Raw genomic sequence first — 72,089 nt, 5'->3', positions numbered from 1 at the left:
TACCCCTGTTTCTACCTTTAGTCTTTCTTTTAGTTACTCGCGTGATTCTACTAACGGGACTTCGCTTTCCTAGGCGATCAGGTACAAGCAGACGTGATCGCCCCGGCGGCGATTAAGAAGAAATTGGCCCTTTCTTCCAAGAAGACCAAACCCTTCGCACAAAACCTCCTGACCAAACAACTTTAACCTATCACTGAGACGGCAGATGTAACTCCCTGTCCCTCGAAACGCGTCAAGAAATTGGCGAAGAAGGGAGCTTGGGAGATTTATGTTAACTCCAGCCATACCACCGAGACGACCATTCTGAGTGCCTCTCCTCCTGTTCCCATAGCTCAGGCTTTGGTAGCTAACCGGCCTTCTTCGGCCAACCCAGCAACCCATGCTCAACCAACACTTGAGGTTCCCGAGGTCGTGATTGAGCCGGTTGCTGTATCATCAATTATCTTGCCTGCAACTCCAGAGTCAACATGAGTTCCTGTTCTAGGGGAGACGACTCCTTCGATTGGGAAGGATCTCTCCAAGAACCCATGACATTCGGCAGTTATTGTAGAAGAGGTACGATTATGTCGTCAAATCCTTTCACTTATTAAGTAACCAATAATTATTAACACTTTTGTTTCAGGATGATGAGAATGATGAGACTTCGCTGGCGAGTCGATCTCGACCAACCCAAGCTCCTATCGTTGATCTTCCCCCTGTGGTTGAGGTAACTGATTGGGTTGATCCTCCAGTGGTCGATCCCGAAAAGAGGCCTCTTGTCGAGCCTGAAGCGACGTCAGAAACTCCAATTCACCCTCAGGACCAAGACCTCGGCATCCCTTCTCAAGAAGTGACTTCGACCTTCGTAAGTACCCCTACCACTTCTCTTTCCTTTCTTCCTTAGAACTCTAAACCAGGAAGATACTAAATGTCAGGTGCCTACCCATTCTTTTCATCGAAAATTCTACATGTCGAAAGGTGTTATCTATATTTCCTGGCCGCCTCAATGGCCATTGAATGTAGATCACCTCCATCGGCCACGTGAACTGAGAAGCAGTCTAAGACACTGGGCTCGGCCATTAAGTTCTTTAGGTTCGAGCAACGAACTCGAAGACATGGCCGAAGTCTCCTCTTGGCAGGTTAAAACAAAACCTTCTTGCTATATTCTTTTGTGATTTCCTTTTGCTTAAACTGATATTTGTGTGCAGCCTTCATGGGAAGTTGAGTTTAAAGCTTTCTTGTCAAGCACTTCTGGAGCAGTTGGCCCTTCGGCTACTAAGACTGAACCTGCTGATTCAGCTGTTTTGGTTCGGCTGCAAGGAGTTTTATCTCTCTCGGCGTCATAAGTCCTTGAGCGCAAAGGTCTTGATTTGTTGGGTGTATGCCTAAACACCTTGGAGCAGATGGTCAAATGAGCGCTGAAGCCATCGTTTAGGCATCGTCCGCCTTGGAGCGAGTTCGGGAATCCTTCAGCATTTTTGCAAATGCTCTTCGGGCTGACGAGGACTTGAAAGCTGCATTGGCCGTTCAAGACACTCTGCGTCCGAAGATCGACGCTTTAAAGGTGAAAAGGGAGGTCCTGGCTGATCTCGACCGTCAAGTGGCCGGCCTAGCAAAACGAAGGTCAACCATTGCTTCTGAGCTTGCAAGAGGCTTTGAGTCGGGCTGCAAATCTTGTTTAACCGACTATGCGGTGAACGCGAAGGGAGTCGAGCCGTTGAAACTGGACAAGAAAAATCGGCAAGCCAAGGTCATCATGGGCGAGATGCGGTGGTTGGAGCTGAAGGCCTTTCTTGGAACTCTTCCTCCTTCATCACCTTAGAATTATTTGACTGTAAACTGACTTATCATCGAAATGAAATGCGCTTTTATTTTTGCATCTCTCATGTGACATCATTGAAATGAAACTCGTTTTTATTCTTGCATTTCTAATGTGACTGGGTAGTACTTTTTTAAGAACTTTCCATTAATTGGCAACTTGTGAATAATACCAGTTTGATCTCTAAGATGGTACGCCCCCTTGCCGAGGATTTTATGGACGAGGAACGGTCCTTCCCAATTCGGCGACCATTTGCCAAATCTGGGGTCTTTAATTCCTACAGGTAGCACAGTTTGCCAAATTAACTCTCCCTCGCTGAATGTTTTTGTTTAACTCTTTGATTTTAAGCTCGTTCGACAATTTTCTTTTGTGCCACTAGAAGATTGTAAGCGTCTAGTCGATCTTCTTCCAAATCTTCTAACTTTTGTAACATGGCCTGGTTGTATTCGGCGTTGGACAGACTACTCTGCTCCATCACGCGTAAAGAATTTACACTTAGCTTGACCAGTAACATCGCATCATGTCCGTAGGTTAACGCATATGGGGTGGTCCTTGTTGCCGATCGGGGTAAAGTCCAGTATGCTCATAAGGCTTCATTCAATTTTAAATGCCTCATGCCAGGTCTTTCTTTTATCATTTTTTTGAGAATGCCGATCAAAACCTTATTACTTGCTTCGACTTTCAATTTTAAATGCCTCATGCCAGGTCTTTCTTTTATCATTTTTTCGAGAATGCCGATCAAAACCTTATTACTTGCTTCGGCTTGTCCATTCGCTTGTGGATAGTATGGTGTGGACTGCTTAAGCTGAATTTTTAAGCTCGCCGTATACTCTTTGAACCTTTCGGCTGTGAAGACTACGCCATTATCAGTTATGATCGTTTCTGGTACGCCGAACTTGGTCACAATATGTTCCTCCACAAAATCGCAAACCTTCTTGGAGGTTAATTCGGCGTATGATTTTGCTTCAACCCATTTGGTGAAATAATCAGTTGCCACGAGTATCTATGCATGTTTCGCTGCTCCAGAAGATGGCGTAATTTTGTCGATCACGTCCGTTGCCCATCCTTTGAACGGCCAAGGTTTGGTGATCGAATGAAGTAATTCGGCCGGGGCTCTTTGGATGGGTCCATGAATTTGACACTGGACGCATCCTCGTGCATACTCAATACAATCTTTCAATATGCTTGGCCAAAAGTAACCGTGCTGGTGAAGTAGCCAACGCATCTTGCGTCCTGATTGATGGGCTCCTCAAATTCTTTCGTGTACCTCTGTGATTGCTTGAGCAGCTTCTTGTGGGCCGAGGTATAACAGTAATAAACCACCCTCGCCTTTTCGATACAACTCGTTCTAGTATGAGACATAGTTTTGGCATGGACCCTTGTTTTTCGGTCGTGTTTGTCTCTGGATTATCAAGGTATTGCATAATTGGCCTTCTCCAGTCGTTTGGTAACGTCTTGACCAGGCAAACATTTACAGGATCCTGCCGTTCTAACAACGAAGGTAAGGACATTACTCATGTATGGATGACTTGGTCACGCTGAAGAACTTGTTGATTAACCAAAGCCGGATATGATTGCCGTAAAACGGGTATCATTGGTCGACACTTGCCCCCTAGGAGTTATGCTCTGGAGGCTATCTAAGTGAGTTCATCTACAACGATGTTTTAACCACGGGAAATATGATCGAATGTGATACCGTCGAATGACTCGGCTAAGTAACTGGCAACCATGTGATAGAGTGCCAGAGTGCAACTTATGCATCAAAAAGTTCCATTGAGTTAGTTAATCACAAGCTCTGAATCGTCAAAAACAAGGACACGAGTAGCGTGCAAATCATAAAGTACGCTAAGGTCGATAACAAGGGCATCGTACTCGGCCTGATTGTTCATACAATCGAAATCCAACTTAAGGGAAAATAACCAATAGTGTTGGTGTGGAGCCTGGATGACGATCCCCATGCCGGCCGATGTCGACGTGCTGAAACCATCGAAATACATCGTCAAATAATTGTCACGTGCTTCCACCATTCTGATGTCAACATCGTTGCCCCCGAACCTATATGAAGAAGGGTGGTGGGCTAAGAAATCAGCAAACGCTTGTCTTTTGATGGCTTTTTATGGGACATACTGCAAACTAAACTCCGATAGTGCCAGTGTCCATTTCCTGATTTGACCTTTGACTATTGGCCGAGTAAGCATATATCGAATGACATCTGTCTGGGCGATGACCTGAGCAACAGATGGGAGTATATAATGTCAGAGTTTTGATGCAGGGAAGAACAAAGCCAAGCAAAGTTTCTCGATGGGTGAATAACTGGTCTCTGGAGGATTGAGGTTTCGGCTGAGATAGAAAATAGCTTGTTCTCGCCCAGCATCAGTATCTTGCATGAGGAGGCAACCGATGGATTCTTCGACCGCTGAAATGTAAAGCTTAAGGGGTTTATCACGTCGAGGCGGTACAAAGACGGGTGGAGTTGCAAGAGCAACCTTGATTTGCATGAAAGCCGCTCGATGTTTTTCATGCCACTCAAACTTATCTGAGTCCTTAAGTTTCAAAAGTGTAGAGAATGCCATCATTTTGCCAGTGGAATTAGCTATGAAGTGGCAAAGAAAATTTATTTTCCCAAGCAAGGACTGGAGTTGTTTTTTAGTCGTCGGGGGTGGGACGTCAATGATTGCATGAGCTTTGTTTGCGTCTACCTCGATGCCACGATGGTGGACAAGAAAACCAAAGAAATTGTTGGCCGACACACCAAAGGCGCATTTGGCCGCGTTCATCTTAAGGTTATGTCGACGTATGCGAAGGAAAGCTTGCCGAAGATCATCAATATGCGTTCGGCGACTTTTCGATTTGACCACGACGTCATCAATATTCACTTCTATGGTCGTGCCGATTAGGTCGTGGAAAATGGTGTTCATCGCGCGTTGATACATGGCACCAGCGTTTTTGAGACCGAATAGCATGACTACCCACTCGTAGGTTCCAAGTGCCCCCAGGCATCAAAAAGCAGTTTTATGAACATCGGCCTCGGCCATAAATATATGGTTATAACCGGTATGTCCGTCCATGAATGACAGCATATCATGGGTAGCCACGGCGTCGATTAGCAAATTTGAAATTGGCATGGGATATGCATATTTGGGTGTTGCCAGATTCAAATTTCAAAAATCAATGCAAATGCGTAGGGCCCCATTTTTCTTTAACACCGGTACGATACTCGCCAACCATTCGACGTATCATGCAGTTCTTATAAACCCGGCATTTAATAGTCAAACAATTTCATCTTTTATGCCAAGCTGTACTTCGGTCGAGAATCGTCGAGGAGGTTGTCGAAAAGGCTTGCAACCAGGTTTGATACGTAATTTATGTTCAACAAGGGTCCAATCGAGACCCGGCATCTCATGATAACTCCAAACAAAACAATCTTTAAACTCGTGAAGCAATTGATGAAGTTCAACTTTCATGGCATGGGGTAATAATGCACTAATAAATAATGGTTGAGGATTGTCGGCCGTTCCAACATTTATTTCCTCTAGAGGATCTTTAACTTGGGGTTGGTTGTCGTCGAGCTTGGCCGGTGCGGCCTGAACTTTATCCAACGATAGTACCGGGCCGTTATCCTCTTTGGCCAAAAATTCGATTAAGTTGATGCCCGAATGCGGGTGCTTGGAAATATCATAATAATGGGCCAGCAGGCATTCCATCGTGGATGAAACTGCAGCTTGACGCCTCTCACTTTTGATGTCAATCATTAGTGGTGGGGAGTAAATTGGCCAAACTGAGTCTCGCCGAATCCTGGTGGACAGTCTCGGTGCCTACCTCGATGGCCTTCTGGACTGAGATCCAAGTCGGCCATCCATCTTCATTAAAACCCTGTAAGGTAATATAGCCAACGTGATCATCATAATAGCGGGCCTGAATCATGTTGGTTTCAAGCGGCTGAGTATCTGTCGGGTGGACCACAACTGATTTACCATCCCAAAAAATGAGAACTTGATATAAAGAAGAAGGAATGCAATTCGTTTGATGAATCCAATCCCTACCAAGCAGAGCATTATATTGGGTCTTGGAGTCAACGATAAAAAATGCGGTCATGTGATTGCGACCTGCAATGTTGACCTCTAGAGGGAGTATTCCATTGGTCTAAGACTTGTCACCGACAAAGCTACTCATGGTTATTCCTGAAGGGATGAGTTCATCGTTGGATCGTCGTAATGCTTTCATGACGGATACAAGCATGATATTGACCATTGCTCCGTAATCGATGAAAATCTTGGAGATTGGGTAACTTTCAATATGGGCCGTGACGTACAACGGTTTTAAATGCTGAAGATTAATCGAGGAAGAATGGGGAAACAAGATGTCTAAAGCTGTTTTAAATTTATCATCGCCGTTTGGTGACTCGTCTTCAGTCGTAGTGACGAAATCAACTTGTGTTGCTTCCTCGGTGACCACATCACCATCCAAGGAACTTGGTTGGTGTGTAGTCAGTTGAAATTTGGCCGATAGAACATGGACCATGCTGATTTCCATATTTTCAAGGACTGAAGGGCTCATTGGATCCTGGTCGTCATCTTCCTGGGTGGTGAGGATTATAGCATCGTGTGTTGGAGCATTTACGGCCAGATCGCTGTGCGTCTCAACATATTCGTGCGCTTGTGCCACGCAATCTGACTTTGTGTCCTTTTGACCGTCATTTTCGAGCTTGCAAGCATTTGGTTTCGGACTCTGCTCCTGCCGTATTTTGCGAGCTCGTTCCTCATAGGCGATCCGGGTATTCCTGGTGTCTAGGTAAGCGTCCAAACATGTCACCCGTTCTTTCTCATCGGTCGTTAAACCGAATGTGTTGAAGGTCTTTAAAAGAAAAGGGAACTTCGTCTGTGTCAATATCCGTGTATGGGTCGACCTCGAAGCCGAGTACCCTAGCCTCTTGAATATGCTGGAATCTGGCTTTTATTGTTGGATCAGTGGTTTTTTGGATGATCTGCCCAGCATCAGGGTAAGTTAATGCCAGGTCAAGAGCTTCTTGGCAGGCCTTGGGCAACCCATACAAGTTGTTGGCGGAATATTTCTTGTGAAATTCTTTCATATATTTTAATGATTCGCTGAGGAATAGAGGGTGCAGATTCCTCCGAACTCTGATTAGTGGGTCTTTCAAAGGTAACGAGGGAAGTTGGCTTTCGGTCTCTTTCTTAAATTGCTCGAAACGAGCTTTCATTTCCCCGGGCCAAAGAAGAAGTTTGATGCGCTTCTCGGCAACTTCAATGGTAGTTTCGAAGTCCCAATTGGTTTCCTTCTGCCTTTGTAATTCAACCATGATTGTTAGGGTTGGCCGATCATCTCCGTTTCCTGCCGTCTCTTTCGGCTGCCATTTAGTGGCCGAAACAGGCTGGGCCACTTGCCGTCGAGCCAAGCAATCTATACGCTGACGTCGACGTTTCTAAGATTTAGAGAGCGCGGTATACATGCCGGTGGGAGAATTATAGCTATACCAATGCTGGTCACGTGGTTTAAGTGGCCTGAAGGTTTTTTTATTTGCTGATAAGCTCGAACTACTGGAATTACGTGAATAATAATCCTCGTTGTAAAATGGTGCGTCGAAATCAAGACGTCGTCTGATCGATGTAGGATCGTCTGTCTGTTTCCTTAGGCCGAGCATATCGAATACTTTCTGGCGCTAGCCTTCACTAGGTTTCTTTGAAGGTTTCACCGTAATCGTCGATTGGTGTTGTGACGTCGGTATCTGCATCGGAGGCAGTTTCCTCTTGGGCTCGGTTAATACGACGCGTGCCTTACAATTGCTACACAGAACTATCGGACCACCATTTTCATCTTCGCTGAAGTTTGACATGGACTCGACTATGGCTGGTCCTAAGAGTTCGATGAGTGGCGCATTGGAAAATAGGTCGATCTTGAGTCGAGGTTGGGAACCTTTCTTTAGGATATGTGGTACAATTGGCCCGCCGTTTTCTTTGTCATTGTAACTTGACATGGGTTTAACTATGGCCGGCCCTAAGAGCTGGTAGGTGGCGCGTTGGAAAATAGGTCGATCTTGAGTTGAGGCTGGGAGCTTTGCTTTAGGATGTGTTGTACTGGGGCAAACTCGACCTTCTTTTTCCCTTTGCTTTTGGTTAAATGGGCGTCTACCATGCCAACGGTCGCCGAAGGGAATGGATCCGTGTCAGCCGTCATGCATTTTTCAAGAAACTTTAACTTGCCTTTATCAATCCAACTTTGGATATCATCACGAAATATGACACAATTGTTTGTGGCATGCTTGGTCGAGTTATGATATTTGCAATATGTCCTTCCTTTAAGTTCTTCGGCCTTAGGAATGTTATGCCCTGGCTGAAGTTTAATGATCTTCGCTGATAGACATTGATCAAAAATTGCTTCGGCCTTTGTGATATCAAAGGTATAAACTTTTGATGTCTTTGCTGTTTTTTCAGTGGCCGAGCGGATTTTGACCTCCTTGGAATTAATTTGAGTCAATGCCTTGCACACGTATGGTTTATCTATTACTATCTCGACCGCATCCACGCTAACGTACTGAGACTCCTCGCCTTCGGTCGATGCGTAATTGACCGTAGGGTTTTTGTAAATCGTCCCTCGAGATGGGGGTTTCGCCATCTTCTCTTCTCGGAGCAAATAGTCATATTGCTTGACATGTTGATTTCTTTTTGTATTCTACATCGAGTCCGTTCAAAGTAAGTCTAACGAACTCGACTTCAGGGAGAGGTACTCAGCACCAATTCTTGGCCGATTTAAATCTAGTAAGATAATCCATTGGTGACTCATCAGATGCTTGTAAGATAATCCATTGGTGACTCATCAGATGCTTGAGCCATCCTTGCCAACGAAGAAGCTGACATTTCCATCCCTGGCCGATAAAATTGTTCGTGAAATCTCTCGACCAATTCCTCCCAGCTTTGGATGGAATTAGGTGGAAGGTTGATATACCAGGCAAATGCTGAACCTATCAATGAAAAGTTGAACAACCGCAGCTTGTGAAAATCACTATTAACATCACCGCATTGCGCAGTGAAACGAGCCACATGTTTTAACGAGGATAAAGATGATTATCCAGCGAAAAGACTAAAATCTGGAATTTTGAAACCTTTAAGATATTCAAACCGTTCCACATAAGCTGGATATTGATAGATGAATATAGAGAACTTCGGCCTCTTTTTCATGGCCGAATCAATCATCCGCTGGACCTCGGTTATATCGACGGACGTTACTTCCACTCTCTGGTCGGGTCCATCTGTCCTGCTACTCGATCCTTTTTTTTTCTAAGTCAATTGGCTTGAGCCGAGTAGGGATTGGCTCGGCCTGTACTATTGGTAACAGATTATTCGTTGGTGGCAATTGCTGGGAAAAATTGAATGACCTGTCATCATAGACCTTGCTAACTAGTATTTCAAGCAATCTGTTTTGTACCTTATTGGTATTGCGTATCACGTCGTGCAGTTTATCGATTCCTTGACTAAACGTCTGTTCAATCGCCCTAGACTGTTCGTCAAGTCATCTTTGAAGAAATGATCTTGTTGGTGGACCAGAGCCTTCACCACCATCCTTATCACAGTTCTCCACTATCCCTTCATTGAGAATGCAGGTGTTTTTGTTAGGGATTTCTAGACTGCAAAGCTGATCGTCGAGACCAACTTCATTTTCTCGGCGAGTCGCGCTTGTGGACTCAGGTGTTATGGCACTAAGGGGATTCTGTGCATGTGATACACTTTGTCCTATGTTCTGAATTGGCAAATCGGTTGTTGATTTTCTCATTGCTATTTTCTTTTTAACCGATCGTGTTTCAATTGGCATGAACTTCGTAGTTTTAGCACTGGGTCCCACTGGGTGTGCCAAAGTGTTGACCCTAAAAACTACCAAGCCTACGTGGCACGCAGGCCCAGTAATCTATGAGCTAACTACGTCATTCGGTTAAATGTGGGGCGTGCCAACTTGTCGGTCGAGCTCGATCGAGGAGTAAAATATGTTGATGTTGCATTGTGTGCGCGGCTGACTTCTGCATCTTACGATTGCGACCGAGGAAGGAACACATATCGGCCTCCTGGGTTCTCGAACCTGAAGACAAGGCTACTATTTTTACGAAGTTCACAAATCGTCGTCGTCGGATTCGGTCACAGTGATGGTATTCGTCAAAGTAAACTCACGTCGAATCGACACCAAAGTGTAAGGGCACAAATACTCAAAACGAATATAAGTCTTAACAATAAACGTGATTCGACCGTTAGAATGCCGAATTCTAAATCCTACTTAAGAGTATCCAATCATAAAATAACTCGACGTACAATGTGTTGAGCCCAATAAACTGTAACACCTCACTTCGCCAAGAAGGTTAATGAGATGACCTCGACCAACAAAGATTCAGAAATCCGTCTTGACCAAGACTTGGATAGATAACCAGTCACCCTCGACGCAGTGCTATCTATGCCGACTGAAGATGCTGCGAGATTGGCTGGTTCTACGGTAACAGTGCTATCTATGCCAACTAAAGATATCACCGATTGCCTTCACAGTGCTGTTTATCCAAACTGAAGGTGTGTTGGCGAAAAGAGAAAAAGAAAAAGTCTCAAGGTTGTTGAGAGAATTTGCGCAGGGCAGTTGTGTGTTGAATTGAAGGGGGCTTGAATGATGTACAACCTCCTTTATTTATAGCGGCCAACCTATATTGAATCCTAATCCTTCTCGGATTAGAACTCTTTTATCTCAGCCAATCCTATTCCCAATAGGACTTTGAACGTAACTTGTTATCAAACTTTATTCAATCTCATTATCTTGATCTCGTCGTAACTCCTTTTCAAAACAGGATTCGTCTACATTCCAACTTCCCATATGGTATGGCCAAATTTAACCGTGCGGCTCATGGACTAAATATCAATAACACCTGTACACGACTTCTGGGCCGAGAACGAATCTAAACTCGGCCTATCTAATATTGGGCCGAAAAAGATCTAAGCTCGGCCTAAAACAATATTTTTGGGCCCAAACAACTTCTAGTTCAGCACTAGCAACTGAGAGCCTCCAGGCCACTCCCATGCAAGTTTTTCCGAATAGGCGTACATCGGCATTTGCCATTGACTTATCCCTCGAGACCTCACCATCAAGTATTCAAGGTATGGATGTATATTGAGCCCAAGCAAATCATCCTCGTATCATCATTTTCTCAACCCACTGCAAGATATTTTCATAGCTTTCGTTTTTTTTTTTGTGGTTTTTTTTTTTGGAAGGGGGGGTGCATCCTCCATCTCTTCAAAATTAACAAATTCCAACAGTTGGGTCAGAATCAAGATATAAAGATGGTGCGAAATGGAAGAAACTCGATGCAAAATTGGGAAATTGGGGTCTGCTCTTTGAATGCCTCAAAGAAATTTAGTTGAATTTATCTGTGAAATTGTTGTTTTTTATTCCTAATGTGCTATTGAAAGCTCTGGAGGCAGAGCACCCAATAATTGACTCCAATTTCCAGACGAACACAAAGTCATATTCTCTGCAAGTTTTTCTCTACCAGGTTAGCATCTATGCTTTACAATAATATACTAACTGTATATGTATGTATGTATGCATGTATAAATCTGAAAGTTTGTTTCTATCTTTCACTTCATCATATGCTTAAAGTTTTGAATTTCATGTTTTATTATTTGTACCACTTGGGTTCTTTGGTATCTGATTGGTTGCTTATGTCTGTGAACTTTTTGGGTTTATTGGGTTCTTGGTTCTTGGTTGTTTCTTTTGAGCAAAATTTGAAGTTTTGTTTCTCTTCTAGCAATTAATGATGCTTGGTTATTTGATATTTGTAGAGAAGTGGGCTTAATTTGAAAAGAGTTTTATAGAAAGGAGAACGCGGAGTGCCGGGTGGCTAGAAGAGGTGGAAGAGCTCATTCCTAAGCAACCTAACTGACCCCTTTTTGTTTAACTGGAAAATCACTATTATGGTATAAATAATAGTGCTAGGAGATTCTTTGAGATATTTGGTCATGGCCAAGAAGAACAAAAACCCGGGAAAGGGAGGGTACTATGGCAGTGTTTTTGGATTCCTTGAGAAATAATTCAGAAAGTGGTTTATATTTTTTTTATTAATATATTTTCTGTCGATTTTATCCGACAAGAATGCTTTTATTTATTCATTATCATGGTTCACCCCAATGTTTGGGCTACGTCCACACTGATATTGTATTTCTTTGAAAGGATTGTGAGGGAGAGAGAGAGCCTGTATGTGAGAGTGAGGCTCTGGGGATCTCAGGTCTAAGAATTGGCCTCCCTTAATGCGGAGAGTGAGGGGTCCTTTTATAGAATAAGGGCTCCTCACTTATTACATATTTGCCCCTTCATTTATTACATAATTACATTTGAGTCCCCTGAGTATTTATACGAGGTCTAAATACAGAGACCCTAAGTATGGTACAAACAGTAGTCCCCCAAGTCTTCAGTCAAGAGAGTCTTTTGGCTGGAGACTTGAAATTCAGTCCATGTGTAGGCCGAAGTAACTAGATGTCATTTTGAACTGATACCCGATATGAGGCGATGCTTAATGTGCAATGATGCTCAACTAGAAGTAGCATATGTTGCGAGGCTGCTTGGCTTGTGGCTTATGTTGCCTTGGTTGGCTCGGCTTGTGACGTATGTTGCCTTGGTTGGCTCGGCTTGTGGCGTTGAAGGTGAGGGAGTCCCTTTTATAGAATAATGGCTCGCTCCTCAATACATGAATGATGGGTTAGAGTTGATGCTCTTTAATGATGGTGAAGGAGTCCTTTTTATAAAATAAGGGCTCGCTCCTCAATACATAAGTGATAGGTTAGGAGTGATGCTTGTGGCGAGGCGGTTGTTCAGCAGGCGGTGATGCTCTCTAATGAAGGAGAGGGAGTCCCTTTTATAAAATAAGGGTTCGCTCCTCAATACATAAATAATGGGTGCTTTCTAATGAAAGTGAGGGAGTTCATTTTATAAAATAAGGGCTCGCTCCTCAATACATGAATAATGGGTTAAGCCCCCCGAGTATTTTTCATGAGGCCTAGTTGAGGCCCAATATATGGTACATAATGTAGTCTCCCAAGTCTTCGGTCAATAGAGTCTGTTGGCTGGAGACTTCAAATTGAATCCATGTATGGGCTGAAGTGGCGGTTGTTCGGAGGCGGTATTTGTATACCCTGCATTGAAGCATTGTAGGTGAAGTTTTGCAAGTGAAGCTTTTGAAGCTGGAGCTTTGTAAATGAAGCTTTCGAAGCTAGAGCTCTGTAAATGAAGCTTTCGAAACTAATTGACATGAGTGATGTTCATAAATGTTTTATGTTGATTGACATGAGTGATGCTCATGGATGTTGACATGAGTGATGCTCATGAATGTTGACATGAATGACGGTCATGAATGTTTATGTATGATTGACATGAGTGATGCTCATGAATGTTTATGTATGATTGACATGAGTGTTGCTCATGTATAATTTTGGAGTACTGGACGTACTTTTGATCACCTAGTTGGTGATAATAGCAGCAGGCTGCCGAATAATTTTGGAGTACTGGTGTACTTTTGATCACCTAGTTGGTGATAATAGCGGCAGGCTGCCGAATAATTTTTTGTAGTACTGGACGTACTTTTTGATCACTTGGTTGGTGATAATAGCAGCAGGTTGCCGAATAATTTTGGAGTACTGGGCATACTTTTGATCACCTGGTTGGTAATAATAGCGGTAGGCTGCTGAATAATTTTTTTGTAGTACTGGACGTACTTTTGATCACCTGGTTGGTGATAATAATGGCAGGGTGCCGAATAAACTTGAAGCTATAGGGCCTAGCTCTTTTGAGCATATTGGCCTTGGCCCTCCACATAACATTTCAGCCCATTATTTTGGGCTCACCGTTTCTTTATTATTATTATTATTATTACCCTCTGATGGGGTTTATACAGATGTCTCCGAAAGATAAGAAAAATAAATCATATGTTTTCAGCATGTTGATGGGTATCTTCTGGTCCAACAGAAAGTGGAGACGGGGAACCTTGGTGGGCATCTTCTTATCTTTAATCATGTTATCCTGTGGGATAGTGGAATAGTGGAGCATTTTCTTTTCAACTTTTTCTTTTCTGCTTTGCTTTTGTTTCCCACTCCATTTCTAGACATCCTTTTGCTTTTTTTCTTTTCTCTTTCCACTGCGCCTCTTTCTCTGTCTCTGTCTCTGCATGCCTGCTTTACAGCAAACACATCCATACCGTCCATACCGTCCATACTGCCCACCTTCAAATCATCAGCAATTCCATAAACGTTTATAAATCGATTATTGCATACAATTACTGTTAATGTTTTGAAGTAATTATTGTGAACTACGATTGGCTTGATCCCTATTTAGAGTACGTAGGTAGTTTAACGAGACGTTAGATTCATCCATACAATAAATGAGACTAAATAATTGAGATAATATCCTTGTTTGGGGAATTGAGCAATGTGAAGGAGATTGGTGGAAAATGTGAGATTAAACCTTATGTTTTAGTGGTTAAATGTTGATTATAAATCAATGTGTGAAGAATCATAACATTGAAGTGAAAAATAGTTAGTAATAATAGTTAATTAAGCTAGTATTTAGTTGGGCTTATTACCAATAATTATTTCTGAAGGTAATTAGTTCAGGAGTGGGGCAATACAGCTTATGCATTTTATGCCATTTGTATATATGTTATATGTTTGGAAATATCATGATATGGTCGAATTTCAGATTTACATCCTGGTATATTCACGTGTATGTTACTTGCACTTAATTAAGGGTGAACGCTTTGAAATGCAAAGGTGAATTCAAGACACCCCGGTAAGTTCAGGTGAGTTATGGTATTAGTTGAAATGATTGAGTTATGACATGACTACATTTATGTTTTAGGCAATTCCGATATTGTCGAACAGGTTGCATGTGAGTTGTATATGTCATATGAGATTGCTTTAGTTATATGAGATGTGTGATGAGATGTATTTAGAGCTTATAAACCTGCACCCCAGTGTTAGTGCTCCCTCCCGTGGCTAGGGTACAGTCCTTCACATGATGTTCACCTATCCCACCTTACGCTCACCTTGGATCCAAGGTAGGTGCACAATCCTGTCGTACAGATCACTATAGGTGGTTCCGACTCGTAGGTGACCCGCGATTATTCGCACAGTCTTCACGTGATCGTAGCACTTGAGCGTATTTATTTACACCCAGTCCTGTCGTACATACCACTTTAGGTAGTTCCGACTTGTGTGCAGGTATACTTATTGAGCTATGGATAGGTCGTACAGGTCACTAGCGGTGACTCCGACTTATGAGTTAGCATATATATATATATTTATGATGAGATATGTAATGAGATGCTAGCCTATATGTGATGAGATATGTAATGAGATGCTACCATATATGATGAGATATGTTATGAGCTAGCATATATGATGAGATGCTAGCATATATTTATGATGAGATAAGTGATGAGATGCTAGCATACATGTAATGAGATGCTAGCATATATGTGATGGGATATATGATGAGATGCTAGCATATATGATGAGATATGTTACGAGCTAGCATATATGATGAGATGCTAGCATATATTTATGATGAGATATGTGATGAGATGCTAGCATATATGTGATGAGATATGTAATGAGATGCTAGCATGTATGATGAGATATGTTACGAGCTAGCATATATGATGAGATGCTAGCATATATTTATGATGAGATATGTGATGAGATGCTAGCATATATGTGATGAGATGTGTAATGAGATGCTAGCATGTATGATGAGATATGTTACAAACTAGCATATCTAATGAGATGCTAGCATATATTTATGATGAGATGCTAGCATATATGTGATGATATATAATGAGATGCTAGCATATATATTTATGATGAGATATGTGATGAGATGCTAGCATATACAGGATGAGATATTGATTCAACTATACATGATAGGTGGATCCGGCTAACATGTCATTTCCTATTGGTTTATTTCACTTGGATTACTCATTCTTGTTAAGATTTTTGACGTAGCATAACCGTAAGACTATTATTTTGGTTATGGTTTTGATTTATATTCACGTTTGTTGTTTTCTGGGAAATTAAACAGGTATTACGGCGATGGGCTACTATCTTTGGTAGTTGGAATTGGTTTGAAGAGTTTTATTTCACTCACTCACATTTTCTGTTTTTGTATCCGTCCAGGTTCTAGCAGCAGAGTTCCATATTGACGAAGATTCGTGGCAGTTTTCAGCATAGATGTCTTTTATGATGGTATAATCATTATCTCACCTTACTGTACTATACCTATGCTCTGTATCGCTCGTGAAATGGGTTCAGATACTGCGCACTCATGTACTTAGGCACTTTTAGATTTTAATTTATTCACATTTTATATATTATCACACTTTATGGCTTCGTCACTTTCCAGGTGTCGGCCAGCACAGTTCGATTCGGAGTCCTAGCGGACATTCCGGGTCGGGGTGTGTCTGATATATACACATTTCTTGCCACGTCAAATAGTACACCATGTGGTTAAAAAAATATGACCTCCTAGCGTTTTTCGTAACTGATGTAGTAAAAATATATGATTACATTCATACGCAAGTATCCAAAACCACTCATTTAAAAACCCCACTAAAAACACCAATTGAAACATCATTTTTCTACAAATTAAAGAAAAAAAAGTAAATGTATTGTGACTCATGTCACATTTTTCCTTCCGATCCGTTCAACTTGTAAGATAGTGCAATGGTTAAATGCCATACAGATATGTCTGTCTCTTCTCTCAAATCTTTCACCGGTGTTAGGTGAGTCTGGTGGGCTTTCTCCTCCTTATAAAACCCCACTTTGCCGCTATTCTTGTCTTGCGCCTCTTCTTTCTTCCATTACAAACACACTTTGAACTTTCCACTTCGTTTTTTTTTTCTTTTCTTTTTCCTCTTCTTTGGCTCCCACCAAAAAAAAAAAAAAAAAGATCTATTTCGTATCTTGTCCGAAAACAAAGCTAATAACCAAGATGCCAGACGATAGCTCATCAGTTTCCGACCACGGCCAAACTATTTGTGTCACCGGAGCTGGAGGCTTCATTGCTTCATGGATGGTGAAGCTATTGCTAGAAAGAGGCTACACTGTTAAAGGAACCTTGAGAAACCCGGGTAAATAATTATGTACAAATCATTAACACCTTTTAAGCCTTTGTTTCTCTATCTGTTTCCCCAAATCGAATATTAAATGCTTACACTCCTTTGACAGATAGTCGGACGTGTTTTTTCGTTACGTTGTTTACTTGAATTATGTTCGCATGCATAATTCTTATTTCAAACCATTCAATAGATTTGAGACATGTTCATTCATCATTCATTGTTTCTTGTATTTAAATAGTTTTATTTTATGGTTTTTAATATGGGTTTTGGTTGTAGATGACCCCAAAAATGCTCATTTGAGGGAGCTTGAAGGAGCTACAGAGAGACTAAGTTTGTGCAAAGCTGATCTCCTTGATTATGAGAGCCTCAAAGAAGCCATTAACGGCTGTGATGGAGTTTTTCACACAGCATCACCTGTCACGGATGATCCAGTGAGTCTTCTTTTTCCCTTACTTTCTCTTTTGGTTTCTGTTTGGTTGCTGAGAAAACACTGGAAAATGTGCACGCTTTTTCTCTTTAATCTTTTACCATTTACCAACCCATCCCCCCCCCCCCCCCCCCCCCACAAAACCAAACCCATACGCTCCTAATCTTCCCTAACAGATCACTTTGTGGATCCTTCAAACATAAGTATTAAGTGCGGTTCTTTGTCAAGACTCAAACGGCACCTGTCGATAGTGATGTTGTGGTAAGAATTTTTGGACAAGAAGTAAAAATAAAACTTGAAACCCAATCAAACGAGAGACTATAGTTCGTACCATTATCATAGTGTCTTTTAAGTCAATAACACTATATTATGTTAAAGAGATTTACACGTAACATAATGTATTCTTGTTTCAAGAATGACTATGTATTGATTTAATTGTCATGCTTCACTATACAATTTGTTAACATAAAAAAATAAAAAATAAAAAAAATCTGTTAATCGTATTCACTATGAGTCTTGATAGGTAGATCTCTTAACAGATACTTCCGAATAATACAAATTTTATTGAAATATGCATGTATGTGTATATTTATCTTAAAACATTCTCCTGTACTAAGACTCAATTTTCTTTTCTTCTTTTTAAGAAAAAGAAAATATAAGTCACCCTTTGAAATATGGATATACTAATGACTAGAGTTAGTTTGAATATGCTTTTAAAATAACTGAAAACGCTTTTAGTAAAAATGTTTTCGAAACCAATCCTTAGTAAAAATGCAAGTAAATTTTGAAAAATTGAGCACTTAAAGTGCTTCCTGGAAGAAACACATAATTGGTATTTCTTTCAGAAAGCACTTAAAGTGCTTTTAGAACTAAAAAATATTTTCTCTAAAAGTGCTTTGAACCATTTTAGAAACACATCCAAACAAGAAAATAATAATAATTATGCAATCCAAAATATAGTAGTAATTAGTTTGACTGACCTAATATGTATATACAGGAACAAATGGTGGAGCCGGCGGTGAACGGAACCAAGAATGTGATTCAAGCAGCGGCGGAAGCCAAGGTGAAACGGGTGGTCTTCACATCGTCAATTGGTGCGGTGTACATGGACCCCACCAGGGGTCCTGAAGTGGTGGTCGACGAGTCTTGTTGGAGTGATCTTGAATTTTGCAAGAACACCAAGGTCAGCACAATCATAATTGTATATAATTTCTTTTCTCATTAACACAAAAATCACTTATTTATATTAATCATATTCATCAATAAAGTACTAATTATTTCTTTTATCCATAGTACATGCTCAATGGTAGGCAATGATATTTGATGTACTCAAACAAACATGAGTTGTTTGTTTTGTCCAGCAAATTATTGGACCACATATGAAACTAATGTTTTATTTAACAAACGATATTATCTATACTAAGGGGGTGGAGAATTGGCCTAAGACTCACAATAGGCTAGCAATAATGTAGTTCAAATTCATCTTTGACAATAATCGAACCTATGATCTCTTACTTACAAGTGAAGAATACTATTAAAACGTAGTATTAAGTGTCATATGAAACTAATTTTTTGATACAAGAGCTAAAGTTTAGCTAGGTTATATATATATATATATATATATATATATTTTTTTTTTTGCCCACTAGGTTATATTTTCTTGAGTAAGAGAATATTAGATAGAACACAGCAGAATATGTTATTTGTTGTTGCTTTTCAAATTACTTTTGTAAAATATATAAATAATTTCTAAAGGTCACCAAAAAATAAATGAAAATATACACATACATAGCGATCAAAAGTTGGAAAACAATCAACGAATAGTTAGAAATATTTTTGGTCAATTTGATGCATGAATATAGACTTGGTTGAACATGCAAAATGAACTAATCCTAAACCCATAACAGCCCAAAGTAACCTACTCTGTTGGCAAATATAAAACAGACAATTTGGAAAGAAAAATAAATAGAAAAACCCAACATAAAATATTACTTTGATAAATTAATAATGAATTAAAAATATTTATTAAATTGCAGAACTGGTACTGCTATGGGAAAGCAGTGGCAGAGCAGGCAGCATGGGAGGAGGCCAGAGAGAAAGGGGTGGACTTGGCGGTGGTGAACCCAGTGCTGGTGCTCGGACCACTTCTGCAACCAACTGTCAATGCCAGCATCATTCACATCCTCAAGTACCTGACTGGCTCGACCAAGACCTATGCCAATTCAGTTCAGGCCTATGTGCATGTTAGGGACGTCGCACTGGCTCACATTTTGGTCTATGAGACACCCTCTGCAGGAGGCAGATACCTTTGTGCTGAGAGTGTGCTCCACCGTGGCGACGTCGTGGAAATCCTGGCCAAATTCTTCCCGGAATACCCTATTCCCAACAAGTAAGTGCAACATCATTATCCTTAATTATCAATTTTTTTTACAAACCCTTTTACTACCAGTAATTTTTCTTGTTTTTATCATTGTTATTAATGTTATTATTAGGTTTGTTTTATTTATAACAATAAGATGTCTGCCTGGTTCTTGTGAAAATTAGATGTTAATTACAGTCCTTATTATGCATGCGTAAACGACTCTTAAGTCATTGATTTACTGTGGGACGGGTGGACGACAATGACTAGCAAACTAAGCACTTTTCTAATTAAGTTGATGGTGCTTCTTTATATACTCTATGATTTCGATTAACATTACGGATTGTTTATGGGCAGTAGCAAGGACATGATTCCTGTACTGACTAAGACCATGCAATTAACAGAAAAGAGAAATTGAACCTAACAGAACTACTTGTGAATTGTAGTGACGACGCCCATAAGCCATACCAGATCATAAATGTTCAGGCTTTACTTTCTTGAGTAATTTCTGAGCATGCTACAAATAGACATTCAACTTCACAATTTAGGGTTTTTATTTCCGCCAACACATAATGATATGAGTTTTACTTTACTTCTAATTATTTTTATTTTTATTTTTTTGCTGAGAAAATAAATTTAAAATCATAGGATTAGTTTATGATTTGATGCAAGACACATGGCCATCTTTGAAATTCGACGTTGAAGTTTCACTTGAACATATTATTATATAATAAAATTGAAAAAAAATATTCTTTTTAGGGTGTTATTACTGGCACACAAAATATCTCATTGTACTTCAAATTTTTATATTTAGATAGGAAAAAAATTACTCTTATAAGAGATGCATAATGAGATTTTAAAGTGCTAACAAAAATAATATTTTTTTTAAATATAGAATATTATTACATAATATTAGAAGACAAAAATTTTGGGAGCCCATTGAAATTTGAGATTGTGTGACTGTACTTTTTGCTTCCTCTCAACGCCCCTCTAATAAGACAAGTGTAAGCTTTTGATTGCCCGAGTCATGTGGTGTGGGGCGGTAGTAGGTATACCAACATCGACATGTCTACACAAAGGACTGGACAAATTGAAAAATTGAGCCCCCAAAAGTTGAAACTGTGATCGATAAAAATACTTGGAGCTAATGAGTCATTACCTACTACAAGACTCCACCTCACCCCGACATTATCTTTAGTTTTTGTTTTCTTTTGCAACATGTCACTCTCTTTACCTAACAATTATCCATTTTTTAGGTCAGGGAAAAGTTAGGGAGAATAAGTAGGTGGATTGTCTGTCCTTCCATTTCTATACTTTTTTTATTTCTTCCTGTTTTGTGTGGTTACGGTTAAGTCACGTTAATATTTAATATTCCTATTACTTTTTGTTTTATTATTTTTATAAAAAAAATCAATATAAAATGTTAACGTAGCTTAATTGTGACCACACAAACAGGAAGAGATGGGAAGAGTATGGAAATGGGAGAGCATACAATCCACCTCTGGAGAATAAATACGTAGACTTAATATTATAAACTAAATGATATAAAAATTAATGATTGGATTATTATTTGAATGTTAATTAATGTGATTATTTCTTAGTAGTGATACATCATTTAATTTGCAATTTAGTCTATAAATTTATTCTTCATAAATTACTCTTTAGGTGTGCATGCAACTTCATGGAATACGGAATCCTCTCTGGATCTCCTCACTGGGGATCCTGGGGATCATTTAATACCAATTGTTCATCAAAGATCATGCGGCCATAATTGAATGTTTTTTATATTTTCAAAAGTAAAGCAGTTTGCGTGAAAAATATAAAAAAAGAAAAAATTGTAACCGCACGATCTTTGATGAATGGTTGTTATTAATTGATCATTGGGATCCCCAGTGAGAGGATCTGGAAAGGATCTAATTCCATGGAAGACAACATTTAGTGCTCTCAATGATATTAGGAATATGGGTAGTGCATTTCACACATCATTTTTCACCTTTCAAACATTCTTGTTAAATTTTATCTATTATTTTTTTTCGATTTCTTCGATCCGATAGTTGAAAATTGAGAAGAGTGCATAAGAGGTAAAAATGAATATGTGGATACTACCACGCTAGAAATATAGATGCTAATATTCCAGCATTATTACTAGGTCCCAGTTGAGGAAATGAAGTGGGTAAACAAAAATTCAGGAAATAATACTTAGTCTTGAAGACTAATTAATCTATATTTCAACATTGTTACTCATTGGTTTCCTTCTTTTATATATTTTGTGGAGTATATGTCTAAAGCAGTGATTGTTGCCGTATTAAATTACTAGTTGATAGTCGCTCCCACCCGTGACATATATATTTGCATTTTTTGAGTTTATAACTTGGTCTTTTTTATTGTATGATTAAATTAATATGTCGCACATATACTTTGCAGGTGTAAAGATAATGGGAAACCCAGAGCAGAACCATACAAGTTCACAAACCAGAAGCTACGAGACTTAGGGTTGGAGTTCACGCCAGTCAAACAAGCCCTATATGAAACTGTCAAGAGCTTGCAGGAGAAGGGTCACCTTCCAGTCCATACAAAACAAGAACAAGATTCCATTAAAATTCAATCTTAACTTATACTTGTAGAATAAAAAATAAAAAAGAAGAATATATGAATATGTGCAGCCGTTAATCGTTTGTTTGTGTGAACACTTATCTTATTTTGGTGTCTGTATGAATGCTGCGATGGTATTGTAAAACCAATTTAATTATAGTACGTAGATGGTGGTACGGTTTTCAGGAAGGATGTTGTTTGCAGTCCCATTTCTCTGAAGACAAATGATATTTTTTTTTATGAAGACAATAAAACCTTAAGCAAACGAATCTTTATCTTTGGAAACGGTTAATTTTCTGACTTCCTTTCATAATTTCCCACTAATTATGGATTTGCATGGAGCTTAGCTTAACTGGATGACTCAATGGGGTGAAAAAAATAGAAGGGAAAGATAAATACAAGTAACGTAGTGACCAAGGAGCAATTGGTTGGTGAAGCACCTGTGAAGTTGGAAGTTTAAGCTTATATATGATGTAGATTGTAGAGTAGCTTATTGATAAACTTTCACAAATATTAAATTGTAAAGCTGACCCTTTCAAAGCAAACTCCACTATATGAGGACAAACCAAACCCACTATGTCATGCATGCCTATGCATATGTAAACTGGCTAGTTTTCATATCACCATGATATCATACAAATATTATATATAAAAATAATTTTATACTCTTTTTTAGTGATTTACACATTAATGTTGAATAATAATTTTTATTCCGTTGATTAGTATGTCTGGTGTGTGAATATCACTATCTAATATGTAGTATGTATATTTGACCGTGAATATTGGCGTGTATATTGGCCGTATATGAAGGGTTGAGAAGAATTCAAAATGTTGCTGCCGCTCAACAAACATCCCACCATTATAAAAATTAGCTATTTTCTTCGAAGTTTCAACCATGTAATATGTACTACTTACTCATGTTCAATTATAACCGCCACCAGCTGTATTTTATAAGCAATTTTCTCCTCTTCGTCTCCAGACTTTGGCTTCCTTTGTATTTTTCTCCTCTTTTCTGTAGTAAGCCGATAGATTGGTGGTATAATATATTGGAGAAAGGATCCGCCGTCAAAAAGGTTGAGCGGGTAAAAGTATAGAAGACCCATCAGTCATACATATATGAACCCAAGAAGTAGGCATTAGTGTGAAAAGACCCATTAGTCATACATATATGAACCCAAGATGTCAGCTTTAGTGTGAAAAAGACCCATTAGTCATACACATATAAACACAAGAAGGTTTAGCGTGAGAGAAAGACTTTCCTCTTCGAAATTTATTTATTTATTTTTTTGTTTTCTATAGAATCGATATTGTATTTCATTACTAAGAACAACTAAAGACAAGAGGTGCCAGATGGGTTCAAATTGTCTAGTGATCAATTTCTTGATCTGAAGTAGTTCGCACAAGATGCAAAGATTTTAAACCCCTAACGGCTACCACACAAATAGGACTTCTGTATAAAATTGTCACAAAGACGGTAGATATGACAGTTCTAACACCGGTTCCCTGACATAAAGCTACCATCAATGAAGCCACATAAATTGCATGAGTGCCATAATTAGTTCACAAGAGCATCACAAAATCTACTAATCTAACCCGCTCAAAGCGCTAAAAAACAAGTACTTAAAACTTAACTAAAGCTGATGACGTGTCCATACGGAAGATACAAGTACAATGCGGCAGAAGGCGTGGGCTGCAGGACCACATGTGTGTGTGGTTAGCAAGGACAACAGAGGTTGCAAATCCCATGACATGACAAAGCTACCGTGGACATCATCGTCCCCGCCACCAAGAGCCTAGAGTAACCTGCATAAAATCTTTAGCACCAAAAGCCACCAAGGATTTTTGCCGATTGGAAAAAGATAAGATTTGTGGACACCAAGGCCACATGGATAACAACACAGCAAATTGAAGCAGCAATCCTCATGTTGAAGAAACGATATGGGCCAGTATGCATCAAAATTCCAATGGCAATAGTAAAGGCCTCAACTTGGAGGCCATGTGTTACACCGTAATCAATCTGTAGCCAGCTTGCACCATAAACCCAAAACTAAGGGATCAAGTTAAAGCTTCCAAAGGGTATGCCTCAGCAAACCTAATCCAATCGATAAAAAGCCTCAATACCTTCAAATCTTCAAATCTTCAAATCCAACCACTTGCAAATCAAACCACACGCTGTGCGCTGTGAACATGACTAACATGCTCAATAATGTAGAAGAAACAAAATTAGGCTATTATTGATAGGAAGGATAAAAGCCTCACTCCATCTAACTAGAGAGAGGTGTTGAGACGCGAATAGAGGAAGAAGGAACAAGATAAGAGATATGGCAGGGGAGGGGGTGATCGGTGAAAAGGGGAAGATAGGAGAGAAAAATAGAGGTTTGAAGGGGAGAGAGACTAAAAGAAAAGAGGAAAAGGGTTGCCGTCAGCCCCAGGTTGAAGCAAGGGGTTGGCAGCTATGAAGCTGCATTGCGAGAAGAAAGAGGGGGAGAGGAAAACATGATCTAACAGAGGGAAGAAGAATTCTTCACTCATTTTTTAGTAGTCGATTTACAGAACTTCGTGCTTATGATTGAAACTGTTCATATATATGTTGGAAATGTGGCCTAAAACCAATAATATGATGATACTTTATGGACATTTCATATGTTAAACTAATCGAGTTTAATATAAAGGGCAAAGATTATTGTTTAAAGCCGTCTCATATAAATGTTATATGCTTAAACGATAAGTCCAAGGAATATGTAATTGGGAAAATGTGATCTAAAGAAGTTAGATTCATGAGACCATTCTCTTTCTTATACATATCCTAAAAGTTCCTGATCATAGGATTGCCAATTGGGCATTTACAGTCCGTTAAGATCAATACGTGCTATGTCTTCTCTTAGGGAGAGTGACTGGTCTCGAGTCATTGGTGTGATTGACACCAAGACAAGCATGTAGGTGCTCAATAGAGAATGAGTTCACTGAACGCGATCAATAAGGAGTTCTCATACTCATGTCACATGAGAACTCATGGTTGGGATAATGCAAAGTAGTCATTTGACTTGAGGCATCATAGTTGTCTTGTGGTTAAGTCCTTGATCTTTGACTATGTCAAAGTCACTCCGTCAAAGGGTGTCCATAGCATAGTTGGGGTTAAGCCACTTCCATTGAGGCTGTTGGAAATGTGCCCTAAAGCCAATCATATGATGATACTTTACGGACATTTCACATGTTAAACTAATCTAGTTTAATATAAAGGGCAAAGATTATTGTTTGAGCCGTCTCATATAAATGTTATATGCTTAAACGATAAAGTCCAAGGAATATGTGATTGGGAGAATGCGATCTAATGAAGTTAGATTCATGAGACCATTCTTTCGTAGACACATCCTAAATGTTCCTGATCATAGGATTGTCAATTGGGCATTGACAGTCCGTTAAGATCGGTACGTACTGTGTCTTCTCTCAGGGAGAGTGACTAGTCTCGAGTCATTGGTGTGTGTGACATCAAGACAAGTACGTAGGTGCTCAATAGAGAATGAGTTCACTGAACGCGATTAACGAAGAGTTCTCATATTCATGTCACATGAGAACTCATGGTTGGGATAATGCAAAGTAGTCCTTTGACCTGAGGCATCATAGTTGTCTTGTGGTTAAGTCCTTGATCTTTGATTATGTCAAACGTCATTCCATTGGAGTGTCCACGGCATCGTTGGGGTTAAGCCACTTAGCCATGGAGGCAAGTGAATGCGCAACAAGGGATCTCTAACCTTCAAACTGTTTGAGGCAGAATACTCTATGATATGATTTAGAATCTCTGGCCAGAGTATGAATGAGATTTAGAAAAGTCGTTCTAAATCACATTCAAGGAAATCATATAAGCACACGAATCACATTGGATAGTAGACATGAATAAATAAACTATCAAACCAAACAATGTGGTTAGGAGTATTAGATTAGAGAAAGACCGTATTGCATTTGTAATCCCAAACTGAATAGGTTTTCTCTACCTCTTCTGATTAGCTTGGGTAACCATGATATGCTGCAAGGTGTCACTCATGGTTTGTGGAAGCCCTAAACGTGTGTAATCACTAAAGGGAGAATTGAAAGTAAGTTTCAATTCACAATCGATGTAAAATGGTTTTAATCGCCCACTGCCTCGCTAAAAGGAACCTAATGGATCGCACACCGTGTAAGGAGGAGATTGAAGAAATAATGGAGATGAGTAAGAATGATTAAATGGTTTAATCATTTATTTATGGCAAGGATTAATTAATATGTTAATTAATCAAACGAATAAGTTCGTTAAAGCCCTCGGGATAGTTTTGGACCTTAAAGCCCAATGGGCTTCGAACGTCAAGCCCATTAACTTAAGTTGTATGACAACTTAATGAATAATGATTCACAAAGGCCCAATTAGTCCAAAATATCCTAATGGCCGGCCATATTGTTTAGGGTAGTGAACTTGGACTTATTTACAAGTTTGCCACTCAAATGAATAAAGGTATAAATATGACTTTATAGCCAAAATTCATTAAGGGTTTTCTTTTGGAGAAAATTGGTGAGAACTTGTCTCTCCATTTCTCTCTAAAGAGACCGGCCACCTTGGGGGGTGCATCTTGCAATCCCACTACTCCAAGGTCACTCATTTCTTCTCCAATCTCTCCTTGGTGAAGAGACTTAGAGGTTCTCAATTTTGGGAACTTGGAGAAACCTATTCATCCATCCAAATCCATAGATTTAAGATGCAAGGAATGAAGGCCCTCTCTTTGGGTGATTAGCCTTTGCTTATGCAAAGAGGAATCTACAAAGGTATAAATTTCAACTCACTTTGTTTTGAGTTGAGTTTTGGTTCACCAATCTACTAGGCTTTGAATTTCATGGGTAATGTTTTGTTTTTAAGTGCATGCAAGCATGATTCCGCCTTTAATTGTTAATTGCATGCTTATTGATGTTGCTTAAATGAACATGTTTTCACAAAATAATCCTTCAAATGGATCGCACACCGTGTAAGGAGGAGATTGAAGAAACAATGGAGATGAGTAAGAATGATTAAATGGTTTAATCATTTATTTATGGCAAAGATTAATTAATATGTTAATTAATCAAACGAATAAGTTCGTTAAAGCCCTCGGGATAGTTTTGGACCTTAAGGCCCAATGGGCTTCGAACGTCAAGCCCATTAACTTAAGTTGTATGACAACTTAATGAATAATGATTCACAAAGGCCCAATTAGTCCAAAATATCCTAATGGCCGGCCATATTGTTTAGGGTAGTGAACTTGGACTTATTTACAAGTTTGCCACTCAAATGAATAAAGGTATAAATATGACTTTATAGCCAAAATTCGTTAAGGGTTTGTTTTGGAGAAAATTGGAGAGAACATGTCTCTCCATTTCTCTCTAAAGAGGCCGGCCACCTTGTGGGGTGCATCTTGCAATCCCACTACTCCAAGGTCGCTCATTTCTTCTCCAATCTCTCCTTGGTGAAGAGACTTAGAGGTTCTCAATTTTGGGAACTTGGAGAAACCTATTCTTCCATCCAAATCCATAGATTTAAGATGCAAGGAATGAAGGCCCTCTCTTTGGGTGATTAGCCTTTGCTTATGCAAAGAGGAATCTACAAAGGTATATTTCTCAACTCACTTTGATTTGAGTTGAGTCTTGGTTCACCAATCTACTAGGCTTTGAATTTCATGGGTAATGTTTTGTTTTTGAGTGCATGCTAGCATGATTCCGCCTTTAATTGTTAATTGCATGCTTATTGATGTTGCTTATATGAACATGTTTTCACAAAATCATCCTTCAGAGGCAAGTGAATGTGCAACAAGGGATCTCTAACCTTTAAACTGTTTGAGAGAGAATACTCTATGATATGATTAAGAATCTCTGGCCAGAGTATGAATGAGATTTAGGAAGTCATTCTAAATCACATTCAAGGTAATCATATAAGTAAAAGAATTACATTTAATAGTAGATATGAATAAACTATCAAACCAAACAATGTGGTGAAAAGTATCGTATTAGAGAAAGACCAAATTGCATTGTAATCCCAAATTGAATAGGTTCTCCACCTCTTCTGATTAGCTTGGGTAGCTATGACATACTGCTAGGTGTCACTCATGGTTTGTGGAAGCCCTAAAGGTGTATAATCGTTAAAGGGAGAATTGAAAGTAAGTTTCATTTTACAATCGATTTGAAGAGTTCTAATTGCCCATTGCCTTACTAAAAGAAACCTAATGGATCGCACACCATGAAAGGTAATGTTTGAAGGATTTAACGAAGATGAGTAAGGATAATTAAATGGTTTAATTATTTATGGCTAGGATTAATTAGTATGTTAATTAATTAAAAGAATAAGTTCGTTATAGACCTCAGGTTAGTTTTGGGCCGCAAGGCCCAATAGGATTTGAATGTCAAGCCTATTAACATAAATTGTATGACAACTTATTGACTAAAGACCCAAAAGGGCCCAAACAACCCATAGCCTTAAGGAGGCCGGCCATATAGAGAAGGAAAGGGTTTGTGGTTCTTTTAGTCACTTAATTGAAGGGACTATATAAAGGACTTTATAACCATTTCATCATTAGGGTTTTCTAAGGGAAGTAAAGAGAACAACTCTCTCTCTTTTCTCTCTAGAACAACCGGCCACCATGGGAAAATTTACTAGCATCTAATTTTTCCATGGTCACTCATCTTTTTCCTCAACCATCCTTGGTGTCGAAACTTAGAGGTCTCCAACTTTGGTGACTTTTGGAGAACCCAATTCTTCCATCCATATCCTAGAAGACATGGAGCCAAGAAGCAAAGTTCCTCCATCCAAATCCATGGAGCCAAGGAGCAAGGTGACAAAGGAAGAAGGCCCCCATATGGTTGATTAACCTTTGCTAAGCAAAGAGGTGCTTCAAAGGTATAAAAGTTTCTCAACTCACTTTGTTTTTTAGTTGAGTCTTGGTTCACCAAAATTACTAGGCCTTGAATTTCATGGGTAAAGTTTTGTTTTTGAGTGCATATAAGCATGATTCCGCCTTTTAATTGTTAATTGCATGCATAGATATTTCTCAAATGAATTAGTTTTCACAAATATTTCCTTCAAGTGGTATCAGAATCTAGGTCTAGTAGTTGATGAATCCTTTTGGGTTTAGTATTTTCATAGCTTATGATTTGAATGTTGTAAATGTTACAAGCTTTATTCTTACTTCTTTGAATGTAAATTTTGTTAGAAAATTTTCCATCTCAAATGTTGTAGATGTAGTTCATATGAGCATGAATTTTGGATCTAAAATTTGGTTCCATGTTTATGGGGAAATTCGGCCAAATCCAAATGGTAGATTTTTGGGTTCATGTTTGTCTTGTTAAAAGTGTTTTAAAGTAACTTTTGGAACCCCTAAGTACCTTAGTATGGTAACATGTTATTTCCCTTAAGTTTGAGAGTTTTTGGGGTGTCTTTGGGTGAAAAATGTTGATGGGGCTCTTATGGGTTTTCATGGATGTTCTTCATTATTCTTGTTATGTTCATGGATGTTCTTACCATATACTCTTGTTTTAAAAAATATTTTACAAGCATAGTGGGAGTATCATATACTACTAAATCAATCACATGGACCAATAGTTGTAATAGGGCCAAATTGTTTTAGTAAGATTAAAATGCATGCTTATATGTGATGAGACCTAAAAACCCTCAACCAAACCTTTATTAAGTTGACAAGCATGAGAGTGTTTTGAACACTCTTTCGTGGCCTTCCACCGTGATAGGCTCCAAATGTTTATGACTCATACGCCGACTTCACCTTATCATGAGGGAGTACAAAGTATGTGCTTAAACTCAGGAGAAGTTTTATTTGCATACATGATGTTGTGAAGGTAGGCAACAAGAATGATCAACATCATATCATTGTGAGGTTGTTCTTGGACCCCTACCCGAACTTGCATGGTGGGAATGTGAAGGAAATTTTGTGAAAAACATGTTCATTTAAGCAACATCTATAACATGCAATTAACAATTAAAAGGCGGAATCATGCTTGTATACACTTAAAACAAAACATTAACCATGACATTCAAAGCCTAGTAGATTGGTGAACCAAGACTCAACTCAAATCAAAGTGAGTTGAGAAATTTATACCTTTGTAGATTCCTCTTTGCATAAGCAAAGGCTAATCACCCAAGGAGAGGGCCTTCATTCCTTGCTTCTTAGATCCATGGATTTGGATGGAAGAATATGTTTCTCCAAGTTCTCAAAATAGAGAACCTCTAAGTCTCCACACCAAGGTAAGATATGAAGAAGAGATGAGTGACCTTGGAGGAGAAAGATTACTAGCTAATCCCTCCAAGGGGGCCGGCCTCTTAGAGAGAAAAGAGAGAGATATGTTCTCTCCAATTCTCTAAAAGAAATCCTAAATGAATTTTGGCTATAAAGTGATATTTATACCTTTATTCATTGGAGTGGCAAACTTGTAATTAAAGCAAGTTCACTACCCTTCCTCTAAATGGCCGGCCTTAGGGTATTATTGGGCTATTTGGGCCTTTGTGAATCATTATTCATTAAGTTGTCATACAACTTAAGTCAACGGACTTGACGTTCAAAGCCCATTGGGCCTTAAGGTCCAATACTATCCCGAGGTCTTTAACGAACTTATTCGTTTGATTAATTAACATATTAATTAATCCTTGCCATAAATAATTAAACCATTTAATTATTCTTACTCATCTCCATTGTTTCTTCAATCTCTACCTTACACGGTGTACGATCCATTAGGTTCCTTTTAGCGAGGCAGTGGGCGATTAAAACTCTTTCAAATCGATTGTGAATTGAAACTTACTTTCAATTCTCCCTTTAGTGTTTATACACGTTTAGGGCTTCCACAAACCATGAGTGACACCTAGCAGCATATCATGGTTACCCAAGCTAATCAGAAGAGGTGGAGAACCTATTCAGTTTAGGATTACAATGCAATACGGTCTTTCTCTAATACAATACTCTTGACCACATTGTTTGGTTTGATAGTTTATTCATGTCAACTATCCAATGTGATTCATTTACTTATATGATTACTTTGAATGTGATTTGGAACGACTTCCTAAATCTCATTCATACTCTGGCCAGAGATTCTTAATCATATCATAAAGTATTCTCCCTCAAACGGTTTGAAGGTTAGAGATCCCTTGTTGCACATTCACTTGCCTCCATGGCTAAGTGGCTTAACCCCAACTATGCCGTGGACACCCGCGAATGGAGTGACTTTGACATAATCAAAGATCAAGGACCTAACCATAAGACAACTATGATGCCTCAGGTCAAAGGACTACTTTGCATTATCCTAACCATGAGTTTTCATGTGACATGAGTATGAGAACTCTTCGTTGATCGTGTTCAATGAACTCATTCCTTATTGAGCACCTACGTACTTGTCTTGGTGTCAGTCACACCAATGACTCGAGACCAGTCATTCTCACTAAGAGAAGACATAGCACATACTGATCTTAACGGACTGTCAATGCCCAGTCGGCAATCCTATGATCAGGAACGTTTAGGATATGTATACGAAAGAGAATGGTTTCATGAATCTAACTTCTTTAAATTACATTCTCCTAATTACATATTCCTTGGACTCATTGTTTAAGCATATAACATTTATATGAGACGGCTTAAAACAATAATCTATGCCCTTGATATTAAACTAGATTAGTTTAACATGTGAAATGTCCGTAAAGTATCATCATATGATTGGTTTTAGGGCACATTTCCAACAGAATGACTTAACTAAGTGCAATGGAGCCAACATCCTATCATTGTGAGGCATCATTCTCTAGAGGCCAAATAAGATGGGTTCTTACGTGAGATGTAAATGAGTAAGCGAACTCTCTCATTATTATTGATGCTAGCCAACATCATATCATTGTGAGGTGGGCTTGGTAATAGTGAGCCTCTCATCCCTACTAAGATTTTCCTCCAAAACTCTCGAATTCCAATAAGGGATATGGAATTTGCCAAAAATAGTGGGTGGTGCTATTTGATTTAAAGACCTTGATCAAATAGCTTAAAATCAATCAATGTATATTCGTTATGTATTTATTTACCGATATATTTGCAGATGCTATCCAAAACTTGACAAAGAAAAAGCCGAAGGCTTTAGTTTCCAGACTTGGTACCACAATCCCATAGATTGTCTTGAATGAATTGTATATGTACTTAATTAGTCTCATCCTCACAATTTTCCTATTGACAATGTATCATTGGAAGAACATGTTAGATAAGTCTATCATAAAGAGGACAACACTTTTAGTATCATAATTCTTGCATTACAAATCGTTGTATGAAGAAATAAGAGTTTCTTTGAACAACTCTTAGTTAACGCAAACACTAGTGCTTTGTTAAATGAACAAGGAACTTGAGAAGTAAACACAAGGGCATGGACACTTTATGTGCTATGATTCTTCACTTACAAATTGTTGTATGAAGAAATGAGAGTTTCCTTGAACAATTCTTGAAAGTTTGTAATCATGTTCAAAACATAATGGTTGATTGACAAAATAGTCCACCAAAATGGACTTATGATGATTTTTGAATCATTGAGTGTTGAAGTGTTAAATCACTTAAGGAGATGGAAACTAGGCAAGGACTTCACCTTTGTGTCCTTATCCAATTGGTTCACTAAGTTTATTGTAAACTATATTGTGAACAATAACCGCACGCTCTCCAAAGCGTTTGATGTGTATAACACAATTGAAATAAGTTTCAAGAGAAATAGTGGGAGTTTAAGGGACCATGACTATTGTAGTCAATGGAGAAGTCAAATGAAGAAGGCAAAATAACTCCAAGGGAACAAACTTTCTTTATGAAAGGATTGACTTTGGGACGGGTATTTGCAAGAAATGTCTTGCAAGTGTCAAGAACACACCTTTCGAAGGTGTTGTAAATTGTTCTTGAATAATTCAAAATAGTTGGTTCTTCTACTTGAATGCTTGATTCCGTATGAGTAACTATGTTTTACAATCGTTGTAAAAGTGTGGCTAATAACAAGTAGAAGATTAATAAGAGAAGAGAAAGTACTTCACATTTGGAACGTGAATAAAATATAGATCTATGTGAAAGCAGATGGTACTTACTTCCTCATATGAACTACCAATGAAATTGGACAAACAAAGATTGTCTTTACATTCCAATTTGAATAAGGAACTTAATTCCGTCACTATAAGTGATGGATGAATGTTTTGTTTGATGAAAAATTGTTCTTTATGAATGATTGGATTATTGTAATCTAATTGATTGTCTCTATAGTAGAGATGATGTGGTAGAGTTAACTGTTTAGAATATAACGATGCTTAAAACCCAAAAGGTTACAATGTAGTCACTAATCCCACTGAGTTGTGACACCTCTAAAACATAAATTACAAGTTGGTCATAGATGGATGCTTTGGATTGTTAGATCTGAATCCAATGCCTTCTTGTTAAAATTGTATAGAGGCAAAATGTTTGAATCTTTATTCTTTTGAAAAGAAGAAAGAATCACAAAGTTGTTGAGGTTAATTCACTTAGATGTTAGTGGCACTTATCCACAACATAATACTACTCATGTTGTATGACATTCACTGAAGATCACTCTTGGTTGGACTATCGTTTATTTTGAATAAACACAAGTCCGAATACTTTGCAAAAGGTTTCAAAGAATTCAAGAATGTAAGTTGATGAGTAAGATGTATAAAGTATTTACCTCCATAGATTTGATCCAAGGAAAAAATAACACTTTAGAAGAGTTTCCTTGAAAGATATCAAGGAAAGTAGCATCAAATACCTATATATAGGATATATACTTCTAAGACAATATGATTGTCAATTAGAAGATCTTCCAAAATTTTCATGACTCCATATGATGTAGTTAGAAAGAAAGACAATTCTTAATCGTGTTAAGATTTGGGGTTGTATGCTAATAAGCAATATTTGTTTGAGAACAATCTTGTGGGATATCCTTAAATTAACCTTTGGATATCACTTCTATAAACCAACTAACAAATGTTATTTGTTGGGTAGTTCATTTTAATCCTACAATAAGATTTGCCTAAGATAGAGCAAATGAACGAGAGATAGAACTCGAAGAATGGGTTTTTTTTTAGAGACAGATGATAATCAACAAATATAAACAACCTAGTTCCTACACCACTAGCTCCAAGGTAGTCAAGAAGGATCTATAAACCATCTCAGTTGAATGGTTTGAACTTTATGACTATGTCATAGAGTTACACCTCTTAATTCGAAAGAAATAAGAATGAAAATCCTTATGACTACATTGAGTGTATAGACGACATATACTCAAGGAAATGGTATAGTACCATTTGACCTGAAATAATGAAACCTTCATAGCTAATTGGTAGCTTAAGGTGACTACAATCAAGGAGATTGGTTGACTTGGAAGAAACCATCTTTGACATAGTCTTGGTTTCTATTAATTCGAAGATTGCTAACGACAACTAAATGGTAATTCAATGTTTGGACATGAAAGGGGTTTCCGAAACCGTTATCAAGATAGTCTTGATAATATATGTCTAAGACTAGGAATCACAAGACATGTAAGTTGTAGAGATCCATCCATCATGAATCTTAGCAAGCTAGTGGGAGCTATAAGCATCTTATGAGAAAAATGATTAAATCATTTGATTTCTCATAAAGATGTAAATCAATCTTTTGTTTACTAGGTTTACAAAAGATTAGTGGGAGTTGATCATGTTCCTAAATTTGAACATATATATATATATGATATATTAATTTTGGAAATGAAAGGCATTCTTCTTCGTTAAAGTTATGACTTTAAACATTCTATAGTAGAATGTATATGGGAAACATAGTCTATATACATGGGATGGAAATCTATAATGATAGATTTCAAGATATAATTAGATTATTTCAATCCCTATCGATAGACGATAGATGTAGGAAGTTTCTCGAATGATAAACTTCAACTGAAAGGACAATTCCAATCAGATTGAGAAATTGCTCTTCTAAAAAGGGATGTACCCTTTTGACTCCCAAAGCAGTATAATGCGTAAATAAAATCCTTTATGCATACACATAAACGTGATTTATGTATTTCATATTGTATGAAAAATGTTGACATGAGTTGTACCAAGATTGGTACAAGGAGATATCAATGCAAGCCCAGGATCAGAAACATGGCAACTGTCAATTATGTCCTTAAGTATTTAAGAAATACCAAAGGATAGATTCCTCAAGAATGAGGAAGAATCAGAGTAACGCAATGGAAGCGTAAATGCATTAGATTATAAATCTAATATAGTATCCATCATTGGATGTCTCTTCATTTGAATGAAGAGATAGTTAGATATCTAGTCTTGAGCAAGAGTGTGTGAAGCAATTTTTGTTGGGTTATTCTTGCACTGTTGAAGAGTTGGAGAAACGACACAATATGATTTTCCTTGGACACTAGTGTGCATCACCCACTGAAGCTTCCTATTTATCATCGTTGGTAAGTAAAGATAAGATATAATACTTGCATGCTGTCAAATGTGGCTTTATAGGTTATTGAAGCTTGCGACTTCATAGTTCTTGTAAATGTTGGAGTAGAGAATGCTTGAGGCTTTCAAAGAGTTTATAAATGAGTTTCTTTCAAACCATATCCATGGGAACCCAACTACTTTGTAGAAACTTCAATGTTTGACCTTTTAGTATAGTTGAAGAATATGTTAATAATGCTTCATATTGTATAGTACAAATTAAGCTACTAAAGAGGTAAAGCCTATGTGGTGCTTGAAGCCTTCTGAAAGCTATATAAATTGATTGACCTCTCAATAGTGACCTTGAGAACCCACAATGGGATTGTAGTGTTTGTGTTGTTGAAGAAAGAAATGTCTGAAGCAGATGTAAGAGGGCTGAAGAGCTTTGGCAAGCGATTGCTTCACATGTTGATGTAAATAGTCTTGTAAAAGTTCGGCCTTTGTATGCTATATGTTCAAGGTGACTAAAGCTTCAGACTTGTCAAAGAGACTTGTAGACAATATAAGGTCGAATCATTATTGTAGACATGTAAATTCCGTTGCATACAAATGATGCATTACAAAGCTCCACGTGGCATATGACTCATCAAAAATGGACAAATCATCAGAGACATGTGGCACAAATCAAGCAAAGGAAGTACTCCCAAAAGTCAGCAAAAGGGAGAAAATCCCTCTTAAAATCTGCAAAGGGTTCAAATTGCTCCCAAAACCAGAAAGAAAGCTAAAGCATCTTCGCAAAACAAGGAAGAATTGAAGATTGCTCACAAAATAGGTAACAAGCCCTATAATTCGGCCAAGGTAAGGAAAAGTTACTGAAATTAAGACACAAAACATGCCTAAATTCTCCCATGGACGAATCAAGACACAAATCAAAGCCAAATCCACCCAAAGGCATGGTTTTGGATGTCTATAAGTACAAGGTCCCAAGACAAGCATAAGGTCGACAATTTCGACATTCAAGGTTGACAATTTCTACAATAAGAGCAGCACATTCCTGTCTCCTTGCACGAGTACTTCCCAAAGAACTTCTTCTAACAATGCACTGTCGCTGCCTACCACATGGTTGAAATAGAGATAGAAGAGCCCTCGAAAGGCAAAGCTATCACCATCGAGGAAAAAATAACACCCATGCCCTAAGAAAGCATGCTGGCATACTTTAGCATCGAATAGGCACTACGATTGCCTAAGGAGATGTGAAAAGCAAGGACGAAGGTTTAAAGCTTCAGCCACATGAATATGCGACATACTATGCCACCCATAACACAATCAACTTCACTGACGAAGACTTGTTGATAGGATCAAAACCTCACAACCATCATCTTTTCATCTCTGGGTACGTAAGGGAGCACAAAGTCAACCACATGCTTGTGGATGGTGGATCAGCCATAAACATCATGCCAAAGAGAGCAATGATTACAATCAGCATTAAGGTGGATGAACTATCTTGAAGCTGCCTCTTAATCCAAGGTCTTAACCAAGGAGGACAAATAGTGATGGGCATGATCCGAGTGAAGATGACTATTAGTGAACTCAAATCAAGCACGTTATTCCATGTGATTGATGCAAAAACTTCCTACAACTTACTCTTATGAAGGCCTTGGTGTTGGAAATGTGCCCTAAAACCAATCATGTGATGATGCTTTACGGACATTTCACATGTTAAACTAATCTAGTTTAATATAAAGGGCAAAGATTATTGTTTGAGCCGTCTCATATAAATGTTATATGCTTAAACGATAAAGTCCAAGGAAAATGTGATTGGGAGAATGTAATCTAATGAAGTTAGATTCATGAGACCATTCTTTCGTAGACACATCCTAAATGTTCCTGATCATAGGATTGCCAATTGGGCATTGACAGTCCGTCAAGATCGGTACGTGCTATGTCTTCTCTCAGGGAGAGTGACTAGTCTCGAGTCATTGGTGTGTGTGACATCAAGACAAGTACATAGGTGCTCAGTAGAGAATGAGTTCACTGAACGCGATCAACGAAGAGTTCTCATACTCATGTCACATGAGAACTCATGGTTGGGATAATGCAAAGTAGTCCTTTGACCTGAGGCATCACAGTTGTCTTGTGGTTAAGTTCTTGATCTTTGATTATGTCAAAGTCACCCCATCGGGGTGTCCATGGCATCGTTGGGGTTAAGCCACTTAACCATGGAGGCAAGTGAATGCGCAACAAGGGATCTCTAACCTTCAAACTGTTTGAAGGAGAATACTCTATGATATGATTTAGAATCTCTGGCCAGAGTATGAATGAGATCTAGAAAAGTCGTTCTAAATCACATTCAAGGTAATCATATAAGCACACGAATCACATTGGATAGTAGACATGAATAAATAAACTATCAAACCAAACAATGTGGTCAAGAGTATTGTATTAGAGAAAGACCGTATTGCATTTGTAATCCCAAACTGAATAGGTTTTCTCTACCTCTTCTGATTAGCTTGGGTAACCATGATATGCTGCAAGGTGTCACTCATGGTTTGTGGAAGCCCTAAACGTGTGTAATCACTAAAGGGAGAATTGAAAGTAAGTTTCAATTCACAATCGATATAAAATGGTTTTAATCGCCCACTGCCTCGCTAAAAGGAACCTAATGGATCGCACACCGTGTAAGGTGGAGATTGAAGAAACAATGGTGATGAGTAAGAATGATTAAATGGTTTAATCATTTATTTATGGCAAGGATTAATTAATATGTTAATTAATCAAACGAATAAGTTCGTTAAAGACCTCGGGATAGTTTTGGACATTAAGGCCCAATGGGCTTCGAACGTCAAGCCCATTGACTTAAGTTGTATGACAACTTAATGAATAATGATTCACAAAGGCCTAATTAGCCCAAAAATACCCTAGGGCCGGCCATGATGCTAAGGGTAGTGAACTTGGACTTATTTACAAGTTTGCCACTCAAATGAATAAAGGTATAAATATGACTTTATAGCCTAAAATTCATTAAGGGTTTTTTTTGGAGAAAATTGGTGAGAACTTGTCTCTCCATTTCTCTCTAAAGAGGCCGGCCACCTTGGGGGGTGCATCTTGCAATCCCACTACTCCAAGGTCACTCATTTCTTCTCCAATCTCTCCTTGGTGAAGAGACTTAGAGGTTCTCAATTTTGGGAACTTGGAGAAACCTATTCTTCCATCCAAATCCATAGATTTTAGATGCAAGGAATGAAGGCCCTCTCTTTGGGTGATTAGCCTTTGCTTATGCAAAGAGGAATCTACAAAGGTATAAATTTGAACTCACTTTGTTTTGAGTTGATTCATGGTTCACCAATCTACTAGGCTTTGAATTTCATGGTTAATGTTTTGTTTTTAAGTGCATGCAAGCATGATTCCGCCTTTAATTGTTAATTGCATGCTTATAGATGTTGCTTAAATGAACATGTTTTCACAAAATAATTCCTTCAAGTGGTATCAGAGCCTAGGTCTAGTAGTTGGTGAATCCTTTTGGGTTTTGTGGTTCATAGTTTGCGATTTAAAAGTTGTAATTGTTACAAGCTTTATTCTTGTTTCTTTGAATGTAAATTTTGTTGGAAAATTTGCCATCTCAAATGTTGTAGATGTAGTTCTTATGAGCATGAATATTGGAGCTAAAATTTGGTGCCATGACTTTGGGAAAATTCGGCCAAATCCAAAGGGTGGATTTTTGGGTTCTTGTTTGACTTGTTAAAAGTGTTTTCAAGTGACTTTTGGAACCCCTATGTACCCTAGTTTGGTTAGATGTTATTTCCCTTAAGTTTAAATGGTTTTGGAATGTTTTTGGGTGGAAAAAGTTCATGGAAAATTTTTGGGTTTTTCATGAATGTTCTTCATTGTTCTTGACATTTTTGCCAAGAACAAAAAGGTTTGTGTTTTGATTCAAAGTTTTGATTTATTACATAAAGTTTATGTTTTATGTTTTTTCAAATGTTTAAATGTTTTAGATATTTGTTTAAATGGCAATAGAAATAATGGTGGGTGTGAAAGGATTAATTCTCTTTCACACAAACCACTTGTGCACTTGCATGCTTTATGTCAAAACTCACAAATCAACACACACATCACTCATATCCTCTTCCAAAACCGGCCACCCCCTAGTGGGGGTACTTTTGGGGCCTTTTATGCAAGTACATAAAGTTTTGATACTTTTGTGTATTTGCACTTTGGCCCAAAAGTTTACGTTTTTACGTTAAGGTCCAAAAACGCTAAAGGACAAATTGTTTTGATCCTTTAATGAAGTTTTTGCATTGATTAAATTTTGGGTTCTATTGTAATTACATGAAGTAGTGGACTTTTGTGTCTTTACAAAGTGACCCCAAAAGTTTTGCAATATAGCCCAAAAGTTGAGGTTAATTGCTTTATGACCCAAATAAGTTGTGGTTATTGCATGATGGCCCAAATTAGGTTGAGAACAAAATTGTTTTGTCTCTTTAAATGAGAATTGGATTTTCCTTTTGTTTAGCTCCATTTAAATCAATTTTATGGATACAAAAACCAAATGAAAATGTTGCATTCAATTTAATTAGTTAAAGTGTTAATTAATTAAAGGGTGATTATGAACCTAAGCCTACGATAATTGAGCTATGTGAAAGGCCGTTTCAAATTTGTTTGAACCATGGGAATGTGTAGATTAATTTTGGTTGTAATTTGATTTGATCAAATGTTGTAAAAGGGCTTAAGCTCTTCTTTACTTTAAAGTAATTTGTTTTATGCAAATGTTGTAATGAGCATAAGCTCACCTTTACTTTGAAGTACTTCTTTCTTGCTTTATTTGATATGCATGAAAATGAAGTAGTTGGGTCCAACACCCCTAAGACAACACGCCTTAATGTGATTAAATGCGTAACTAAAATCAATCACCATCCCTAGACCGAGATTCAACACAAGGCTCGTGTTGAATCTAAACAAAGGTTCATAGTCATCCTAAGGCCCTAAGGCAACTATATAGTCCATAAAATGAATGCAAAGTTTATGTTAGTAGTATCATATACTCTTGCTTTAAAAACCGTTTTATAAGCATAGTGGGAGTATTATATACAACTAAAACAATTATATGGACCAATAGTTGTAATAGGACCAAAGTTGTTTTAATAGAGATTAAAATATATGTTTATGTGATGAGACCTAAAACCCTCAACCAAACCATTATTAAGTTGATAAGCGTGAGAGTGCTTTGAACATTCTTTCGTAGGCCTTCCACCGTGGTGGCTCCAATCGTTTATGACTTGTACACCGGCTTCACCCTATCATGGGGGAGTACAAAGTGCATGCTTATACTCAGGAGGAATCCATAAACATATGATGAGGTTAGTTTAGGCAATGAGGATGGCCGACATCGTATCATCGTGAGGCTATTCTTGAACCTCTTCACGAACTAAGCATGGTGGGAATGACTTAATTAAGTGCAATGGAGCCAACATCATATCATTGTGAGGTGACATTTTCTAGAGGCCAAATAAGATGGGTACTTGCATTAGTTGCAAATGAGTAAGCGTACTCTCTCATTATTATTAATGCTAGCCAACATCATATCATTGTGAGGTGGGCTTGGTAATAGTGAGTCTCCCATAACCTACTAAGAGTTTCTTCCAAAACTCTCGAATTCCAATGAGGGATATGGAATTTGCCAAAAATAGTGGGTGGTGCTATTTGATTTAAAGACCCGAATCAAATGGCTTAAAATCAATCAATTTATATTCGTTATGTATTTGTTTACCAATATATTTGCAAACGCTATCCAAACACTTGACAAATAAAAGCCGAAAGCTTTAGTTTCCGGACTTGGTACCACAATCCCAAAGATTGTCTTAAATGGATTGTATATGTATCTAAGTAGTCTCATCCTCACAATCTTCCTAATGATAATGTATCATTGGAAGAACATGTTAGAAAAGTCTATAATGAAGAGGACAACACAAACAACCAATGCTTAATCCTTTGTTAAATGAACAAAGGAACTTACGAAGATTAGCATAAAGAAAAGGACACTTTTAGTGTTATTAGTTCTTCACTTATAAATCGTTGTATGAAGAAATAATGAGTTGTTTTGAACAACCCTTAGTCAATGCAAACACTTAGTGCTTGTTTCTTTGTTACATGAACAAAGAACTTGAGAAGAAAGCACAAAGGCATGGACACTTAATGTGCCATGATTCTTCACTTACAAATTGTTGTATGAAGAAATAAGAGTTGCCTTGTACAACTCTTGAAAGTTTGTAATTATGTTTAGAACATAATGATTGGTTGACAAAAATAGTCCATTAACATGGACTTATGATGATTTTGAATCATTGAGTGTTGAAGTGATAAACCACTTAACGAGACGGAAACTATGCAAGGACTTCACCTATGTGTCCCTATCGTAATGGTTCACTAAGTTTATTGTAAACTATGTGGTGAACAATAACCACATGCTCTCCAAAATGTTTGATGTGTATAACACAATTGAAATAAGTTTCAAGAGAGATAGTGGGAGTTTAGGGACCATGACTAATGTAGTCAAAGGTGAAAGTCAAATGAAGAAGATAAGATTTAACTCCAAGGGAACAAACTTTCTTTATGAAAGGATGGACATTGGAAAGGGTATTTGCAAGAAATGTCTTGTAAGTGTCAAGAACACACCTTTCGAAGGTGTTGTAAATTGTTCTTGAATAGTTCAAAACAGTTGGTTCTTCTACTTGAATGCTTGATTCCGTATTAGTAACTATGTTTTACAATCGTTGTAAAAGTGTGACTAATAAGAAGTAGAAGATTAATGAGAGAAGAGAAAGTACTTCACATTCGAAACGTGAATCAAATGTAGATCTCTGCGAAAGCAGATGGTACTTACTTCCTCATATGAACTACCAAAGAAATTGGAAAAACATAGATTGTCTTTATATTCCAAATTTTAAGGAACTAAATTCCGTCACTATGTGAAATGGATAAATGTTTTGTTTGACAAAACAATGTTCTTTATTAATCAATGATTGGATTATGGTAATCTAATTAATTATCTCTATAGTAGAGATAATATGGTAGTGTTAACTGTTTAGAATATAATGATGCTTAAAACCCAAAAGGTTGCAAGGTAGTGATTAATCCCAACTTAAGTTGTGATTCCTCTAAAAACATAAATTACGAGTTGGTAATAAATGGATGCTTTGGATTGTTAGATCCGGATCCAATACCTTCTTGTTAAAATTGTATAGAGGCGAAATGTTCGAATCTTTATTCTTTTGGAAAGAAGAAAGAATCACAAAGTTGTTGAGGTTAATTCACTTAGATGTTAGTGGCACTTGTCCACAAACATAATACTACTCATGTTGGATGACATTCACCGAAGATCACTCTCGGTTGGACTATAGTTTATTTTGAATAAACACAAGTCCGAATACTTTGCAAAAGGTTTCAAAGAATTCAAGAAATGTAAGTTGATGAGTAAGACATCTAAAGTATTTACCTCCTTAGATTTGATCCAAGGAAAGGTAACACTTTAGATGAGTTTCCTTGAAAGATATCAAGGAAAATAGCATCATAAGATAATGTATTTCTCCATTAGGAGAAGAACGAACTCGAATAAGATTTAGTTCGTTAGATGTTATCTATTACCCATATATAGGATATATACTTCTAAAAACAATATGATTGTCAATTAGAAGATCTTCCAAGATTTTCATGACTCCATAAGATGTAGTTGGAAAGAAAGACAAATCTTAAGCATGTTAAGATTTGGGGTTGTGAGCTTATAAGCAATATTTGTTTGATAATAATCTTGTGGGATATCCTTAAATTAACTTTTGGATATCGCTTCTATAAACCAACTAACAAATGTTGTTTTGTTAGGTAGTTCATTGTAATCCTACAATGTGATTTGCCTAAGAGCAAATGAACGAGGGATAGAACTCAAAGAATGGTTCTTTGAGAGACAAGAAAGTAATCAACAAATATAACAACCTAGTTCCTATACCTCAAGCTCCAAGGTAGTCGATAAGGATTTATAAACCGTCTCAGTTGAATGGTTTTTTTGAACTTTATGACTAAGTCATAGAGTTGCATCTCTTAATTCGAAAGAACTAAGAATGAAAATTCTTATGACTACAATGAGTGTATATATATGATATATACTCAAGGAAATGGTAAAGTACCATTTGACCCGAAATAATGAAACCTTCATAAGCTAATTGGTAGCTTAAGGTAACTACAATCAAAAGGATGGTTGACTTTGAAGAAACCATTTTTGACGTAGTCTTGGTTTCAATTAATTCGAAGATAGCTAGCTACAACTAAATGGTGATTCAATGTTTGGACATAATATGGGTTTTCGAAACCATTATTAAGATAGTCTTGATAATATATGTCTAAAAACTATGAATCACAAGACATGTAAGTTGTAGAGATCCATCCATCATGAATCTTAGCAAGCTAGTGGGAGCTATAAGCGTCTTATGAGAGAAGGGTCAAATCGTTTGATTTCTCATAAAGATGTAAATGAATCTTTTGTTTACTAGGTTTACAAAAGATTAGTGGGAGTTAATCATATTCCTAAATTTGTATATATATATAAATATATATATGATATATATGAATATATATATGATATATTAATTTTGGAAATGAAAAGAATACTTCTTCGTTAAAGTTATGACTTTAAACATTATATGAAGATAAAATGTATATGGGAGATATAGTCTATATACATGGGATGGAAATCTATAATGATATATTTCATGATATAATTGGATTATATCAATCCCTAATAATAGACAATGGATGCTAGGAAGTTTCTCATATGATGATAAACTTCAATTAGAAGGACAACTCTAGTGAGACTAAGAAGTTGCTCTTCTCAAAGAGAACGTACTCTTTGACTCCCAAAGAAATAATGCGTAAATAGAATCCTTTATCCATACGCACAAAGGTGATTTATGTATTTCATATTGTATGAAAAACATTGATATGAGTTGTACCTAGAACGGTACAAAACGATATCAGTGCAAGCCCAGGATCAGAACCATGGCAACTGTCAAGTGAGTCCTTAAGTATTTAAGAAATACTAAAGGATAGATTCCTCAAAGAATGAGGAAGAATTAGAGTAACGTAATGGAAGCGTAAATGTATTAGATTATAAATCTAATCCATCATTGGATGTTTCTTCATTATGAATGAAGAGATAAACAGATATCTCTTTATTATGACTAAAGAGATATTTGGATGGAAACATTAAAGTAAATGACTTTAGTGTGTTCCATTATGAATGCAAAATATATTGCCATATAGAAGTTTGCAACAATGTTGTTTGGATGGGAAAGTTCATTTATGAACTCTCTATTCGGTTCCAACCAGAAAGTGTATCTAGTGTACTGACACTATGACACTAATGGGGCGATAACTCAAGCCTGGGAATCAAGGTCTCATCAAGATCCGAACTCATATGAGAGACTGAACCACATGATTGAGAATCATGTATAATGGTGACGTCGTTATTCTCAAGGTTGCTTCTATGGATAACATATAGATATCCATTGTCTAGGCCTACTACTCAGCCATTTATGAAATGACTACAGAAGAGGTATCATCACTGATGACCAAGCTGATTGGCTCTAGTGCAAGTGGGAGATTGTTTGAAATGTGCCCTAAAACCAATCATGTGATGATGCTTTACGGACATTTCACATGTTAAACTAATCTAGTTTAATATAAAGGGCAAAGATTATTGTTTGAGCCGTCTCATATAAATGTTATATGCTTAAACGATAAAGTCCAAGGAATATGTGATTGGGAGAATGTAATCTAATGAAGTTAGATTCATGAGACCATTCTTTCGTAGACACATCCTAAATGTTCCTGATCATAGGATTGCCAATTGGGCATTGACAGTCCGTCAAGATCGGTACGTGCTATGTCTTCTCTCAGGGAGAGTGACTAGTCTCGAGTCATTGGTGTGTGTGACATCAAGACAAGTACGTAGGTGCTCAGTAGAGAATGAGTTCACTGAACGCGATCAACGAAGAGTTCTCATACTCATGTCACATGAGAACTCATGGTTGGGATAATGCAAAGTAGTCCTTTGACCTGAGGCATCACAGTTGTCTTGTGGTTAAGTCCTTGATCTTTGATTATGTCAAAGTCACCCCATCGGGGTGTCCATGGCATCGTTGGGGTTAAGCCACTTAACCATGGAGGCAAGTGAATGCGCAACAAGGGATCTCTAACCTTCAAACTGTTTGAAGGAGAATACTCTATGATATGATTTAGAATCTCTGGCCAGAGTATGAATGAGATTTAGAAAAGTCGTTCTAAATCACATTCAAGGTAATCATATAAGCACACGAATCACATTGGATAGTAGACATGAATAAATAAACTATCAAACCAAACAATGTGGTCAAGAGTATTGTATTAGAGAAAGACCGTATTGCATTTGTAATCCCAAACTGAATAGGTTTTCTCTACCTCTTCTGATTAGCTTGGGTAACCATGATATGCTGCAAGGTGTCACTCATAGTTTGTGGAAGCCCTAAACGTGTGTAATCACTAAAGGGAGAATTGAAAGTAAGTTTCAATTCACAATCGATATAAAATGGTTTTAATCGCCCACTGCCTCGCTAAAAGGAACCTATTGGATCGCACACCGTGTAAGGTGGAGATTGAAGAAACAATGGAGATGAGTAAGAATGATTAAATGGTTTAATCATTTATTTATGGCAAGGATTAATTAATATGTTAATTAATCAAACGAATAAGTTCGTTAAAGATCTCGGGATAGTTTTGGACATTAAGGCCCAATGGGCTTCGAAGGTCAAGCCCATTGACTTAAGTTGTATGACAACTTAATGAATAATGATTCACAAAGGCCTAATTAGCCCAAAAATACCCTAAGGCCGGCCATGATGCTAAGGGTAGTGAACTTGGACTTATTTACAAGTTTGCCACTCAAATGAATAAAGGTATAAATATGACTTTATAGCCTAAAATTCATTAAGGGTTTTTTTGGAGAAAATTGGTGAGAACTTGTCTCTCCATTTCTCTCTAAAGAGGCCGGCCACCTTGGGGGTGCATCTTGCAATCCCACTACTCCAAGGTCACTCATTTCTTCTCCAATCTCTCCTTGGTGAAGAGACTTAGAGGTTCTCAATTTTGGGAACTTGGAGAAATCTATTCTTCCATCCAAATCCATAGATTTTAGATGCAAGGAATGAAGGCCCTCTCTTTGGGTGATTAGCCTTTGCTTATGCAAAGAGGAATCTACAAAGGTATAAATTTGAACTCACTTTGTTTTGAGTTGATTCATGGTTCACCAATCTACTAGGCTTTGAATTTCATGGTTAATGTTTTGTTTTTAAGTGCATGCAAGCATGATTCCGCCTTTAATTGTTTTTGATGTTGCTTAAATGAACATGTTTTCACAAAATAATTCCTTCACTTGGATCCACGAGAATGGAGTAATGTCGTCCACCCTTCACCAATGCTTAAAATTCTACTGAGAAGGGTAAAGGTGATACAAGGTGACACCAAGCTATTCACCAAAGTCGAATCACACTTTGTGGACACCAAGTTCTGCATGGATGAAGACATGGTGCCCAAAGCTCTTCCAAAAGAGGTAAAATCCATAAGAAAAGCCACACCTAAAAAGAAAGAGTGGCAAGCCATGCCCAAAAAGCAAGAAGGGGAAGCAATGCCATTTTCAAGCAAAAACGATGATAAGCCGGCTAAACCTACAACAACCAAAGGGAGTAGGACTTCCTCAAAATTACCGAACACACCATCTTCCGATACATCCCAATCTCGAGAAGAAAGAATGGGAATCCTCGTTCAAAACTGGAACAAGCAAAGCCAACACACAACTGCACAAGGATGATGTAAAGCTGACCAAGACAAATGCAGTTTTACGTTTAACACAGCTAGGCAACGCTAAAGTTTCAAAACCACCGCAAGGTTTCGTAAAACCCCTGCCAAAGGGGGTTAAACCAAGCTCTCTACCAACCAAGAGGACCGAAGAAGGTTTCGACCCAAACGCTTACAAACTCATGTCAAAGACTGGGTATGATTTTGCTTCCCCTTCAAATCTTGGAAATAAGGTTTCAAACACCGTCAACAACAAAGAACGTGACCTCACTGAGACTCAAAAGAAGTTAAAGAGCATGGTTACGGAGTTGACAACAACAAAGTTGGACTTGGCTTCACACTAAATACGCCCGTGAAGATTTCAAGAAAAGTGAAAATGCTAGCGCTCAACACATCAGCGTGAGCATTGAACAAAGTCAAGAGGAGCCTAAACCCGCCCCTCGAACATCAGTCTTTGATAAGCTGAACCATTCGAAACCCATAATTTCGGCACTTGATCGCATTGGTGGTTAAGATCAAACCTCTGTCTTCAAAAGATTTAACACAAAACCACGCCAAAGCTCTATTTTTGAAAGGTTATCAAAACCCAAGAAGCAAAGAAACCAAGAAACCTTCTAGAAAGAGGAAGACGATGCCCAAGGAAGAAAAGCTTAACGGTCTAGCAGAAAAAAATAAAGTTCGAAGCTCGATTCCTTCAAGGATGAAGTGCCAAGCAACATTGGAAGTTGATACAAAAGGACAACTGAAGGTAAAGAAGCGCACCATCGTTTACACTGGCTAATCTTAACGCCAACAAGCCCAAGGGGACGGCACTGAAGAGGAGGTCCAAGACGTCTTCCATATCACGATCCAAGAAGACAAAGAAGATAAAATCCTCGAGGATGACATCATTGCTATGCCACCACAACTCAAGGATGGGGGCAAACCATGGTTGATGATCTCAAGGAGCTCAACTTAGGCACAAACGAGGAACCGAAGCCTATCTTCGTAAGTGCACAACTAAGTGTGGATGAGATCGAGGAGTACTACTAACTGCTGTTAAAGTACAAACACGTCTTTGCTTGGACTTACAAGGAAATGCCAGGCCTTGACCCTACCATTGCCATGCATCACCTTGCAGTCAATCCTAGAACGCGACCGATACAGCCAACTTAAATAAGCTATCGATTCTAGCTCATCCTACAAATTGAGGCTAAGACTGACAGGCTAATCAAAGTAGGCTTCATTTGAAAGGTGCAATGCCCAAAGTGGATCTCCAACATCAACATGGTCCTTAAGAAATCTGGACAAATGCGTGTTTGCGTAGACCTCCGAGACCTCAACGACGCTTGCCTGAATGATGACTTTCCCTTGCCAATCATTGAAATCAAGGTGGATGCAACCACTAGTCACAAGGCACTATGATTCATGGACGACTCTTCTGGGTATAATCCAATCCGCATGGCTCCCGAAGACGAAGAACTAACAACCTTCCGTACTCTAAAAGGTATCTACTGCTACAAGGTAATGCCATTTGGCTTGAAGAACGCTAAGGCTACATATCAACGTGTAATGTAGAAGATCTTCAACGACATGTTACACAAAAATGTAGAATGTTACGTACATAGCGTAGTTGTCAAGACCAAAAAAATATATGATCACTTAAAGGATTTACGAATGTTGTTCGATAAACTATAACACTACAACCTCAAGATGAACCCATTGAAATGAGCATTTGGCGTCACTTCTGGGAAGTTTGTCGGCTTCATTGTCAAGCACCGTGGCATTGAAGTGGACAAATTGAAGATCAAGGCCATTCAAAGTATGCCTGAGCCAAGGAATCTACACGAGTTGAAAAGTCTACAAGGATGGCTAGCCTTCATTAGGCACTCATCTCTAACCTTGTTAGGCGTTCTTAACCCTTTAGTCGACTCATGAAGAAGGACGGTCCATTCATATGGGATGACCCATGTCGCAATGCCTTTATAAGCATAAAAAGGTACATGGCAAGCCCACCTATCTCAGGAGTGCCCGTGCCTGGAAAGCCGTTCATCCGCACAAGAGGGTTCCATTGGAGCACTCTTGGCACGAGAAAATGAAAACTAAAAGGAAAGAGCACTTTACTACATAAGTAGAACTCTCACTGGTGCCGAGCTAAACTACTCACCAATCAAGAAGATGTGCATTGCCCTAGTCTTCGTCGTCTAAAAGCTAAGACACCACATCCATGCTTTCACCATCCACTTAGTTGCTAAAGCTGACCAGGTTAAGTACATTATGTCCAAGTCGGTTTTGATAGGGCGACTAGCCAAATGGGCGTTGCTTCTCAACCAACACGAGATCATCTATGTCTCAACTAAAGCCATCAAGGGACAAGCGCTAGCAAACTTCCTTGCTGATTATCCAATCCTAGCTGATTGGAAAATCTCAAACGACTTGCCAGATGAGGATGTGTTCTACATCGATATCTTCCCGACATGGACAATGTTCTTCGACGAATCTACATGGCAGACGGAGCGGGGGCAGGAGTAATGTTCATGTCGCCATAAAAACAAGTACTACCCTATTCTTTCTAACTAAGCGTGCTATGCTCCAACAACGTCGCTGAGTACCAAGCACTAATTATTGGACTCCAAATGATGATCGACATGGAAATCACAACGCTAGAAGTGTATGGCGACTCCATGCTCATAATCAATCAAGTCTTGACTAAATATGAAGTGAGGAAAGATAATCTTGTCTTATACTTTCAGCTAGCAACCCAACTGCTACAAAAGTTTAAAGTCGTGACACTAGAACATGTGCCAAGAAAAGAAAATCAAATTACGGATGCTCTTGCTAACCTAGCTTCAAGTATGACGCTAGAAGAAGACAAAGCTGTGGACATGCCAATCTGCCAAAGATGGGTGATCCCGCTCGTTACTAAAATGCTACTGGATGATACAAATGTCATCTCATTACTTCTAGTTGACACCAAATAATGGAGACAGCCATTGATCAACTTCTTAGAGCATGGAAAGCTTTTAGAAGATCCTAGACACCACTCTGAAATACGTCGACGAGCACCTCGCTTCCTTTACTACAAAGGAACACTCTACCAAGGTTTTTTTGAGCTACATTTCCATCTCAAAAGAATGGGTTATTACTAGCAAAGCATGGTGAAAGATTGCTTGAAGTACCCCAAAAGGTACAAAGTCTGCCAATTCCATGCCAACTTCATACATCAACCGCTTGAACCATTACACCCTACGGTTGCTTCATGTCCATTTGATGCATGAGGATTGAACATCGTAGGACCAATCACACTAAAGTCATCTACATGAGAAGCCTACATTTGAGCTGCAACATATTACTTTTCCAAGTGGGCTGAAGTAATACCTCTAAGGGAAGTCAAGAAGGAAACTGTTGTCTATTTCTTCAAAGAACATATCATCCATTGGTATGGTATGCCTTGCTACATCATCACCAACTACGGAAAACAGTTCTCCAACTGACTTATAGACGAGCTCTGCAAGAAATACAAGTTCAAACAGCACAAGTCTTCCATGTATTATGCTCCAACTAACGGTCTTGCGGAAGCATTCAATAAAACACTGTGTAACCTCTTCAAGAAGGTGATCGGCTGAATAAAGAGAGACTGGCATGAAAGAATAAGTGAAGAACTTTGGGCACATAGGATGAAACATATGACTCCTGCCCAAGCTATGCCTTATTCTCTTGTATATGGCGTGGAAGCTGTTCTACCACTCGACATTCAAATGGCCTCACTAAGGATTGCTATACAAGAAGGCTTAACTGAAAAGGAAAATGCAAAGCTACGACTTTAAGAGTTGGAAGCACTCGATGAAAGAAGGCTTGAAGCTCAACAACACTTAGAATACTACCAAGCACGGCTATCCAAGGCATTTAATAAGAAGGTTCGCCCAATATCTTTCCAAACTGGAGAGCTTGTCTTGGCATTACGAAGGCTTATCATCACAACTCACAAGACAAAAAGAAAGTTCACATCAAAATAGGATGGACCTTACGTAATACAAGAGGTTTACACCAAAAGTGCCTACTTAATCATGGTGGAAGACGGCTTAAAGATCGGTCCCATCAATGGCAGATTCTTGAAGCGTTACTTCCCTTAATCCAAACAAGTAATGCTCCTCACCCGCATGAGCCTAAACTGCACACAACACAAAGCTCCTCACCTACACATGCTTAAACTACACACGGCAACAATGCTCCTTGTTCACACGAGCTTAAAATGTGACATCCATTGCTTCTCGCCTATATGAGCCTAAGCTGCACATGGCACAAAGCTCCTTGCTTGCATGAGCCTAAATTGTACACGGCACAATGTGCCTTGTTCGTACGAGCTTGAAAGGTGACACTCAATGCTCCTCGCCTGTATGAGCCTAAACTGCACACGGTATAATGCTCCTTGTTCGTACGAGTTTAAAAGGAAACACTAAATGCTTCTCACCTGCATGAGCCTAAACTACACACGGCACATAGCTCATCGCCCGTATGGGCCTAAACTACATGGCATAATGCTCCGTGTTTGCATGAGATTAAAAGGCAACACTCATGCTCATTGTTCACATGAGCTTAAAAGACGACACCCAATGCACCTGACCTGCAAGAGCATAAAATGTGTATGGTAAAATCACCATTAAAACTGTCAAAACCATAAAAAATCCATCACTTCTTTGAACTATGTCATGACTTGATCCCACCACAATCGAACGTATGTCGGCAACTTAAAACTTCAAAACCTCAAGTACAGTCACATCACCAACAAAACACAAATGCTTTGAAGAATAAAGAGCAAATTCAAAATGTGAATACTTTATTTCTTTAAAGGAAGAATTCGGCTACAAAGCCTTATTACAAAGTAAGCAAAAACAAAGAAGACTTAAAGCACAAAAATGGAAGACATTACTTGAAAGCTATGTCCCTAAAACTACGGCGACAGCCTTCAAGCAATTCTTCCATAGTCTCCAAAGTCTCCACATTAGTGGGAGACAAGATGGGCACTTCCATGGCCACGCCTTTCTCTTGCTTTAGGCATAAAATCTTTTCTTGATGTTGGGAAAATGTAGCTTCCTGCTCTAAGAAAACACCATAAAGTCATGATGCTTCGATTTCCAACTGCTCTCGCTCTCATGCCAACACTTCTAGACGTGCCTGGACATAAGCTAAAAAAGTCTCTATGGCTTGATAACTTTCCGAAGCAGCTTGCTGAGAAGACCGAATTTGGGCAATTAATAAGTCTATTACCGTAAGTTACTAGGCTCTACCTCTAGATTCAACTTCTTCAATGAAATAGCATGCAAAGAAGAATACTTAGTTGAGACAGCCATAAGTTCGGTAATCTAATCAGTTAAGATGGCCATAAGTTCGGAAATCATGACTCTCAAGAACGAGGAATCAACATTAAGGTTGTCAATCGCAGAAACAAGCTTCAACAAGTCTTCCTTGAGCAACGCAAGGTCCTCCAATGGGCACTTTAAAATCCTCTTCTTAATATGGCTCTTGATATCCATGATGGTTCGAAGGTTGTTGCGATGGATGAGCTGCTTAGTGCCACTAAGGTTCAGCCCTCTAAGAAAGATCTCGGAGCTAGCTGGCAAAGGTGTTGGACACATAACTGGCTCCTGTATCCCTACACCTACACACGACAAACTTGGGCAACTTGGTGGATTTGGAACAAGCTTTGCACTAAGGGGATCCCCAATCTTATCGTCTGTAGGTAGATTGCCTCCAAATAACATCTTCGTAAAGGAATGAACGGCCGCATTCGCCAAATCAAAAGAACAAGAAGGCCTAACCTAAAGAAGATAAAGAAAGGTGTTAAAAACAAAAGCTAAACCAATGAAAGCAGAAGAAATCACAGGAAAGAAGAAAATACATACATCTTTCTCAAGTGACACACGACTATCAAACTGAGGAGACCTAAACACTTTCTTCTTCTTATGATGGACATTAACGTCACTGTCATCCAGAGCACCTTCATACGATCGCTTATTCAAAACTTGTGAACACTGTCGCAAAATAAGTTCATCTTCGTGCGAATCAACTTCGTCACCCGCCTCTTCAGAAGCATCCAAATGTTGAGAAGACAAGCACGGATGTTGAGAAGCTAAAAACATAGGTCTATATTGCAAAAGACCTACACTCGCATAATCAAAAGGTGATAGCTGCTTAGAAACCGTAGAACAACCCTTTCTCGGCATATCATTGCGTGAATGAGAATAATTGGTGACACTTGCCATCCTAAGTCTTCACGATGTACCTTTGACCACCAATCTACGTAGGCACGGGTCACTAGATTACTCTTGAACTCGTTCTTGGCCATCAGGGTGATATGAGCATTTGTACATGCGCGGGTGTAAGACTCTCAATGCATATACACGGCTTGCAAGGATTATGATTATGTGTTTTCCTTCATCTAGCCTGGCATATGTTGGATAAAACCAAACTGCCTGCTAAAACGATGAGGACTATACTGCTGAACAATACATCAGCCTCCTTGTTATAAAGAAACATACCCCAAGCGAAGACTTGTGAAATAAGACAAGCCAGAGAAACGAATGTGTAAATCATCTATGAGACCTCATCGCGCCAAGCTAACTTTCGCCAGATGGTCCATCCTCAAACCGTCATATCTTCTAAAAAATGCTCATGCTTGTAAATCATCAATGCTCTTCGCAGAAAGCATGCCAAAGTACTTTGTCATCAAAGGCCCCAGCTTGACTGAAGTTGTTGAAGAAGACCTCGACTTGTCTAAAGTTGACGAACAAAAATGTGTGCCAAAATACTCACCCAACCAATTGTACACATAGTGGTAGGGAAGCACGATCTTCGGTGCTCGTCGAGTTTGAAACAACACTAAAGCGATCATAAATAATGGCTAAAACCATAATAACAAGGCTGAAAGATTCACCTGCACCTATCTTGCTAGCCACTTTGAAGACTCTATGGTGGATAAAGTTGACATCATCTTTGGGGAAAACAAATTTACAAAGCCAACAGGCTAAGAAATCGGCTAGGTAAGATTGTTCCACATGCTCTGAAGCTACACCAAGATCCTCAAATGCTTTCAACTTAGCAGGGGTATAGTGCCTAGTTGAACCAATGGCACCTGATGGGTCTGAGTTTCCATTTGGCTTAGTGGTCTTGTTACGGCCACTTTTCTTAAAAGGCTTCTTGTATTTCATGGTATCCCAATACCAAAATTGGATCCATGAAGAAATCTTCACGCCTGACTTACCCTAAGCCTCCTAGGAAAGCTTATGAAATGCCAAAAAACAAATAGTAGCAACTCGCAGGCAATCCTCGGCTATTGCGATGAGAAAATTCCTCCATGCTGGGAACAACCTCGTCATAAAACTTACCTTGGATCAGCAAGCCTTCTATCTTGTGGAGATCCCAAAGTGAAATCGTCATATCCTCTTGTGACGTGTGAAGTGTGTTGGTCGCTGAATAACAATGCTCAAAGAACGCACTAAGGACAGAAGGATAACGATAATAACTAAATAAAGATGCATACACTGTGGGATAAAGGCCCATGTTGGTAAGCACATCTTTGGATCAGCTCAAGACATCTTTAAGCCACTCCCAATAAAACTCAGCAAAGAAGGATTCTCCAGTAGTCGACAAGGTGTTATTCCAAGTCATAGCTCCGCTACGGAAGAGATCACCAAGAAGCTCAAACGAAGCCGATGGATTGTGACAAAAATGGTGCGAAGGATTCAAGATAAGAATCCTCAACATACACACCTTCTTCTTCATATTTGGTGACCAAAATCTATCACCTCCCAAGATACTTCAGAAGACCACGACTTGATATGCATCAAGTTGTATTTTGGAGGAAGAATAAGCGCCTTAGGGCCAGTTAACGGCACACAAAGATTCAATATCGTTCCCCTATCTTGTGAATTACCTTCCTTCACAAGAATGGTGATGGTATTGCTCTTAAAGCACTTGAAAAATATCATGGCTGCAACAAAACAAACAAGGCAACATAAGCATGGGACGATAAGAAGGAAAAAAATTGCTTTGCTAAAGCAAAAGACATGCGTGACAAACCTCGTGAGCGTTGAAGGATGATGATGACAAAGTCACAACAACAAAAAGAAATCAGCCACAAAGCTTAAGCAGCACAACAAATAGGGCAGCTACAAGAATGTCATTCAAAGCACACTACAATAGCAAAGAAAACCAAAATGCTATGCAATCACACTACTTAGCCCTATAATGATTACACAAGCAGTTTCTTGAATTGCACGGCAACATCACCACCCAGGAAAACTGTGCCGAAAAGGCATTACACAGCGAAACTCCGATGCAATCTTTTGCACAGCACCACACGGTAAAAAGTGACGCACTGCAACAAGCACCAAACAACAAAAGGCACAGCTGTAAGCAATTACAAGCCACAACACCAAGCAACAAGCAAACCCACGGCTGCTCCAAGCAGCTACAAGGCACAACAAGCACAGAGGTAGTGCACGGTAAGGATGTTTTGTGACAAAAACACACACCCAATTGCTCTATAAATAAGGGTCAATTACTTCCTAATGCTTTAGGGAGAATACATACCAAATAGCAAAAGAAAAATCAAAACAAGGAAGCACATTCCAGCTGCAAGAAGGAAGCAAATTCCAAGAAAAAAAGGGCAATGTAGTTTCGGCCAACAAGGGAAAAGCATCTTTTTTTTTTTTTTGCAACAAAAATCAGCAAAGAAAAAAAGAAAGGGCTTCAAAATTTCCAAAAATATCAAAGAAAAGTAACTTTCTTTGCCAAAATACAAAAGGAAATCCTTCCAAGGCAAGGACAAGTCTTCAAGCTTCCCAAATCAAAGGGGAAAACACCTTCCTTGGCCAAAAAAAAAAATTAAAAGGGAAAGGAAAAAAATGCAAATCCTACTTACCCAAGGACAAGCATTAAATCTTTCTAAATACCTTGAAGGAAATCACAAAAGCTTTCCAAAATTTTGAAGGAAATCACCCTCATTACCAAAATTTAAAGAGATTCCTACCTAAGGAAGGAAAAACATTTTTTTTTCTACAACCACAAGGAAAAAGTTCAAAATACACCAAATGTATTTTGTAAAAAAATTAGGGAAAATCAATAAGCACAATAAGTATGTGTCGATTTATCCATTTCCAAAATTTCTTTCAAGATCAAGCCTCTACGGCCCTTCAAGAACATATTCATTTTCTTTCAAGATCTAGCCTTTACGACCCTTGAAGAAAATTTCGTTTTCTTTCAAGATCAAGCATCCATGGCCCTTAAAGAAAAAATTCATTTTCATTCAAGATCAAGACTCTACGGCCCTTGAAAAAATGTTTCGTCCCAGAGATATGCCTCAATGGCCCTTGACAAAATTCATCATTTCAATTCAAGAAATACGCCTCAACGGCCCTCAAACAAATGTTTTCGTTCAAGACATATGCCTTTATGGCCCTTGAAGAAGAAAACTAATTCAAGATTAAGTCTCGACGACCCTTGAGTTAGAGCATTCACATTGCAGGACTTCAAACCACGTTTCCTACTTATGACAAGTACATGCCTACAACGGGCCTTGAAGTGGGGGCATTTGTAGACATGTAAATTTCGTTGCATACAAAAGATGTGTCACAAAACTTCACATGGCATATGACTCATCACAAATGGACATGTCGTCAAAGACATGTGGCACCAATCAAGCAAAGGAAGTACAAAACCTTCCCAAAAGTTGGCAAAAGGGAGAAAATCCCTCTTAAAATTGGCATGGGGTCCAAATTGCTCCCAAAACCGGAAAGAAAGCTAAAGCATCTTCACAAAACAAACAAGAATTGAAGATTGCTCATAAAATAGGTAACAAGCCCTATAATTTGGCCAAGGTAAGGGAAAGTGGCTGAAATTAAGCCACAAACATGCTTAAATTCTCCTATGGACGAATCAAGACACAAATCAAAGCCAAATCCACCCAAAGGCATGGCTTTGGATGTCTATAAATACATGGTCCCAAAACAAGCATAAGGTCGACAATTTCTACATTCAAGGTCCAAAAGTTCTACATTGAAGGGTCGTCAATTTCTACATTCAAGGTTGACGATTTCTACATTGAAGGACCGAAATTCTCACAAAAGAAGAACCTACAAATCTTTAAAGACTAATATGCTACCAAAGCTCTCTTCGAAGAATGTACAACCAAAGCCAAAACTTTTGTTTGACCAAAGTTGAAGAATTCTAACGACTTCGATTCAAGATCAAGTCGCCAAGACCCTTGAATCAACGAAATCCTACATCAACACTACCTTTGCCGTAGCTTTAAGGTGAAGACTATGCACGTATTGTTTCAAGCTCAAAACTTGACGTAATCGTTCATCCGATATCAAGTTTATGCGACCCTTGGATCAACGACCTATGCATCTACATCAAATTTGAAGACTGAATTAGAGGAAAATTGTAAATAGAGATTGTAACCCTACAAATTCCTCAATACAAATCTACTTTGTACACGTGTTCTTATTTCATTCGTTACAAAATTTTCATGTTTACAATTACACATGCACTAAAGCCTTTGTTAGCTTATTGAAGCATTGCATGTTGGAAATATGCCCTGAAATTCAATCTTTGGAAGAAACCTTTCAGGACAAATAAATCGATGTATAGATGAATCTTATACATCAAATGGCAAAGATACTAATTAGGACTATCTCAATAAACGATATATGTCCTAAATAGTGTATCCATGGACAATGGATCGATTGAAGAAGTAATCTAATGATGTTAGACTACAGAGACCTTCTTCACATAACCAAATGTCCAAAAAGGTTCCTGGTCATTGGATTGTCGGAGGGATACTGACAATGCTTAGACCGGTACATACTGTGTCTACTTCAAATGGAAGGATGGAAAGTCTCATCCCATTCGTGTTGTGACACTAAGACAAGTATGTAGGTGCTCATTAAGGGAATGAGTTCACTGAACACAATCGAACGAGAGTACTTGCATGGAGGTCTACTCACATGTCAAGCAAGTAACTCTAATGGTTGGAATAATGTAAGTAGTCCTTTGACCTGAGGCATCGTCGTTGTCTTGTGGTTAAGTACTTAATCTTTGATTATGTCAAAGTCTCCCCATTCGCGGGTGTCCACGGCATAATTGGGGTTAAGCCACTTAGTCATGAAGGCAAGTGTATGCGCAACAAGGAATCTCTAATCCTCGATAAGAGAGGAAGAATACTCTAAGATATGATTCGGGAATCTTCGGCCGAAGTATCGAGCGTAATAAAGGAAAGCGTTCCTATACGACTCAAAAGAATCATATAAGAAGGAATAATCACATTAGGGGTTTGACATAATATTTCCATACCCTAGTAATGTGATTGAGAGTATTGTTTTAGAGAAGGATCGAATTACATTGTAATTCCAACTGAATAGGTTCTCCGAACAAACTTCTACATTAGCTTGGGTAGCCATGATATATGGTTAGATGTCACTCATGGCTTGTGAGTTCTTCTAAATGATTAAATGTAGTCATCAAAGAAGAAGGTGAATTAAAAAAGTATGGTTTAATTCACTAAGTGATTGGATTAAATATAATCAATTGGATTGGTGCCAATCACCTCACTGCCTTGCTAATTAGAACCTAAAAGATTGTTCACCAATACACTATCGTAGTGAGTAACTAATGGATGATGGAAATAATTAATTGGATTAATTAAGTGTTGTGATTAATTTAGAAAGTCTAAAGAAATCATAAAAGCGATAAAGATCGTTTTGGGCTTAAAGAAATGTTCGGGTTTAATTGGGCCCATTGGGCCTAAACCCATTGGGCTTTTATTCAAGCATTGGACGACTTGAAATATATAAAAGCCCAAAGCCCAAATCCAACACAAGAGGCCGGCCACTTTAAGTGGAAAGGGAGAGATATTTAGTCAAGTGGTTGACTAGGTTTCTTTTTGTCTATATAAGGAACTTTATAGAGATATTGTTCATTAGGGTTTTTGAAGTGTTAAAACAACAAAGAGGCAAAAGAAAAATAGCTCTCTAACACTACAAAGGCCGGCCACCTTAGGGGTGTTTTTACTAACACATCTTTCACCCTTTTGGTTATTCCTTCATCCTTCTCACTACACTAGTGGGTGAGGATCTTTAGAGGTTTCCTACTTTGGAAACTTGAAGAGAACCTAGGAGCACTCATTCTAACAAAGTGGAGGAGGCAAGGAGGGAAGCTAGGCTCAAGGAGTTCAAGGAACAAAGGGCTTGGAGGTGGTCCATCCTTGGTCTCAAGTCTAGATCAAGAGGTATTAGACTAAACCTGCACTTTGTTCTTCTCTAAAATTGTTTTGATGCATTATATATAAACCTATAAACCTTGAAGGGGATTTGCATGACTATACCTTTGATAATTTGTTATAAATGCTTATGCTGCTTTCGTATATTAAATTTGATTTGTATATGCATGATAGTCATTTTGAAATCCCTATATGTGAAAACTCATAATTTTCCCTTCAAGTGGTATTAGAGCCAAAGGTTTATGTATAATGTGTCCTTTTGGATTTTATGCATATGGGTATTAATATTATGTATGACATAATTATTGCTTCATTCAAAATATGTTTATCTTTTGTTTTTCAATAGTTGAAAAATGTTAGTCAATAGTTGAGAAAGATATGTATGCAAAAATGTTTTGTATGCATGAATGAAAAATGAGTTTAGAACTAGTTTGACATATTATTTCTTCATTTAAAGTATGTTTATCTTTTGTTTTTTCAATGGTTGAAAAATATAAATCAAGAGTTGAAAAAAAGATATGCATGTAAAAAGGTGTTTTAGATGCATGAATGAAGAATAAGTCATGAACAAAATTTTGGGGTTTTGAACCAAAAGGGAGGGCACGGTTTTGGGGGTGGTTTTGGGTTGTGTTTGTGTTTTATTGTAAACCACTCACACTTCCTTTTAAAGCTTGAAAAAGGGTTCTTGTCACTTTTATTTTTGGGTTTGAAAAATCACCAAGAATATACAAATCTTGAAAATGTGTTCATGGTTTTGTTCTTGGTGTTCATGGTTTGGTTTTAGGTAAAAATGGTTTTATTTGGTTTTCATGCATTGTTTTGTGGTTTTGGATGATGTTCATACCATCCATAACCATATCATATATTTATAAAACCCTAGACTTGACTAGGAGGATTTCCATCACCTTTTCCCTAAAGTCTTTGAAGCAAAACCAAGTGACAAGCAAAACTTAATTTTTTCTACATAATGTGGTTTTTGATGCATGTTGTGTAAGAGTGTGTAAGAAACCTCCCATCCCCTTAATGTGGCCGCCCTCCCTAGTGGATTTATCCACTTGTGGGGCTATTTTGTATTCTTTGAAAAGTTGATATTTACTTTTGAGTATTTACGGTTTAACCCCTAACTTTTTCATATTTGCATTTAGGCCCCTACTAACTAGAAAGTTAAAATATTTGATTTTAATTTTGTTAGTTGTTTAAACTCATAATACTATTATGCCCATATGCACTAAATCTAAATGTTCATGTTGCATTCCATTTTGATTATTTAATATGATTAAGTAGTTAGAAAATGGATGACTTTGGACTTATGCCTTAAACGATAATTGAGCTATGAGATAAGGCGCTAAAATCAAATTGTTTGAACCTTGGGAATGTGTTTTAATTACTGTTTAATTGGACCTTGTCACGTTTGACGTTAATCTATCTCTCCCCTTTTAGTATGTGTAATTTATAGGAATTTGTACAAATCGGTTTGTAATTCTTATTACTTCTTAATCTCTATTCGTTAGTTGATTCCCTCTAGTGCTAGACTAGAGTTTCTTTAACTATTGGTAAGGAGACATAACTAAAAGAGGGTTTTGACATGAGATTAAAGATTAAATGGGTCCAATGCCCTAATTAGCAATGAATGATTGCCTTTCATTTCTAATGGCTCAATGAAAATGTTTTAATTGGATTGAAAAGCACGTAATTAAATTGACACAACCTCCCGGAGTTTATATTCAACAATGTTGGCTCGTTGTTGCAATAACCTTATAAGTCCATGGTCATCCAAGAGCCTAAGATAACTATAAAGTCCAATTTCAAAGGAATGCAAAAACCTTAATAGTATTAGTTACTTCCAATATTTGAAAAATTCGTTTTTGATATTGATTTGTTTTTCTTAAAACAAATAGTGGGAGTATCATATGCTACTAAACTATAATGAATACAATTAGTAGTTATATATATCTCCAATATTTGAAAAATGTTTTGATATTGATTTGTTTTATGAAAACGAATAGAGGGGATATTATATGCTACTAAATTCATTAAACTTTGGACTAGTAGTTGTAATAGGACATTATTTATTTGAATGTGATTAAATAAATAAAATTGATGAGACCTTAAAATCCCTCAACCAAACAATATTAAGTTGTAAGCGTAAGAGTGCTTTGAACACTTTTTCGTGGTCTTCCACCGTGGTAGGCTCCAATCGTTTATGACTTGTACACCGCCTTCACCCTATAATGGGGGAGTGCAAAGTGGATGCTTATATTCAGGAGGAGTTTATTTAAAACATTTGATGAGGTGACGGTAGGCAACGAGTGTGGCCAACATCGTATAATCGTGATGTCATGCTTGAACCCCTATTTAAACCGGCATGGTGGGAAAGAACTTAACTAAGAGAAATGGTGCCAACATCGTATAATCGTGAGGCATTGTTCTCTAGAGGCCAAAAAGATGGGTAATCACAAGAGGTTGTTGTGAATGGGTAAGTGTACCCTCTCATTATTATTTTTGCTAGCCAACATCGTATAATCGTGAGGTGGGCTTGGTAATAGTGAGCCTCCCATAACCCGCTAGGAGCTTTCTTTGAAATCTCCCGGATTCCATCTTGAGGGATATGGAATTTGCCAAAAATGGTGGGTGGTGTCATTCGGTTTAAAGACCCGAATCGTTTGACTTAATCAACAATCAATCTAATTATTTTATTGTTTATGTATATAGATATGGTTGGAAGCACACTCGGGAAAATACTCCACAAACATTGCCTAGAGGGGCACAATTTCCCATCGTGGTATTGTAATGTCAAGATTCTCCTAAAATTGGAGAAGATTGTTTACGTGCTAGACAAGGCTCCACCTTACATACCTCTCGGCCCTGAGGCTACTGAGGATGAACGTGCTAAGTATGACAAGCACGTTGAAGATGACACACAAGCCAAGTGCTATCTGTTGGCTTCCATGAATGAGGAGCTACAAAGACAGCACGAGGGCATGGACAGTGCATCTTCCATAATACTCCATCTTACGGAGTTATATGGTGAAGGGACGCGCAACCGTCGCTTTAGCACTGTTTGTGAACTTGTGAAGACCAAGATGGTCAAGGGGGCTCCAGTGCATCAACATGTACTGAAGATGATAGGATTCATTGAACAATTGGAGAACCTTGGTACTCCACTTGACGGGGAATTGGCCCAGAACTTCGTATTGGCTTCTTTTTCTGATTCATTCGCGCAGTTCGTAATGAACTACAATATGAATAAGATGGATAGTACTCTCTCTGAGTTACTAAATATGTTAGTAACTACCGAGAAGACTATGAAGAAAGAGAACGTTGTAGGGACTTCTGCAGTAGTCTACAACAAGCCATCATCTTCCAAGGCCAAGCCGCAAGGCAAAGGGAAGGAGAAGAAGTCACCCACTCCTAAGCCGAAAGGAGGAGTGAAGAAAAAGAAGGCAATGGAGCCCAAGGGGACTTGCCACCACTGTGGAAAGGAGGGGCATTGGAAGAGGAATTGCAGGTTATACCTTGCAACTCTTAAGGACAAGCCACAAGGTATGGTTTATGTTCTTATCTTCAATTCTGATTGTTAGATCTTCTAAATATTTATATTTGATATAAAGGACTAATCACTTGTGTAATTGTATATAGGTGGAGGAGCCAAGTAGAAGAGGAACAAGCAAGGAAAAGTGTGGAGAAGAGTTTGGCCACCATGTTTTTGCTTACTACTTAGGAAGTTTGTTAGGCATTTAAAGATAGTCTTTAAACTTTCTTATTTTGATAAGAACTTATTATGTGGCTTCATATGATGGAAGACCACTATTAGTGCCTAAATGTATAAAGGTATTTAAATTAGTCTCTAAATGTATAGAGCTAATACTTTTTGTATTAAACATTATGAATGTTTGAATTATCATATTAATGTAATGTGAAGAATGCCTTTTCAATATACTATTTCCTTAAAGTAGTGTTATGAATTGAAAATTGTCTTGTTGTATCCTAGATGAGATACAAGAGTTATATCACTTATTGTAATGTGATAACCAAACTTTAGATTTATCAATTATGGATAGATCTCACATGTAGGACATAAAAGGATACAATGAATCTTTAGATTTGGTTCCATTTGTCTACCTATGGGTTCTATATGAATTGACAAAAGTCTAGAGAATCCTTTCTTGATGAAAAGGAAGATCACATTATAATGATATAAGTAATAAGAAAAACGTTTCTTATATGGTTATCACTTGAAACACAATGATCAAGATCACTCTTGATTCAATTAGTAGTTTTGAACAACTAATTGGGCATTCTTTAAAAGGTTTTAAAATGTCAATTGTGTTAGTGATTAAACCAAGAAAGAAGTGTCTAAATCTATAAAATGTTTAAAGACTTTAGTCACTTAATAACAAGACATTAACTTGGTGAAGATTGAAACAAATGAGCTTGAAAGGTTTTTTAAGCTACTACACAATGTCTTCTACCAATATAATCCACTTTTATACATTTTGAATGTATGAAATGATTTCTCATTAAAGTCATGAGAAATAGTGGGAGGTGTGAAAATGGATATAAACTTGAATATGATTGGTTTATAGTTGTCTAAAGGATAATAGTACTTGACTATTATTAAGAGTTTGCAATTTTAATTGTTAAAAGACTCAAGCTCTTCAAAACGTTAAAATTCTATGTTGTGTGACATTCTAAAGAATAGTCTTTGAATGTTGGTTTCGTCAACCTAGCATAAAATGGTTATATGTTGGGAGTTGTCCATAATTCTCTTTTATGAGAACAAGCTAAATAACCAAGCATATGGACAAGTTGATGAAACAAAAGGGAATAAGTTTCAAAATGAGTCACAACATATGGTTTAACAACAAGACAAACCAAATTCAACATCTCATGTAACAATATTGCTCTGTGTAGTTTTAATAAAGAATTATATCAACCACCTAGAAGGAATGGTTGAGTTTCTATATCCTTAGTAGGAGCCATGCTTCCACTAAAGACTTGGATAATTCTTATATGACTACATTAAAGGTCTTAGTATGACTAAAACTTGAAGTATGATGTATGACACCATATAATTTAAATGAATAGACTTGATAAAGCAAGTCACACATTTCATGGAATTACTTGAGAAGGAATTCTTTTGTGTATGATTCGTTTAAGTTAAGTGGGAGCAATATGCATTCAAATCAAGAAAATATAATTGTTATTTTTGAATGAATGCTAAGTTACAACAAGGCCAGTGGGAGTGATGTTATAATTTGAGCAACATGATGTGAATAAAGTCTATTTGATAGACTTGATAAAACATAAATGTTACTCGAAAAATGACAAAACATGACATGGTCAATTTTGAAGTATAGACTTGAAATTGGACTTATTGATATAGCAAGGCTATCTCAATGATGTTATATGGGAATTAAATCTCAAATGTTGTAGATTTAAGAAAGCTTTTTCCTATGTGATAGAAAATCACTTTCATAACCCTTATAATGAATATGTCACAAAATCACAAAAGGGACACATGTATAGACTTGTGAAGTAGATATCCAAAGGTGAAGAACCACATGGTTGTCACTTTAAGATATTACTATATCCCAGGATCAGAACCAAAGCAACTGATAGAGTATTATTGCCTTTAAGAAAGAAACATCAGAGTGGGACTCTGGAAGCGTGCATTCACTTAGGTTATTGACCAAAGTGAAAAAATAAGCCATTTTAACAAATGGAACTTCATAATGGATGAAGTACTAATCATATGAATGAATTGTTAGTATTGTACTACAATGGTCTCAAGGTTGGAGCAAAGTTTGTATAAAGTATACAAACGAAATATGTGACGATATATTGTTTTAGAAACTGCTTCAAAAAGGTGTTTTGAATGAAGGGGTTCTTATAGAACCAATGATTGAATCCAAACCATAAGGTCGTTAGTAGGATACTACGACGTAATGGGGCGATAGCTCAAGCCATGGAATCAAGGTCTCATCAAAGTATTCGAACACAATAAAGAGACATCATCAAATGTTTTGGAAACATTTGATAAGAAAATCCCTTTTAAATAATAAAAGGGATTAATACATAACCAAGTTAACCTACGAGCATAAAGCTCTCTCAACAAGATGTATAAGATACACTAGTGATTGACTTTAGTGCAAGTGGGAGATTGTTGGAAATATGCCCTGAAAGTCAATCTTTGGAAGAAACCTTTTAGGACAAATAAATCGATGTATAGATGAATCTTATACATCAAATGGCAAAGATACTAATTAGGACTATCTCAATAAACGATATATGTCCTAAATAGTGTATCCATGGACAATGGATCGATTGAAGAAGTAATCTAATGATGTTAGACTACAGAGACCTTCTTCACATAACCAAATGTCCAAAAAGGCTCCTGGTCATTGGATTGTCGGAGGGATACTGACAATGCTTAGACCGGTACATACTGTGTCTGCTTCAAATGGAAGGATGGAAAGTCTCATCCCATTCGTGTTGTGACACTAAGACAAGTATGTAGGTGCTCATTAAGGGAATGAGTTCACTGAACACAATCGAACGAGAGTACTTGCATGGAGGTTTACTCACATGTCAAGCAAGTAACTCTAATGGTTGGAATAATGTAAGTAGTCCTTTGACCTGAGGCATCGTCGTTGTCTTGTGGTTAAGTACTTAATCTTTGATTATGTCAAAGTCTCCCCATTCGTGGGTGTCCACGGCATAATTGGGGTTAAGCCACTTAGTCATGAAGGCAAGTGTATGCGCAACAAGGAATCTCTAATCCTCGATAAGAGAGGAAGAATACTCTAAGATATGATTCGGGAATCTTCGACCGAAGTATCAAGCGTAATAAAGGAAAACGTTCTTATACGACTCAAAAGAATCATATAAGAAGGAATAATCACATTAGGGGTTTGACATAATATTTCCATACCCTAGTAATGTGATTGAGAGTATTGTTTTAGAGAAAGATCGAATTACATTGTAATTCCAACTGAATAGGTTCTCCGAACAAACTTCTACATTAGCTTGGGTAGCCATGATATATGGTTAGATGTCACTCATGGCTTGTGAGTTCTTCTAAATGATTAAATGTAGTCGTCAAAGAAGAAGGTGAATTAAAAAAGTATGTTTTAATTCACTAAGTGATTGGATTAAATATAATCAATTGGATTGGTGCCAATCACCTCACTGCCTTGCTAATTAGAACCTAAAAGATTGTTCACCAATACACTATCGTAGTGAGTAACTAATGGATGATGGAAATAATTAATTGGATTAATTAAGTGTTGTGATTAATTTAGAAAGTCTAAAGAAATCATAAAAGCGATAAAGAGCGTTTTGGGCTTAAAGAAATGTTCGGGTTTAATTGGGCCCATTGGGCCTAAACCCATTGGGCTTTTATTCAAGCATTGGATGACTTGAAATATATAAAAGCCCAAAGCCCAAATCCAACACAAGAGGCCTGCCACTTTAAGTGGAAAGGGAGAGATATTTAGTCAAGTGGTTGACTAGGTTTCTTTTTGTCTATATAAGGAACTTTATAGAGATATTGTTCATTAGGGTTTTTGAAGTGTTAAAACAACAAAGAGGCAAAAGAAAAATAGCTCTCTAACACTACAAAGGCCGGCCACCTTAGGGGTGTTTTTACTAACACATCTTTCACCCTTTTGGTTATTCCTTCATCCTTCTCACTACACTAGTGGGTGAGGATCTTTAGAGGTTTCCTACTTTGGAAACTTGAAGAGAACCTAGGAGCACTCATTCTAACAAAGTGGAGGAGGCAAGGAGGGAAGCTAGGCTCAAGGAGTTCAAGGAACAAAGGGCTTGGAGGTGGTCTATCCTTGGTCTCAAGTCTAGATCAAGAGGTATTAGACTAAACCTTCACTTTGTTCTTCTCTAAAATTGTTTTTATGCATTATATATAAACCTATGAACCTTGAAGGGGATTTGCATGACTATAGCTTTGATAATTTGTTATAAATGCTTCCGCTGCTTTCGTATATTAAATTTGATTTGTATATGCATGATAGTCATTTTGAAATCCCTATATGTGAAAACTCATAATTTTCCCTTCATTGCACATTGTTAAAACCATTGTTGATTTGTAATAACACTTTTTTGTTGACTATAACCTTTGTTGGCTTTAAGTGCTCCCCTAGTTTGGTTCAGTTGAGCTTGTCTATGCCTTTTCTAAGTTGTAAGGCTTGAAGGTTTTCGGTTTTTTATGAATGCTAAAAGTCCATAACTACGAGTTGTACCATTCCTCGCCTAGTTGGGGAAAAGAAGGTAAGTTCCTTCATCACCAGGGTTGGTGAGAAGAGTTGAGTACTGGTTGTACTCTTCATCACCTAGTTGGTGATATGAAGGTGATTCTTTCATTATCTAGGTTATGGGAAAGTGGCAAGTTGCCGAAGGATAAAATTGTTAATTGTACCTTTCATCACCTGGTTGCTGATACGAAGATGAGTTTCTTTATTACCTAGTTGGTGAGAATAATGGCATGTTGCCTAGTTAGTGATACAAAGATGAGTTTCATCATTACCTAGTTGGTGAAATAATGGCGTGTTGCCGAGGTGCATTGTAACATGTGCCAAAGGGAAAATGTGTATGTTGGCACCCTTTCGAAGCTCAATTGGTTCATGTTATGAATGCGTTGAAAGGTATGATAATTTTGTTGATTGACATGAGTGATGTTCATGATGTGCATGTTGCTTATGAATGTTTTTCTATGCATGAAGGAATCTATTGTTTGGATATACAAACCATGTTGGCTATACGACTTAGTTTCACTTACTTTATCTGAGTTAGAGTATAGAGGTAGGTTAGAATTAGACCAAGTGTTCCAAGTGTTTAGAAATGTGAAAGACTTTAACAGAGTTGTCTGAATTGCCTCTTCACTAAATATTTACCGAATGACCTGTGTTACAACCGGTCCTAGACTGTTGAAGGTCAAACATTTGTGATTCGTATGCTTCTTACAATAACCTTTTCTTCAATACACAGTCCTCCATTTTGAAAGAATGAGGCTTGACCCTATAGTAGTTGAAGGTATGTTCACCCATGGTTGTCTTGATAGAAACCTTTATCCCCTCTTGTTGTAATGAGCTTGCTGAGAGTAAAAATCTTTCCTCTTGCCAATAGGCGAATAAGTTTGGTGACTTGGCAGGTTGCTAAGTAAGGCAGGAGGGGATGCAATGGGTGTCTCAATGGCCAAAACCTCACTTGGTAAAACTTAACCTCCACTCCCCACTTGTTGATAGGGGTTGGTCATAGGGGGATTCCCTTGGTATGTCATTGCCCTGGCGAAGGTATGATTGTAAGCTTGTGTCATCACCTCAAAGAAAGTCTTCCAACTATTAACAATGATCATGTACTTAAACAAGCATCCACGCATACCTACCATGAAGGCCCTGAGTGTTGTGTTGTCATTTGCCTTTGTTGACCAAAAATTGTACAAGGGCTATAAACAAATAATTCACTCGATATAATTTTACCCTCATTCATTTTAAAGAGGATTTTATTAAATTGAGTTTGACCCATTCTAGACTATGTGTCTATTAACTACAACCATTCATTTAAAGAACATAATACTTTTTTATTCTAATATGAAAAATATGAATTTCAAGGGTTGGTGCTTTTGTTTGATTTTGTTGTTGCATTTAAGTGAAAGGCTTAAGTTGCCTACATACCCTTGTTGAGGGATCAAGCCACTTGTACTTCTTTGGAAGGGATTTGGAATTTTTTAGTGAATGAATGACCAACTAAAAAATATGGAAAAAGAATTTGGTATTTTGCGGTTGCGGTTGCGTTTAAAATGTGATATTAGACTGCTTACGTATCTTTAACTGAAACAAATTAGCGTAATTCACAATAATGCATTTGATTTGATTTGATTTGTTGACTTGTCTTAAGATTTTGGCAAAATAAAATGCTCGTTGGATTTATTTGAGACCAACAGGTGATAATTGCAAATTTACTTAACAAGCTATGAGAAAGAGCTTTGATTTGTCTTCTTTTTTATTAGCCCAAGGCCTGACACTCTAAAGTCGGACTTATCCCACGTGAGATGCAAACTCCCAGGAGAATATTTGTTGTATCCTCCTTGTGAGGATTCTGAGATCCTCCAACAACATTCGTTTATTGTACATCGTGCGGCCATAAATTATTGTAAATTTTTTTATTTAAAATTGAATATAAACAGTACCTGATAAAAACTAACCGCACGATGTACGATAATCGAATGAAGGATCCCCGGGATCCTCGCAAGGATCCTCACTCATGCAAACTCCACTTTAGAATGCCACGTGAAATGCAAACTTCGAAGATCCCCTTTTGCTCCAGTATTCGTTCCTTTAGCAGTGAAATAACAATTTCGATATACTCGAGCTCTCCGTGGATTTCGTCGTGTTTTGAAATCTCATTTGGATTTGTTAGTCGTTGAATTCCAAATGAAGGTGGGTAAGATTTGGTGGAGCTCAAACTCTTTTCAAATTGCTTCAAATTATCTTCTTTTTTGTCTCTTAAATCGCAGGGCTTTTTTTTTTTTCTTGTGCAGATTACCAACTCTTTTCTTTTCTTGCTGCATCATTCTTCTTTGTTTCTATCATATGGCTTGTGCTTCTTTCGTGGGTCCAAATTTCAGAACGAAAACAGGAAATGAATGTGACAGGTAGGTGACTCCATTTTTGTTTCCTTGTGCCTTGGATTTGATTTCAAATGAAGTGAACCTTTAAGTTGTAACTCATTCATTGGTTTAATTTTTTTCGTGCACGTATCACTTTGATTTGGCTGTTGGCGTGACCCTCGGGTAGTGAGCTTCATTGGGTTGTAAAACCCTTTTCTCTACACACTATGTTGAATATGAGTTGATGTTGATAGCTTTTATAGCCTAAATTTAACTTTTCATTGTCATGAATGGCTCAGTACCAGTTTGAAGTATTCCTTGTGCTGTGAATTTTACACTTGCTTTGATTTGGTTTTTGACATGGTTGTTAGACAAGCTAGTTTGCAGGTTTTGTTTGGCCCTTTCTGATTTTAGTTTGGTCTACACCGAAAGGTAATTTGAAATTTGACTTGTGTTGTATTTCTGTTGATTTTCATGGCAATGAAAGCTTTGTTTTCTGACTTGAGTCTTCAGGGTATTTGCCTGTTTTTTAGGCTCTGATGGGCGGTGAAGCATCAACACGTACACAAAATGGGTGTAGCGGAGATGAGGATGCTTCGTTGGATGTGTGGGCACACGAGAAAGGATAAGATTAGGAATGAGGATATCTGAGGTAAAGTAGGAGTAGCCGAAATTGAAGGAAAACTGAGAGAAAATCGGTTACGGTGGTTTGGACATGTGCAAAGAAGGCATACTGACGCTCCGGTTAGAAGATGCGACTACGGGACAGAGGTTCAGGGCCGACGGGGTAGAGGAAGACCTAGGAAAACTTTGGAAGAGACTCTAAGAAAAGACTTAGAGTACTTAGATCTAACGGAGGACATGACACAGGATCGAGCACAATGGCGTTCTAAGATTCATATAGCCGACCCGACACAGTGACTTGGATTTTTCAAGTCTCCAATCGAGAAGTTTTCCCCACTCGGGAAATTAAGGGAACACTACCTCAACCTACATGCTCCACTCACAAAGCTTCAACATACAAGCTTCAACAAAAGAAAAATTCAAAGAACTTAGTGAAGAAGGCTTTGGTGTATTTAACACAATACGTTGAAATGAAACAAAGCTTATTTATTGATATCTCTAAGAAGTTACAAATATGTACATATACACGAGTCAAAATAAACAAACAAGAGGGAGCCTTCACAAAGGTTGCTTAGAAAAAGTCTCAGCAGTCGGCAGAGCCCCAGAAAGAGAAGGCACCGGAGGGGGATCATTCGGAGCCTCAGTACTTGACAGCACCCTAGAAGGAGGAGGCATCGGAGGTTGATCATTTGGAGCTTCATTACGCGGTACAGCCCCAGAAGACGAAGGCAATAAATGCCTTTGGAACAAACCCACAAACCTCTGATGATCATGTAAAATCTGACCATCAGATTCCTTCATCTGGTCAAGCTTCCTCTTCATGTTTGTAGCATAGTCATGTGCGAGCCAGTGCAACTGTTTATTCTCATGCTTGATCCATCTAATCTCCTGTTTGAGACTCATCACTTCAGCCGCCAATGATTCAACTTGGCGGGTTCGAGCAAATAGGCGTTGG

At 38.0% G+C, this 72,089-nt stretch overlaps 1 protein-coding gene across 1 annotated transcript; it reads left to right on the top strand.

The window, feature by feature from the left end:
* The first annotated feature begins 16,582 nt into the window (after positions 1-16,582).
* Positions 16,583-22,507, top strand: LOC103424888 (cinnamoyl-CoA reductase 1-like). Its single transcript, XM_008362977.4, has 5 exons — positions 16,583-16,952; positions 17,217-17,371; positions 18,365-18,550; positions 19,404-19,756; positions 22,151-22,507. The coding sequence occupies exons 1-5, from the start codon at positions 16,814-16,816 to the stop codon at positions 22,335-22,337; spliced, it is 1,020 nt and encodes a 339-aa protein (XP_008361199.1). The 5' UTR covers positions 16,583-16,813; the 3' UTR covers positions 22,338-22,507.
* Positions 22,508-72,089: the final 49,582 nt, after the last annotated feature.

The sequence above is a fragment of the Malus domestica genome, chromosome 09 (genome assembly GCF_042453785.1).
Source record: "Malus domestica chromosome 09, GDT2T_hap1".
Classification (NCBI taxonomy): domain Eukaryota; kingdom Viridiplantae; phylum Streptophyta; class Magnoliopsida; order Rosales; family Rosaceae; genus Malus; species Malus domestica.
Note: the sequence above shows the minus strand (reverse complement) of the source record. Positions and strands in the feature narration are given on the sequence as shown.

Coding starts and splice junctions, on each gene's coding strand:
- LOC103424888 (XM_008362977.4), top strand. CDS start 16,814: ATGCCAGACGATAGCTCATCAGTTTCCGACCACGGCCAAACTATTTGT. Junction 17,372..18,364: donor CACCTGTCACGGATGATCCA/GTGAGTCTTCTT, acceptor ATGTATATACAG/GAACAAATGGTGGAGCCGGC. Junction 18,551..19,403: donor AATTTTGCAAGAACACCAAG/GTCAGCACAATC, acceptor ATTAAATTGCAG/AACTGGTACTGCTATGGGAA.